Genomic DNA, 72,089 nt, shown 5'->3' with positions numbered 1-72,089 from the left:
ATTGATGAAGGTGGGCCATCTAGAAGTTGATAGAAATCTTTATTTTGAGACCCAAGCACCGCCATTGAGGGCGCCTTCGATTTGCATGGTAAAACCAAGTGAATTTGGGGGAAACAATAAGTTTGCTACGATCACACCCTTTTTCATCTTGTAAGATTGGATATTAAGTGAATTAGCACTAAATATTGCTTGATTACACCAGAGAAAAACATTAAAGTACTTTTCAAAAGGTTTGAGTCAATGAAAAAGTGAAAATGCCAACTGGAGGCCAAGCTCCATGGAGGCCTTAATTTTGAAAGTTTCAAATTCATACATTTCTGTTTCAAATTATTTTGGAAAAATAGACATTTACCCACAAACAAAGTGTACATGTGTGCACTTTCTCATGATGAAATCCTTAAAATGAGAGCTGCACACACACAAAAAAAATGTGTCTTTTCAGTCATGAAATTTTACACATACACATTATGTTCTTGTATACGGGTATATATATTTTTCCATTTTTTTGAAACCGACAAGTTTCAACTTTTTTGAATTCAAAATTAAGGTCTACATGGAGCTTGGCCTCCAAAACTCCGTCCTAAAAGCACTGTTCAAGATATCTTCCGATATGCCGATAAATCGGCCGATTTATCGCTTACCGCTGTATAAATCAGCCGATGTGCCGATAAACTGGCCGATTTACCCCTTATCATGGGTCGGCCGATAAGTTCCCGATAAGCGATATCCCCAACATTGACTAAAAGAGAAGTCTTTATTCAATCCTGTGCATAGAAGTCTTTGGGAAAAAAAACAGTAACATATTTTAAAAATCAAACACCGCGGTTAAGTTCTCTTTGAATTTCATTCGCGAAAATAATAATTTCTCGTTGAATTAAGAAAACCCTAAGATCGAGGGAGACTACCAAGATCATTTACCGACATCGATGGAGTGAACGAGAATACGTGATGTACTACTACCTAATTTGTCGCCGGCAAAGCATAACCGTATCGGTGACGCCAAAGCAAGTAAAGAGAAAAGAAATGGAGATGCCATTATTCTATTTCCATGGCCCTGAATGAATTCCTCAAACATGCAACCGGGTGCCGTCCTCGCTGCCCACAGCTCGCTGGATGCGACCATCGGGCTCTCCTTCTCCTTCTCCCACTCTCTCCCGTCGTATCTCCAGCCGGCAGATTACGTTATTCAGAGCGTGATCCCCACCGGCCATTTTCTACAAAATCATTGCTCTCCCAGTCGGGCGAGCAGATGCGAGCATTGTTTACGACGACTTGCATCTCTCTGGTCTTGGGCTATCCGCTCCACCCACGCTTAATAGAAAACGGTTCGTGATGAGCACGCTTTTGGGTTGAGGACGTGGATACGTGTCAGACAAGTTAGGTCAACTGATAAGAATGCAGTGAAACTATGTGGTGCGCGATTGAGCTGGGCCATGATTGGTTCAAGCTCTTTTGATTGCTGGCGTGATTTTGATAATCGATGTGGTGAGCTGAGGACCCGCTGCCAGCTGACTGGGCCTGAGAAAGGTTGACGTGGATAACGACCGTCTGCCTGGCGCTAGTGTGATTGTTCGTGCTGGCAAGTGGCAACTTGGCTTTAGTCTTGGTCTGTATAACTACTTGGCCTCGACATGGAGTATTTGATCCCGAGCTCATATGCTCCAGCATGAACAGCAAAATCGAAAAAATAAAAAAAATTCAAATAAAATCTGATTTTCTTTTATGATGAACATTGATAAATTTTCTAAGTGTATGCAAAATTTCAAGTTGAAGTGACATTCATGAAGGGCTGGGCAAAATAAAATAAAATCGATGGTCTAAAAAAACTATTGTTAGAAGCATTTTGGAGCACCGATTTTGTTATTTTTGCCCAAACCTCCACCATTTTGGAGCCTATATTATTTTTTTTAGAAAAGGAGGATGACCCCCGGCCTCTGCATCTGGAAGATGCATACGACCACTTTATTGATTATTCTTAGGACCTTACAAAGTATTACAACAATGAGTCTGAATCCACCATCTTGGCAACACATGCCGCTACTTCTATCCAAAATGATGAAGGGGTACTAACTGGGCCACTACCCAAACCATTCACTTAAGCCTAACATCAAAAGCCGAAAACCGAAACATATTCGGAAGCCCCAGCCGAGCCACATACCGGGTCTGGGGCACAATCCGGTCAGACGCACTCGTGTGTCGTCACCGCCATCTTCCACAGGTCCGTCTTCAGATCATATTGAGGCTTCTACCTTGACTGGCCACTCTGCCATCGACGTCACCATGACGCCAGACAGCAACCTCCTCCTACGTGAGTCCATCTCCGCGCATCGGGCGGCGAGGCTCCACAGCGCCATGCCGCCGATCTTCGCCGCCATCAATGAGTGAGATGAAGTACCGCTCCACCACGGCATGTACAAGGTGAGGAAGGGCGAGGTCCCCATCGGAGACACGGCCGCAAGAGAAGCACCGCAGCCCCGAGACACTGCCCGGAGCTGCGACGCAGTAGTCAGGCGGGCCGCCACCAGGAACCAGACAAGCTCGCCATGCACACCCAGCATCCCCATGCCCAAGTCGGCGCCTTCAAGAAGGTGACGACGCTGTGGCGCCGCCGCCGCTTAGCCACCGGGGCTAGGGTTTTCACCCGGGCGCAGGGGAAGGGAGGAGGCAGGGGAGGTTTAGCCTCGACGCCGCCACCAAGGAGGGAATGGCGTCCGGGACGCCATCGACGCCGTGACCGCCACCGGCGGCCAAGGGTTTCCCCCGGCCAAGCGCCCTGCCTCCACCACCGAACCAGCCACAACATCAGCAGGCGCGTGTACGCTGGAGATCCAGGCCGGCCGGAGGTCATGCATCACGAGCATACCAGGATCGCCTCCGATCTGACGAGGGGAGCCCGGGGCCTCCCCGCGCCATGACCTGCGCCCACCGGGACCTCGCTGCCCGCGCAGCCGAGGAGATCCGGCCTACCTCACCGACGAGCACTCCCCGCCGCCGGAGGAGTGCCGTCCGCACCAACGAGGCCGCCGCCTCAGATCCGGACCCTCACCACCGAAAGGGAGCGGTCTCGCCCCGCCGCCACCATCCTGGGAGCCGGCGCCGGCTTCGCCGGCCATTCCTCCGGTGACGGCGAGGTGGGAAGGGAGGTGGGGAGGGTGTAAGGCGCCGGATCTGGGTTCCCCCGTCGCCGCCCGAAAAAACCAGAGATAGGAGGGGGAAAATCAAAGGGCTCTTACAATGCAGATGTGTGCTCGTACGTTATTAAAACAATGGGTCTATCTAGCGCTCATCTTAAACTACGTCACATCTTAAGTGATAACATAGGCAAATTCTTGTCCCTACTTGTTTGATCTTTTTAGGGCACCTACTACTTGTTTCAAATTCACGTTTTTCATAGAATACCCTACTTGTTTTTCATGGGAGGTCCAATTTAGCGCCCAGAGCGCTGGGTGACAAGCAAAGGCACAGCCCCCACTCCCCCGTGCACGCTTCTCGACCGGCCCATGTGCGCGCCAGGCACTCCCCTGCTTTTTTTGTTTCTACTTTTTTATTCTTTCAAAAAAAAAGTTCTTTCAAAAAAAAGTCAGGAATTCAAGAAATTTCTGCACTTCAGAAAATGATCATGATTTTGAATTATTTTCAAATTTCTCAAAAAAGTTCAAAAAATAATAAAATATTATTCCTGCATTTCAAAAGGTGCTCCAGATTTCAAACAATGTGATTTAAAAATGTTATGGATTTTAAATTTCTTTCAATTTTTTTAAAATGTTACAAAAAATTTGAAAATGTGAAACTTTAAAAATATTCATCAATTTGAAAAATGTTCATGAATGCAAAAAATCATTCATGAATTTCAAAAGGTGTTCTCCGATTCAAAACACGTCTGTGAATTAAAAAATACAAAAACGAAAAAATGTTAGTCAATTCAGAAAAAAATACAATTTCAAAAAAAATGTTCTCTAACATTGAAAAATGTTCATCGATTTCACTGATTAAGAAAATCTTGAATTTCAAATTGTTTCAGATTGTTCCTCAAATTCGTGACCTTTTTCCGAACTCCTGAAAATTCTTGAACTTTTTTCTTAAATTCATGAACTTTTTTCAAAATTGTGATATTTTCTGAAGTCCATGAACTCTTTTCAACTCATGAACTTTTTTCAGATCTTTTAATTTTCTTTTGAATTCACAAACTCTTTTCAAGTTCATAAAACAGTTTTCAAACCCATGAACTTTTTTCAAATCTGAAAAGTTTCAATTACGTTTGCATTCTTTGAGAGCTGTGATTTGTTTTAAATTTGTGAACTTTTTTGGAGTTTGTGAGGCTTTTCGAATTCACTAACTTTTTGTGAATTCATATATTTTTAAACTTGAACTTTTTTCAATTCTGTGAACTGTTTTTAAATTTTCAAACATATTTATTTCCAGGATTTTTTATTTGACAAGCATTTTTCAAAATAGAATAAACCGGTGGCGGCTATTTTTTTCATGGACTAGCAGCACAACACAGCTGGTAGAGACAAAAAAAAACGGACCGCCCGAACGCGGAGACAGATGGAGCGAGCGAACGTGGAAACAGAGTGAGAGAACGAGGAAACAAACGCCTTCCACGACACTGTCAACACCTGTGCTGATCATCCAAGCTGTCCAACTGAAGCTAAAGCTAACTGTTGTAGCACTACACTTCCAAAGAATCATCATCTCCACCCTAGACAACACCAAAAAGTAATCCCTCTGATTTTTTTTCGAAACGGAGGCAAAAGTTTTGCCTCATCGACTAATTAAGAAGAAGAGAATTGCCTAGTTAATTTAAAAAAATCGGACGAAAACCTACACAAATAAAGTACGGACTAACTACTCACATGACAAGAAATCCCCCGACCACACAGTCGGCCCTTGCTAAACTCTCCGAATGCACATCATCCACAAGCCCTGACACCACTACTACGCCAAGTGAGTCCCAACAAAAACACCACAGCACAAGACATCATGCACCTCCCAATCCAAGAGGACAAGCCGAGAGACCGAAGATTATCCATCAAGCAACCAAAGACGCCTTGCCTTTGTTTGCCCCTTATTGGCGTTCCTGTCAGGAGGCAAGCAATCGACCTGCCCAAACCAGGTCTAGCAACCTCCATGCTAGCGAGCAAGTCACAAAGTTCCTTCGCGAAAATAGCATTTGAATTTGGACTTGGAGTAGGTGCCAACACACTTGGCTCAATGGCCATGTTACTCACGGGCATCACCTGCTCGATGGTCGCAGATGAGGGAAGGGCAGCAACATCTGGAACTCCGCGCTCGATGACTAACGCCTGACGCCCAATGGACTTGGGCGAGCGAGAGATCGCACTGACCAAATCACTACTCTCCTCGGCATCAACTATCTGGCTCGACTCTAGGGGTGATGTTGGTGGCAAAGCCACACTCGAGATCTCGGGAGGGTCTACCTGCAGTTGCTCGACACACAAAGGCAAAACCGGCCCCCCACACAACTCCCAAAGCCCGGGCATGATCTGTAACACCGGAGTCACAACCACATCATTGTCAAGTCCCTCAGAGGCTAATGGCGGTGAGCTGGCCCTAGCCCGAGGGGAGAAACGACCATGAAGCTCGTCTCCCTTCTCAGCGTCGAAGCTACCATCGGGCACAACCAAAGGGTGCAACACATGAGTAGTCTGCAACACAGGCGACGTCAGGGAGAGCCCGCCCAGTGCAGCCTCAGCTCGCTCCATGAAGCTCTCCATCCTCAACATCCAACCTTTCATAGAGTCAACGACATCACGCAGAGGCTGGACCATTTTCTCAAGATGAAAGGAAGCCATACCAAGGAGCTCAAAGCGCAGCAGCTCAGCCTGCCTCTCCAAAGTGGGCCGCATCGAGGTATCCGCCGGGGCCATTGATCCAGCAGGAGCAGAAACGATCAATGCCCAAGAATCACGACAAAATGCCTTCGAGAGGGGCGGGGCTTCTTTTTGGACCTTGTATGGAGATGGAGCTTGTTGGTGCTCGACGAGGAGGCGGGGCAATGGCGGCACAGTAGCTCTTCCCAAGGAGCTGAGGGGACGCCAGGCATAGCGGCACTCATGCGCTTGATGACCATTCTCAAGGCATCGATAACATCTAAAAGGATCTCGACAATCCGCTGCACGGTGTCGAGGAACGAGACATCTGCAACATCTACCATGAAGCCAAGCAGGGACGGGGAGCCAAAGCAGGGGCTTGTGACGCCTGGCGTTGCACATCGCGCCGCGGGAGCACCTTCTGCCAACCTCCGCATGTATCCTCTTCACACGCCACGTCCTATCGAGTAGCCGAAACCGAGGATTTGGTAGCCGGCGGTGGCGTCCGTTGGGCCAGCTCATCATCATCATCGTCGTATTCTTCGCCGTCAGTAAGGGAGCTCCACGAAACAGGTAGCTCTGAGTCAAGACCCGTCGCGGTATGGATAGGAGCCGAGGACGGCGCCGTTTCCACAGGAGCCGTGGACAACGCTTCAGCAGCAGGAGTTGTGGCTGTGGGCGGCGCTTCAGCAGCAGCAGCCGGGGGTGATGGCGGGGCTTCCACAGGAGTCAAGTAGGACGTAGCAGCACCTACAGGAGTCGGGGATGGCGCGCCCACAGCAGCAGTCGAGGTTGACGGTGCGTCGCTGACAGAAGCAGCGTCAGCAGAGGCCGGGGACCGGAGACACCCAAGCGGCAGCGGCGGTGAGGACCCGGCCTGGGGAAGCTCTGAGCTATGCACTGTCAGAGAAGCAGCCACAACCGGCCTCGGCGGCAGCCCAACGCGGGACAAAGGGCCACCAGCGGCTGGGGCAGCCTTGCGGGAGGCCAGGGCAGCCACGGCCAGCACTGCTGCGGAGGTGGCTGACCCTGACGGAGCAGCCGACATCGTGGATGCAGATGCAGGCCGCTTGCTCGATGACGGTGGGACGACGCTCGGCCTGAAGCCTGCAAGCAGCAGCGTGCCAGCCGGGAAGCAGGGCGGCGGTGGGGAGGCCGCCGCCGGCGAGGGCCTCAGGGAGCGCTCGGCGGACTGAGCTCCCGCCATGGCCGACGCCGCGGATGCAGGCTTGGAGCATGGTCGTGGAGGCATGGCGTCGGATGGAGCGAAGCTTCGCAGGGGAGAGAGAGGAGGTGGAGGGGATCCCGGATCCGGTCTCAGCGGAAGCAGGGGAGGTCGGAGGCGGTAGATCGGGCGGCGCCGCCGCGAGCGCTCACCCGCCGGAAGCGCGAGCGCGAGAGCCTCTCATGTCCTTGGTAAGCTTGTATATATATCCCTCTAATTTAGAACAACTTTAGTAATCAGCGATACTTATTTTGGAACGGGGGAGTATTTCGGACTGCGATCGTTTCAAGTGCCACTGCCTCCTGATAACTTGCCTTCAGTTACACCAGCAAAAAAGAAGCTTAAGTAACAAACTGCTAAAACTTTTTTAACTTCCTTCCGGGCAGTATAATAAGGCATGGATGAGGATAAAGGTGCAAGCACATCCCTGCTTAAAGAACACTTGTTCTCTAATTAAAATACATGAATGAGATCCAGGAACACCAACAGACACAAACTGCTGCACGAACTCGGCCAGGCCGGCCGAACAACAATTACAAAGTTGATGAGAGGTTGCAACTTGGCTGCTAGTACATGATTTCAACTTGGCTGCTAGTACCACTTGAGAACCTAAGCATCAAAGAATTGCAGGACTGAGAATATCATGTAGTAATTATTAAAAATATATCTGATGAGAGAAATGAAGTATGATAAAGACCGCCTTTATTTAATCAGATTTAAAATAACTATATAATCATTTGCAAACTACTGAAGAATGATAACAAAAAATGATTTACAAAATAAAACTTAGATAGGACTAAGCATAAATAGGTAGGACTACTTTTAAAACTAATACTCACTACACACAGACTTAAATTAATGATAAAATCAAGACTGACTAAAATTACGAAAGATTTAGAAAAAATGATGACAAATATGTGCTGAAGAATTAATAATGAACAATGCTAACTGGATTAAGAATAGAAAGGTTCTAGAGAAAGAAGATTCTTTGTAATCATCTTCTTGCTTGTGTTGTACATGTTGTTTCACAGTAAAAGGGGAAATATAACTGGATGCTAGAAAAAATGTACTTGAATAGCCTAGAAGACTCCCGCAAAAAGAAAAGAAAAAGAATAGCCTAGAAGATAAGAAGGGAAGTCGATGACAAATTGAATAGGGCGGTACTCTGCGCCAGCGCGCCGGTCCAAATTTGGACCGGTCAGTCCGTTGCCGTCCGATATGCCAGCTAACAACCGTTTGATTAGAGCCTAATCTTCGTTCTCGTCCCCCCTCTCACATCTCGTCCGCATAGAACCAAAAAGAAAAAGTCAACCTACACCGCGCATCGCCCCTGGCACATCTCGCGTGAGGAAAAAAAAGGTCTACCTCGCTCGCCGCCGGCGATGTCCCGTCGACGGGCCCCACTGGTCGTCGAGCTTCACGAAGATGCCATCCATGGCCGTCGGTCGCCGGCCTCGCAGTCGTCGCCTCATGTATTCCTCGTCCGATCCACGCTTGCAGCAACTTTCACCTGCGGTTGCAACTCCCTCACTGGCAATGGCAGCTCCGGTAGGACGGCCGCAGCTCCGAGTAGCACCGGTCGCCGGTCGCAACCCCCTGGCGACGAGCTCGCGAAAAAGAACTCTCCTTCGGGTTTGCCGGTGGCAACAAAAATGGCCGTCGATAGTAGCAAAAAATTGTGTTGGTTCCAACAAAAAATAGCCCGTCAATGCCGCTACCCCGTCGCCATTGTAGCAAAAATGAACGCCGATTTGTAGCTTTTGTGATTGCCAGTTGTAGCAAAAATGAAAAAAGAGGTTCCAGCAAAAATTAAATGTAGCAAAAAACCATGGCGGCGACGGCACCACCATCCTCTTGAATTGCAGCAAATTTAAAAGACAGTTCCAGCAAAAATATTAGTTGTAGCAAAACAAATCTCCAATGCCAAGCAGCAAAAACAACACCAAAAAACACACAGATCCAACTTTTGTTGTCGATGCTTGCGCAGGGAGGCCGTCGGTGCTACAACCTGAAGTTTTTCAGCTGCAACCAGAATCTGGAGATGCTGGAACCAGAGTTCATGCTTGTTGCAACTAGCAGCTGCCGGCAGCAAAGACGACGAGCTCTGATGCTGCAACCAGAGACTGTTTTTGTTGGAACCGGGCGGCAGAAAAGTTGCAACCACTATTTGCCTGTGATGGAATCGGACATCGTTGAGTTCGTACGGAACCGGCAAAAAAATTGTTCGAACCGGCAAGATTTTTTGCTGCATCGATAGGTGAGAGTTCTTACTATGCCCGGTGGTGGGGATGTGTTTTGCTAGAATCGTGGATGCTTTTTGCTAGAACCGACATGAGTTTTTGCTGCTTCCGGCAAACCAATGGTGTTTTAGGTTTTTTGGTTGAGATTTTTTTGCGGGGAGGAGGGGGGCATGTGTTGGTGATCGTAGCAGAAATTTAAATTTTTTTACGCATCACCAAGATCAATCTATGGAGTAATCTAGCAACGAGGGGAAGGGGAGTGCATCTACATACCCTTGTAGATCGCTAAGCGGAAGCTTTCAAGAGAACGGGGTTGATGGAGTCGTACTCGTCGTGATCCAAATCACCGATGATTCTAGCGCCGAACGGACGGCACCTCCACGTTCAACACACGTACGGAGCAGAGACGTCTCCTCCTTCTTGATCCAGCAAGGGGGAAGGAGAAGTTGAAGGAGATCCAGCAGCACGACGGCATGGTGGTGGAAGTAGCGGGATCCCGACAGGGCTTCGCCAAGCGCAAGCGGGGAGGAAGGGGTGTCACGGGAGGGAGGGAGGCACCAAGGCTTGGGTGCTGCTGCCCTCCCTCCCCTCCACTATATATAGGGGCCCTGGGGGGCACCGTCCCCTAGAGATCCCATCTAATGGGAGGGGCGGCGGCCTAGGGGGTGGCTTGGCCCCCAAGCTAGGTGGAGGAGCCCCCACCCCTTTAGGGTTTCCAACCCTAGGCGCAAGGGAGGCCCAAGGGGGGCGCACCAGCCCACTAGGGGCTGGTTCCCACGTCACTTCAGCCCATGGGCCCCTCCGGCACAGGTGGCCCCACCCGGTGGACCCCCGGGACCCTTCCGGTGGTCCCGGTACAATACCGGTGACCCCGAAACTCTCCCGGTGGCCGAAACTGGACTTCCTATATATATCTTTACCTCCGGACCATTCCAGAATTCCTCGTGACGTCCGGGATCTCATCCGGGACTGCGAACAACTTTCGGTTAACCGCATACTAATATCTCTACAATTCTAGCGTCACCGAACCTTAAGTGTGTAGACCCTACGGGTTCGGGAGACACGTAGACATGACCAAGACATCTCTCTGGTCAATAACCAACAGCTGGACCTGGATACCCATGTTAGCTCCCACATACTCCACGATGATCTCACCGGATGAACCACAATGTCGAGGATTAAATCAATCCCGCATACAATTCCCTTTGTCTACCGGTATAGTACTTGCCCGAGATTCTATCGTCGGTATCCCGATACCTTGTTCAATCTCGTTACCGGCAAGTCTCTTTACTTGTTCCGTAACACATCATCCCGTGATCAACTCCTTGGTCACATTGTGCACATGATGATGATGTACTACCGAGTGGGCCCAGAGATACCTCTCCGTTTACACGGAGTGACAAATCTCAGTCTCAATTCGTGCCAACCCAACAGACACTTTTGGAGATACCCGTAGTGCACCTTTATAGCCACCAAGTTACGTTGTGGCGTTTGGTACACCCAAAGCATTCCTACGGCATCCGGGAGTTGCACAATCTCATGGTCTAAGGAAATGATACTTGACATTAGAAAAGCTTTAGCAGACGAACTATACGATCTTGTGCTAGGCTTAGGATTGGGTCTTGTCCATCACATCATTCTCCTAATGATGTGATCCCGTTATCAATGACATCCAATGTCCATGGTCAGGAAACCATGACCATCTATGGATCAACGAGCTAGTCAACTAGAGGCTTACTAGGGACATGTTGTGGTCTATGTATTCACACATGTATTACGGTTTCCGGTTAATACAATTATAGCATGAACAATAGATAATTATCATGAACAAGGAAATACAATAATAACCATTTTATTATTGCCTCTAGGGCATATTTCCAACAGTCTCCCACTTGCACCAGAGTCAGTAATCTAGTTAACATCACTATGCGATTGCAATGAATCCAACACCCATGGGGTTTGTTCATATCTTGCTTGTGAGAGAGGTTTATTAGTCAATGAGTCTGAACCTTTCAGATCCATGTGTGCTTTACAAATCTCTATGTCATCTTGTAGATGCAGCTACCACGCGCTACTTGGAGCTATTCCAAATAACTGTTCTACTATACGAATCCAGTTTACTACTCAGAGTCATCCGGATTAGTGTCAAAGTTTGCATCGACGTAACCCTTTACGACGAACTCTTTTACCACCTCCATAATCGAGAAAATTCCTTAGTCCACTAGTTACTAAGGATAACTTTGACCGCTGTCGTGTGATCCATTCCTGGATCACTCTTGTACCCCTTGACTGACTCATGGCACGGCACACTTCAGGTGCGGTACACAGCATAGCATACTGTAGAGCCTACGTCTAAAGCATAGGGGACGACCTTCATCCTTTCTCTTTCTTCTGCCGTGGTCAGGTCTTGAGTCTTACTCACACCTTGTAACACAGCCAAGAACTCCTTCTTTGCTGATCTATTTTGAACTCCTTCAAAATCTTGTCACGGTATGTATTCATTGGAAAGTACCATTAAGCTTTTTTTGATCTGTCCTTATAGATCTTGATGCTCAATGTTCAAGTAGCTTAATCCAGGTTTTCCATTGAAAAACACTTTTCAAATAACCATGTATGCTTTCCAGAAATTCTACATCATTTCTGATCAACTATATGTTAACAACATATACTCATCAAAAATTCTATAGTGCTCCCACTCACTTCTTTGGAAATACAAGTTTCTCATAAACTTTGTATAAACCCAAAATCTTTGATCATCTCATCAAAGCGTACATTCCAACTCCGAGATGCTTACTCCAGTCCTTAGAAGGATTGCTGGAGCTTTGCATACTTGTCAACATCTTTCAGGATTGACAAAACCTTCTGATTGTATCACATACAACCTTTCCTCAAGAAAAATGTCGAGGAAACAATGTTTTTACATTCTATCTGCAAGATTTCATAAATAATGTAGTAACTGCTAACATAATTCCAACAGACTCTTAGCATCGCTACGAGTGAGAAAGTCTCATCGTAGTCAACTCCTAGAACTTGTCGGGAAACATCTTAACGACAAGTCGAGCTTTCTTAATGGTGACACTTACCATCATTGTCTGTCTTCCTTTTAAAATCCATATGCACCCAACAGCCTTACGACCATCAAGTGGTTCTTTCAAAGTCTATACTTTCTTTTATACATGGATCCTCTCTCGGATTTTATGGCCTCGAGCCATTCATCGGAATCCGGGCCCACCATCGCTTCTCCATAGCTCGTAGGTTCATTGTTGTCTAGCAACATGACTTCCAAGACAGGATTACATACCACTCTGAAGTACTACACATCCTTGTCGACCTATGAGGTTTGGTAGTGACTTGATCCGAAGTTTCATGATCACTATCATAAGCTTCCACTTCAATTGGTGTAGGTGCCACAGGAACAACTTCTTGTGCCCTGCTACACACTAGTTGAAGTGACGGTTCAATAACCTCATCAAGTCTCCACCATCCTCTCACTCAATTCTTTCGAGAGAAACTTTTCCTCGAGAAAGGACCCGTTTCTAGAAACAACCACTTTTGCTTCCGGATCTTAAATAGGAGGTATACCCAACTATTTTGGGGTATTCTGTGAAGATGCATTTATCCGCTTTGGGTTCGGGCTTATCAGCCTGAAACTTTTTCACATAAGCGTCGCAACCCCAAACTTTTAAGAAACGACAGCTTAGGTTTCTCTAAACCATAGTTCATACGGTGTCGTCTCAACGGAGTTGTGTGGTGCCCTATTTAAAGTGAATGCGGTTGTCTTTAATGCCTAACCTATAAACGATAGTGGTAATTCGATAAGAGACATCATGGTATGCACCATATCCAATAGGGTGCAGTTATGATGTTCGGACACACCATCACACTATGGTGGTCCAGGCGGTATTAGTTGTGAAACAATTTCCACAATGTCTTAATTGTGTGCCAAACTCGTAACTCAGATATTCATCTCTATGATCATATCATGGACATTTTATCATCTTGTCACGACGATCTTCAACTTCACTCTGAAATTACTTAAACCTTTCAATAATTCAGACTTGTGTTTCATCAAGTAAATATACTCAGCATCTACTCAAATCATCTGTGAAGTAAGAACATAACGATATCCACTGCGTGCCTCAGCACTCATTGGACTGCACACATCAAAATGTATTACTTCCAACAAGTTGCTTTCTTGTTCCATCTTACTGAAAACGAGGCCTTTCAGTCATCTTGCCCATGTGGTATGATTTGCATGTCTCAAGTGATTCAAAATCAAGTGAGTCCAAACGATCCATCTGCATGGAGTTTCTTCATGCATATCTACCAATAGACATGGTTTGCATGTCTCAATCTTTTCAAAAATGAGTGAGTCCAAAGATCCATCAACATGGAACTTCTTCATGCGTCTTATACCAACATGACTCAAATGGCAGTTACACAAGTACGTGGTACTATCATTACTATCTTATATCTTTTGGCATGAACATGTGTATCACTACGATCGAGATTCAATAAACCATTCATTTTAGGTGCAAGACCATTGAAGGTATTATTCAAATAAACAGAGTAACCATTATTCTCCTTAAATGAATAACCATTTCGCGATAAACATAATCCAATCATGTCTATTCTCAACGCAAACACCAAATAACAATTATTTTGGTTTAACACCAATCCCGATGGTAGAGGGAGCGTGAGATGTTTGATCACATCAACCTTGGAAACACTTCCAACACATATCGTCATCTCACCTTTAGCTAGTCTCCGTAGCCTTTTATTTTGAGTTACTAACGCTTAGCAACCGAACCAGTATTTATTACCCTGGTGCTACTAGGAGTACTAGTAAAGTACAGAATAATATGACATATATCCAAAATACTTCTGTCGACCTTGCCAGCCTTCTCATCTTACCAAGTATCTAGGGTAGTTCCGCTTCAGTGACCGTTCCCCTAATTATAGAAGCACTTAGTCTCGGGTTTGGTTCAAACTTGGGTTTCTTCACTAGAGCTGCAACTGATTTGCCGTCTCATGAAGTATCCCTTCTTTCCCTTGCCCTTCTTGAAACTAGTGGTTTAACTATCAACAATTGATGCTCCTACTTGATTTCTACTTTCGCGGTGTCAAATATCGCGAGTTGCTCAAGGATCATCATGTCTATCCCTGATATGTTATAGTTCATCACGAAGCTTCAATAGCTTGGTGGCAGTGACTATGGAGAACCATCACTATCTCATCCGGAAGATTAACTCCCACTCGAGTCAAGCGATTGCAGTACTCAGACAATCTGAGCACATACTCAACGATTGAGTTTTTCTCCCTTACTTTGCAGGCTTAAGAAACTTGTCAGAGGTCTCATACCTCTTGACGTGGGTACTAGTCTGAAATTCCAATTTCAGTCTTTGAAACATCTCATATGTTCTGCGACGTTTCAAAAACGTCTTTGGTGCCACAATTCTAAACCATTAGTATTATGTACTGAACTATCACGTAGTCATCAAAACGTGTATGTCAGATGTTTCCCAACTTCTACAGATGATGCTCGAGGTTCAACACACTGAGCGGTGCATTAAGGACATAACCCTTCTGTGTAGCAATGAGGAAAATCCTCAGTTCAAGGACCCAGTCCGCATAATTGCTACTGTCAACTCTCAACTAAATTTTCTCTAGGAACATATCTAAAACAGTAGAACCAAAGCGTGAGCTACGACATAATTTGCAAAGACCTTTTGACTATGTTCATGATAATTAAGTTCATCTAATCAAATTATTCAATGAACTCCCACTTTGATAGACATCCCTCTAGTCATCTAAGTGATACATGATCCGAGTCAACTAGGACGTGTCCGATCATCACGTGAGACGGACTAGTCATCATCGATGAACATCTTCATGTTGATCGTATCCACTATACGACTCATGTTCGACCTTTCGGTCTTCCGTGTTCCGAGGCCATGTCTGTACATGCTAGGCTCGTCAAGTTAACCTAAGTGTATTGCGTGTGTAAATCTGGCTTACACCCGTTGTATGAGAACGTTAGAACCTATCACACCCGATCATCATGTGGTGCTTCGGAACAACGGACCTTAGCAACGGTGCACAGTTAGGGGAAACACTTTCTTGAAATTATTGCGAGGGATCATCTTATTTATGCTACCGTCGCTCTAAGCAAATAAGGTGTAAACATGACAAACATCATCTTGCGCCTTTGATCTCCATCTTCGAGGCGCGGCATGAACACCATCGTCACCGGCATGACACCATGATCTCCATCATCATGATCTCCATCATCGTGTCTTCATGAAGTTGCCTCGCCAACTATTACTTCTACTACTATGGCTAACGGTTAGCAATAAAGTAAAGTAATTACATGGTGTTTTCATTGACACGCAGGTCATAAATAAATTAAGACAACTCCTATGGCTCCTGCCGGTTGTCATACTCATCGACATGCAAGTCGTGATTCCTATTACAAGAACATGATCAATCTCATACATCACATATATCATTCATCACATCCTTTTGGCCATATCACATCACATAGTATACCCTGCAAAAACAAGTTAGACGTCCTCTAATTGTTGTTGCATGTTTTACGTGGCTGCTATGGGTTTCTAGCAAGAACGTTTCTTACCTACGCAAAACCACAACGGTGATATGCCAATTGCTATTTACCCTTCATAAGGACCCTTTTCATCGAATCCGATCCGACTAAAGTGGGAGAGACAGACACCCGCCAGCTACCTTATGCATCAAGTGCATGTCAGTCGGTGGAACCTGTCTCACGTAAGTGTACGTGTAAGGTCGGTCCGGGCTGCTTCATCCCACAATGCCGCCGAATCAAGATAAGACTAGTAACGGCAAGCAAATTAAACAAATCATCGCCCACAACTACTTTGTGTTCTACTCGTGCATAGAATCTACGCATAAACCTGACTCTGATACCACTGTTGGTGATCGTAGAAAAAATTTAAAATTTTCTACGCATCACCAAGATCAATCTATGGAGTAATCTAGCAACAAAGGGAAGGGGAGTGCATCTACATACCCTTGTAGATCGCTAAGCGGAAGCGTTCAAGAGAACGGGGTTGATGGAGTCGTACTCGTCATGATCCAAATCACCGATGATCCTAGCGCCGAACGGACGGCACCTCCGCGTTCAACACACGTACGGAGCAGAGACGTCTCCTCCTTCTTGATCCAGTAAGGGGGAAGGAGAAGTTGAAGGAGATCCAGCAGCACGACGGCGTGGTGGTGGAAGTAGCGGGATCCGGGCAGGGCTTCGCCAAGCGCAAGCGGGGAGGAAGAGGTGCCACGGGAGGGTGGGAGGCCCCAGGGCTTGGGTGCTGCTGCCCTCCCTCCCCTCCACTATATATAGGGGCCTTGGGGGGGCGGCCCCTAGAGATCACATCTAATGGGAGCGGCGGCGGCCTAGGGGGTGGCTTGGCCCCCAAGCCAGGTGGAGGCGTCCCCACCCCTTTAGGGTTTCCAACCCTAGGCGCAAGGGAGGCCCAAGGGGGGCGCACCAGCCCACTAGGGGCTGGTTCCCATGTCACTTCAGCCCATGGGGCCCTCCAGGACAGGTGGCCCCACCCGGTGGACCCCCGGGACCCTTCCGGTGGTCCCGGTACAATACCGGTGACCCCGAAACTCTCCCGGTGGCCGAAACTGGACTTCCTATATATATCTTTACCTCCGGACCATTCCAGAACTCCTCGTGATGTCCGGGATCTCATCCGGGACTCCGAACAACTTTCGGTTAACCGCATACTAATATCTCTACAACTCTAGCGTCACCGAATCTTAAGTGTGTAGACCCTACGGGTTCGGGAGACACGTAGACATGACCAAGACATCTCTCTGGTCAATAACCAACATCGGGATCTGGATACCCATGTTGGCTCCCACATGCTCCACGATGATCTCATCGGATGAACCACGATGTCGAGGATTAAATCAATCCCGCATACAATTCCCTTTGTCTACCGGCATAGTACTTGCCCGAGATTCGATCGTGGTATCCCGATACCTTGTTCAATATCGTTACCGGCAAGTCTCTTTACTCGTTCCGTAACACATCATCCCGTGATCAACTCCTTGGTCACACTGTGCACATTATGATGATGTACTACCGAGTGGGCCCAGAGATACCTCTCCGTTTACACGGAGTGACAAATTCCAGTCTCGATTCGTGCCAACCCAACAGACACTTTCGGAGATACCCGTAGTGCACCTTTATAGCCACCCATTTACGTTGTGGCGTTTGGTACACCCAAATCATTCCTACGGTATCCGGGAGTTGCACAATCTCATGGTCTATGGAAATGATACTTGACATTAGAAAAGCTTTAGCAGACGAACTATACGATCTTGTGCTAGGCTTAGGATTGGGTCTTGTCCATCACATCATTCTCCTAATGATGTGATCCCGTTATCAATGACATCCAATGTCCATGGTCAGGAAACCATGACCATCTATTGATCAACGAGCTAGTCAACTAGAGGCTTACTAGGGACATGTTGTGGTCTATGTATTCACACATGTATTACGGTTTCCGGTTAATACAATTATAGCATGAACAATAGACAATTATCATGAACAAGGAAATACAATAATAACCATTTTATTATTGCCTCTTGGGCATATTTCAACAGCATGGTGGTCCGAGCGGACGACGGCGATGAGCGAACTTGGTGACCCATGGAGATGCTGCAACCACGGTGGTCGCGAGCTGGAACCTGCTGGCGGGTGAGCTGGAGTCTTATGATAGAAGCATGGGACAGCCGAGGGACGAGCGCGGTCGGCACGGGTGGCCGGTGAGTAGGAACGGCAAAACGGCAGCGACGACGGTGTCCGGCGGCGAGGGGAGCTTGCAGTGGTTCGTGAGCAGTGGGAAGGAGAGAAAAATCATGGCCGTGGAGTCTCCGCTGAAGGTAGAAGAAAGGAAAAAAAGGAAGGATGGGAAAAAAGATAAAGATAAGAAGGGGCGGTTGTGCGAAGCCCACCACGTACACGTGTTGGGGAACGTAGTAATTTCAAAAAAAATTCCTACGCACACGCAAGATCATGGTGATGCATAGCAACAAGAGGGAAGAGTATCGTCCACGTACCCTTGTAGACTGTAAGCGGAAGCGTTATGACAATGCGGTTGATGTAGTTGAACGTCTTCACGATCCGACCGATCCAAGTACCGAACACACGGCACCTCTGAGTTCAGCACACGTTCAGCTCGATGACGTCCCACGAACTCCGATCCAGCAGAGCTTCACGGGAGAGTTCCGTCAGCACGACGGCGTGTTGATGGTAATGATGTTGCTACCGACGCAGGGCTTCGCCTAAGCACCGCTATGATATGATCGAGGTGGATTATGGTGGAGGGGGGCACCGCACACGGCTAAGGGATCAATGATCAACTTGTGTGTCTAGAGGTGCCCCTGCCCCCGTATATAAAGGAGCAAGGGGGGAGGCCGACCGGCCCTCTATGGCGCGCCAGGAGGAGGAGTCCTCCTCCTAGTAGGAGTAGGACTCCCCTATTTCCTACTCCTATTAGGAGGGGGGAAGGAAGGGGCAGAGGGAGAAGGAAAGGGGGGCGCCGCCGCCTCTCCTAGTCCAATTCGGACCAGAGGGGGAGGGGCGCATGGCCTGCACTAGGCCAGCCCCCTCTCTCTCCACTAAGGCCCACAAGGCCCATTATTTCTCCGGGGGGGGTCCGGTAACCCTCCGGCAGTCCGGTTTTCTTCGAAATCATCCGGAACACTTCCGGTGTCTGAATATAGTCGTCCAATATATCGATCTTTACGTATCGACCATTTCGAGACTCCTTGTCATGTCCATGATCATATTTGGGACTCCGAACTACATTCGGTACATCAAAACACAAAAACTCATAATACCGACCGTCACCGAATTTTAAGCGTGCGGACTCTACGGGTTCTAGAACTATGTAGACATGACCGAGACACGTCTCCGGCCAATAACCAATAGAGGAACCTGGATGTTCATATTGGCTCCCACATATTCTACGAAGATCTTTATCGGTCAAACCACATAACGGCATACGTTGTTCCCTTTGTCATCGGTATGTTACTTGCCCGAGATTCGATCGTCGGTATCTCAATACATAGTTCAATCTCGTTACCGGCAAGTCTCTTTATTCGTTCTGTAATGCATCATACTGCAACTAACTAATTAGTTACAATGCTTGCAAGGCTTATATTGATGTGCATTACTGAGTGGGCCCAGAGATACCTCTCCGACAATCGGAGTGACAAATCCTAATCTTGATCTATGTCAACTCAACAAGTACCATCAGAGACACCTGTAGAGCACCTTTATAATCACCCAGCTACGTTGTGACGTTTGATAGCACACAAAGTGTTCCTCCGGTAATCGGGAGTTACATAATCTCATAGTCATAGGAACATGTATAAGTCATGAAGAAAGCAATAGTAGTAAACTAAAACGATCAAGTGCTAAGCTGACGAAATGGGTCAAGTCAATCACGTCATTCTCCTAATGATGCGATCCCGTTTAACCAAATAACAACTCATGTCTATGGTTAGGAAACATAACCATCTTTGATCAACGAGCTAGTCAAGTAGAGGCATACTAGTGACACTCTGTTTGTCTATGTATTCACACATGTATTATGTTTCTGGTTAATACAATTCTAGCATGAATAATAAACATTTATCATGATATAAGGAAATAAATAATAACTTTATTATTGCCTCTAGGGCATATTTCCTTTAGTCTCCCACTTGCACTAGAGTCAATAATCTAGATTACATAGTAATGATTCTAACACCATGGAGTCTTGGTGCCGATCATGTTTTCCTCGTGAGAGAGGCTTAGTCAATGGGTCTGCAACATTCAGATCCGTATGTATCTTGCAAATCTCTATGTCTCCCACCTGGACTTGATCGTGGATGGAATTGAAGCGTCTCTTGATGTTCTTGGTTCTCTTGTGAAATATGGATTCCTTTGCCAAGGCAATTGCACCAGTATTGTCACAAAAGATTTTCATTGGACCCGATGCACTAGGTATGACATCTAGATCGGATATGAACTCCTTCATCCAGACTCCTTCATTTGCTGCTTCCGAAGCAGCAATGTACTCCGCTTCACACATAGATCCCGCCACGACGCTTTGTTTAGAACTGCTCCAACTGACAGCTCCACCGTTCAATATAAACACGTATCCGGTTTGCGATTTAGAATCGCCCGGATCAGTGTCAAAGCTTGCATCAACGTAACCATTTACGATGAGCTCTTTGTCACCTCCATAAACGGGAAACGTATCCTTAGTCCTTTTCAGGTATTTCAGGATGTTCTTGACCGCTGTCCAGTGATCCACTCCTGGATTACTTTGGTACCTCCCTGCTAAACTAATAGCAAGGCACACATCAGGTCTGGTACACAACATTGTATACATGATAGAGCCTATGGCTGAAGCATCGGGAACATCTTTCATTTTCTCTCTATCTTCTGCAGTGGTCGGACATTGAGTCTTACTCAACTTCACACCTTGTAACATAGGCAAGAATCCTTTATTTGCCTGATCCATTTTGAACTTCTCCAAAACTTTGTCATGGTATGTGCTTTGTGAAAATCCAATTAAGCGTCTTGATCTATCTCTATAGATCTTGATGCCCAATATGTAAGCAGCTTCACCGAGGTCTTTCATTGAAAAACTCTTATTCAAGTATCCTTTTATGTTATCCAGAAATTCTATATCATTTCCAATCAACAATATGTCATCCACATATAATATTAGAAATGCTACAGAGCTCCCACTCACTTTCTTGTAAATACATACTTCTCCAAAAGTCTGTATAAAACCATATGCTTTGATCACACTATCAAAACGTTTATTCCAACTCCGAGAGGCTTGCACCAGTCCATATATGGACCGCTGGAGCTTGCACACTTTGTTAGCACCCTTTGGATCGATAAAACCTTCAGGTTGCACAATATACAACTCTTCTTCCAGAAATCCATTCAGGAATGCAGTCTTTACATCCATTTGCCAAATTTCATAATCATAAAATGCGGCAATAGCTAACATGATTCAGACGGACTTAAGCATCGCTATGGGTGAGAAGGTCTCATCGTAGTCAACTCCTTGAACTTGTCAAAAACCTTTCGCAACAAGTCGAGCTTTGTAGACAGTAACTTACCATCAGCGTCTGTCTTCTTCTTGAAGATTCATTTATTCTCGATGGCTTGCTGATCATCGAGCAAGTCAACCAAAGTCCACACTTTGTTATCATACATGGATCCCATCTCAGATTTCATAGCCTCAAGCCATTTTGCGGAATCTGGGCTCATCATCGCTTCCTCATAGTTCGTAGGTTCATCATGGTCTAGTAACATGACTTCCAGAACAGGATTACCATACCACCCTGGTGCGGATCTTACTCTGGTTGACCTACGAGATTCGGTAGTAACTTGATCTGAAGTTTCATGATCATCATCATTAGCTTCCTCACTAATTGGTGTAGGTGTCACGGAACCGGTTTCTGTGATCAACTACTTTCCAATAAGGGAGCAGGTACAGTTACCTCATCAAGTTCTACTTTCCTCCCACTCACTTCTTTCGAGAGAAACTCCTTCTCTAGAAAGGATCCATTCTTAGCAACAAAAGTCTTGCCTTCGGATCTGTGATAGAAGGTGTACCCAACTGTCTCTTTTGGGTATCCTATGAAGACACATTTCTCCGATTCGGGTTCGAGCTTATCAGGTTGAAACTTTTTCACATAAGTATCGCAGCCCCAAACTTTAAGAAACGACAACTTTGGTTTCTTGCCAAACCACAGTTCATAAGGAGTCGTCTCAACGGATTTAGATGGTGCCCTATTTAACATGAATGCAGCCGTCTCTAAAGTATAACCCCAAAACGATAGCAGTAAATCAGTAAGAGGCATCATAGATCGCACCATATCTAGTAAAGTACGATTACGACATTCGGACACACCATTACGCCGTGGTGTTCCGGGTGGCGTGAGTTGCGCAACTATTCCGCATTGTTTCAAATGAAGACCAAACTCGTAACTCAAATATTCTCCTCCATGATCAGATCGTAGAAACTTTATTTTCTTGTTACGATGATTTTCCACTTCACTCTGAAATTCATTGAACTTTTCAAATGTTTTAGACTTATGTTTCATCAAGTAGATATACCCATATCTGCTCAAATCATCTGTGAAGGTGAGAAAATAACGATACCCGCCGCGAGCCTCAATATTCATAGGACCACATACATCAGTATATATGATTTCCAACAAATCTGTTGCTCGCTCCATAGTTCCGGAGAACGGCGTTTTAGTCATCTTGCCCTTGAGGCACGGTTCGCAAGTACCAAGTGATTCATAATCAAGTGATTCCAAAAGTCCATCAGAATGGAGTTTCTTCATGCGCTTTATACCAATATGACCTAAACGGCAGTGCCACAAATAAGTTGCACTATCATTATCAACTCTGCATCTTTTAGTTTCAATACTATGAATATGTGTATCTCCATTATCGAGATTAAAAAAGAATAGACCACTCTTTAAGGGTGCATGACCATAAAAGATATTACTCATATAAATAGAACAACAATCATTCTCTGATTTAAATGAATAACCGTCTCGGATCAAACAAGATCCGGATATAGTGTCCATGCTTAACGCTGGCACCAAATAACAATTATTCAGGTCTAATACTAATCCCGAAGGTAGATGTAGAGGTAGCGTGCCGACTGCGATCACATCGACTTTGGAACCATTTCTCACGTGCATCGTTACCTCGTCCTTTGCCAATCTTCGCTTAATCCGTAGTCCTTGTTTCGAGTTGCAAATATTAGCAACAGAACCAGTATCAAATACCCAGGCACTACTGCGAGAATCAGTAAGGTACACATCAATAACATGTATATCACATATAACTTTGTTCACCTTGCCATCCTTCTTATCTGCCAAATACTTGGGGCAGTTCCGCTTCCAGTGACCAGTTTGTTTGCAGTAGAAGCACTCAGTCTCAGGCTTAGGTCCAGACTTGGGTTTCTTCTCTTGAGCAGCAACTTGTTTGTCGTTCTTCTTGAAGTTCCCTTTCTTCTTCCCTTTACCCTTTTTCTTGAAACTGGTGGTCTTGTTAACCATCAACACTTGATGCTCCTTCTTGATTTCTACCTCCGCAGCCTTTAGCATTGCGAAGAGCTCGGGAATTGTTTTATTCATCCCTTGCATGTTATAGTTCATCACGAAGCTCTTGTAGCTTGGTGGCAGTGATTGAAGAACTCTGTCAATGACACTATCAATAGGAAGATTAACTCCCAGTTGAGTCAAGTGGTTATGGTACCCAGACATTCTGAGTATATGTTCACTGACAGAACTATTCTCCTCCATCTTGCAGCTGTAGAACTTATTGGAGACTTCATATCTCTCAATCCGGGCATTTGCTTGAAATATTAACTTCAACTCCTGGAACATCTCATATGCTCCATGACGTTCAAAACGTCATTGAAGTCCCGGTTCTAAGCCGTAAAGCATGGCACACTGAACTATCGAGTAGTCATCATCTTTGCTCTGCCAGACGTTCATAACATCTGGTGTTGCTCCTGCAGCAGGTTTGGCACTTAGCGGTGCTTCTAGGACGTAATTCTTCTGTGCGGCCATGAGGATAATCCTCAAGTTACGGACCCAGTCCGTGTAATTGCTACCATCATCTTTCAACTTTGCTTTCTCAAGGAACGCATTAAAATTCAATGGAACAACAGTACGGGCCATCTATCTACAACAATATAGACATGCAAAATACTATCAGGTACTAAGTTCATGATAAATTAAGGTTCAATTAATCAAATTATTAAAGAGCTCCCACTTAGATAGACATCCATCTAATCATCTAAGTGATCACGTGATCCATATCAACTAAACCATGTCCGATCATCACGTGAGCTGGAGTAGTTTTCGATGGTGAACATCAATATGTTGATCATCACCTGGAACACTTCCGGTGTCCGAATATAGTCGTCCAATATATCGATCTTTACGTCTCGACCATTTCGAGACTCCTCGTCATGTCCGTGATCATATCCGGGACTCCGAACTACCTTCGGTACATCAAAACACAAAAACTCATAATACCGATCGTCACCGAACTTTAAGCGTGCGGACCCTACGGGTTCAAGAACTATGTAGACATGACCGAGACACATCTCCGGTCAATAACCAATAGCGGAACCTGGATGTTCATATTGGCTCCCACATATTCTACGAAGATCTTTATCGGTCAAACCGCATAATAACATACGTTGTTCCCTTTGTCATCGGTATGTTACTTGCCCGAGATTTGATCGTCGGTATCTCAATACCTAGTTCAATCTCGTTACCGGAAAGTCTCTTTACTTATTCTGTAATGCATCATACCGCAATTAACTCATTAGTTACAATGCTTGCAAGGCTTATACTGATGTGCATTACCGAGTGGGCCCAGAGATACCTCTCCGACAATCAGAGTGACAAATCCTAATCTTGATCTATGTCAACTCAACAAGGACCATCAGACACAACTGTAGAGCACCTTTATAATCACCCAGTTACGTTGTGACGTTTGGTAGCACACAAAGTGTTCCTTCGGTAATCGGGAGTTACATAATCTCATAGTCATAGGAACATGTATAAGTCATGAATAAAGCAATAGCAGTAAACTAAAACGATCAAGTGCTAAGCTGACGAAATGGGTCAAGTCAATCACATCATTCTCCTAATGATGTGATCCCATTTATCAAATGACAACTCATGTCTATGGTTAGGAAACATAACCATCTTTGATCAATGAGCTAGTCAAGTAGAGGCATACTAGTGACACTCTGTTTGTCTATGTATCCACACATGTATTATGTTTCCGGTTAATACAATTCTAGCATGAATAATAAACATTTATCATGATATAAGGAAATAAATAATAGCTTTATTATTGCCTCTAGGGAATTTTTCCTTCAACACGCGTCTTGCTCAGGGGTTGTTTTCGTGGACGCTGGGGCCAGCGTGGCGCGCGAACCGGCCGAACGTTCGGCCGATGCCCCGGCCCCAAACGTTAACCAATTGAATAAGACTGAGAAAACTAAAGAGGTGATGAATAAGAAGAAATGAAGAAAGCCTAGAATTCAGAAACGAGGTGACTAAGAAAGAGAGACTGAATAAAAGAATGGGAAAAAAGGAGAAACCGATGAAAAACTGAGAGCCAGAGAAGAAATTGAAAAAAAAATGGGACACTTAGGGAATTAGAGAATCCGAGAAAAAATTGAGATACTTAGGGAATTAGAGAATCTGAGAAAAATAATAATAAGATACTTAAGGAATTAGAGAAATTGATAATCTAAGAGCCAGAGATGACATGAAAAAATAATGAGATGCTTAGCATTATTATTTATTAATTCCTTTTCAAAAAAAATATTATTTATTAATAATTCTAACTGAACAAGAAAGTAATAATAAGAGTGAGGAAATATACACCGTCAATCTGAGAAGTAAATGAAGAGCTAAGTGAATCAAAAATTAGGCAATGATGTACAACAAAACAATGAAAAAAAATGATAGTTTGGTTGATAGCAACTAGTGGATGACCTCTGAGCCAGAGTCCCCAGACCTTCGGCCAAAGTGTGCCAGATGAATCTCAAGCGGCAAACAGGTGACTCAATTGTAGATGATGCTGAACAAATAACACAGAGCAGGAGAAAGCCAGGCTAGACTTCGAAAAAGAATCCGGAGAAAAAAAATGAGCTAGCTGAAATAACAAATAAGCACAAACGAATTCTAGAAATACAGTACTGCAAACTACCCATGGAATACTGAATGACAGAGTGCACACAAACACACTGATAACTGAATGATAAATTGAGTCGGTTGAATACCCCACTACTCCTCAAAAATCACACTTTGTGTACTATCCTTATATAAAGAGGTTTACTGGACTCCTAAGCAAACGACTCTAACAATGATAAGATAATTGGGCTAAGCCCCTAATAACGATAAGATAACTTGGGCCACAGCCCACTGGGCTAAGCCCCTAATATGCCGGTCATAACACTTCTCCCCACCTGCACAAACAGCTCGTCCTCGAGCTGTAAGGCGGGGAAGCGCTTGTTGTACTCCTCGAGGTGATCAACCGGCAGCGACAGCGTCCTCCTCAATGTAGTCTGCAGCCTCCAGGTAGAAGAGTCGGGGGGAGACGTGGCCGGGCATGTAGGTCTCGTCGCAGTTGAAGCACAACCCATGGCGGCGACGCTCGAGTTGCTCGGCCGAGGTGAACCGGCGGAACGGGCGCGCCGCGATCACGGCAAGGGGTGCCGCGGAATCCTGAGCAGGCCGACCCTGCACGGGACCATCCGGCCAGGGTGGCGGCCCGGCGGCCCGGGACGGTGATGCCTGCTGGATGGCCACCGCGCGGCACTCGAGCGCGCGGGCGTAGTACATGGCCGTCTGGAGGTCCTGGGGTCCCTGCAGCTCGACGTCCACGCGGATATGATCTGGTAGACCGCCGACGAAGAGTTTAGCCCGCTGGTGAGCCGTCACGTCGGACGCGTGGCACGCCAGGGCCTGAAAGCAGTCGGTGTAGTCCTGCACTATAGAGGTGAAGGGAAGGCGGCCCAACTCTGCCAGCCGGCTCCCACGTATCGGTAGTCCGAATAGAAGGAGGCAGAACTCGCGAACGCTCCCATGGGGGCATGCTGCCCTCGTCCTGCTCGAGGGCGTAGTACCACGTCGGTGTGACGCCGTGGAGGTGATAAGAGGCGAGCCAGGTGCGGTCTGACGCAAGCGTCCGTTGCCCCCGGAAGAATTGCTCGCATTGGTTGAGCCAATTGAGGGGGTCCTCGGCGCCGTTGTAGGTGGCAAAGGCAAGCTTGGCGAAGCACGGCGGTGTCTGAGCATGACCGCCATGAGTGTACGGCTCGGAGGTACGGAGCAGCGAAGATGATGGCGTTGGTCCTGTTTGCACATGTGGTCCGCAGGAAAGCGGTGGCCCATCGAAGCCAGCGTGGAAACCCGCGGAGCCGGAGGGCCCATCGTACGGCAGGGAGGGCGTCGGCTGGTCCGCGGCCATGGTGTAGACTGGCGGCGGTGACGTCCCGGCCAACCAGGCCGGAAGCTAGGACGGCGAGGGCGGGAACCGCACTTGCTGAATCAGCACGTCCGTCGGCGCGGTTGTAGTCAGCCCGGTGTTGGGTGGCGGAGGCGCCGGCAGCGGCTGCTGTCTGGAAACGGCGGAGGCGGCGGGCGCGACGATGGCTGCGGCCGGCCATTGTGGCGAGATCGGGGCGGTGGCGGGGGCTGGCTGTAGCTGCAACGAGGGCTGTAGTGACCCGACCAGCGTCGCGGTGGCCCCGGGATGCGGCGGCTGCCAGGGCAATGGCGGCGAGGACCCGGGTGGTGTGGGTGACGCGGCGAGGGTCGGCGCCGGCCACTGCGGCCATTGGGGCGCGGCGGCGGGCGGCGGCTAAAGCGGCCAGTGGTGGTGTAGAGGCCCAGTCAGCGCCGCGGGTGCCGAATACCACAACAGGGCGGCTGGCCCGGTCGCGGCGGCCGGCGGCCCGTAGGGGCTGGCTAGGTATAGCCGTATCCCCTGGATGGCGGTGACGAGATCGTTGAGGACCCCGGTGATCTCCGCCGGAGAGTAGACGGCGGCCGGTGGTGCGGTGGAGGGCGCCGTCATCTGGGTAGTGGCGGCGTCGGAGGATGCGACCAGCGGCGCGGACGGAGAGGGCAGCGGCGCGGTGGAGAAGGCCAACAGCGCGGTGGTGATGGTCGGCAGCGGAAGCGACGGGATGGGCGGCAGCGAAGACATGATCGGAACTAAGCTACCTGATACCAAGGTGTTAGGAGCTTGGGTTCTGCCGGTTCTAGGGCGGAGATTGTAGGGGAAAGATGAAGGAAGATGAGGTCGAGGGCGCGGCGGCCGGCGGCTGGGTGCCATCCTTGTGTGGTGGAGAAGAGGCGGCGGTGGCGCAAGAGGCGGCTAGGGTTAGGTCTCCTAGCTTCCTAAGGGAAGCCGAGCAAATACTGATTGCTTCTTGCTTGATTAGATTGATACATCTCCTCTCCTTATATAGAGATGTTTACTTGACTTCTAAGTAAACGACCCTAATAACGATAAGATAATTAGGCTAAGTCCCTAATAACGATAAGATAACTTGGGCTACAGCCCACTGGGCTAAACCCCTAATATGCCGATCATAACACACGGAAAATTCAGCTCAATAGTTTTGTTAGGCCAACTCCACCGCGTGACCCATTTTTACCCCAAATCGTCCGTTTGTGTTCGTTTGGGGTAAAACGGACAAACCGAATGACCCAACACATGGGAGCATACGGACGTTTCGTCCGGTCTGTGTCCGCTTTTGCCCCATTTCCAGACCAAAGTTGCTCTCGGTTTGGGGCCAAAGCGGACAGAAAGCGGACGTCTTCGCGTTCTCCTCGTCCGTCTGTGTCCGCCGTCGACCCCACCTGTCATACTCTCCTTTTCTATACCTGGCCCACCACGCGCACCCACCACCACTCCCTGTGCGCGGGACGGCAGCGGCGAGCGCGCGGTGCGGCGAACGCGCGGGACGGCGGCGGCGTGCACGCGGGACGGCGGCGGCGTGCGCGCGGGAGGGCGCGGCGAGCGCGGCAGCAGCAAGTGCGCGGGACGGCGGCGGCGAGCGCGCGGGGCAGCGGCGAGCGCGGCGGCGGCGAGCGGGCAGGGGCCGCGGCGAGCGGGCGGGGCCGCGGCGAGCGCGCGGGACGGCGGCGGCAAGCGGACGGGGCCGCGGCGAGCGCGCGGGACGGCGGCGGCAAGCGGGCGGGGCAGCGGCGAGCGCGGCGGCGGCGAGCGGGCGGGGCAGCGGCGAGCGTGCGGGACGGCAGCGGCGTGCGCGCGGGAAGGCGAGGCAGCGGCGAGCGCGCGGGACGAGGACGCCGCGAGTCGGACGCAGGGCCGGTGGTGGGTCGCCGGACGGCCGCGGAAGACGCGTGCGACGAGGAGGTGCGGGGGCGCGGCCGTGCGGGCGGCGGCGAGCTTGGGCGGACGAGGCGGGCACGGCGGGAGCGAGGGCACAAGCACGGCGACACGTCGGGCGCGACGGCGGGCATGCGGTCGCGACGGGAGCAAGGGCGTGCATGAGCAGGAGCGGTCGTGGCGGTGAGTTCGCTATGCTTGCTACGTGTTTGAAGAAATGACAGGGACGGACGGGTGAAATGGGATGAAAATGGGGTAAACAGCGCTGTGTGGAGTGAGTTTGTCTGGCCTCTGTCCGGCATTTGTTTTCCCTATCTCTACCCCATACGGACAAAATCCGAACAAAATGAGGTGAATTTTAGGGTCGTGCGGTGGAGTTGGCCTTACTACATGACATGACAAATTGAGGTTTGATCTTTAAACAATCCACTAAAAATTGCTGAAGAAGTGACAAAACATGTACTGAATGCCTGGAAAAATACACTGACATGAAAATAATCTACTACAAAACCCCGCCTAGCTCCCATCAAATATACCGAGTAGGGGCAAGTCACGTTGTCCCTGAATTCAAAATCCCCAGCCTATCTAAGGACAAAAACTTCGACTCGCGTTGTACCTGTAGAAAAATAAGCAAACAAATGCACATTTTACTGCCGCAGGATTTTTGATCCCTGAGATAACTAGTTCCCGGTTGGATTGGTGATGAATAGGTGTAGAAAATTGCATCAATTCAAATAAACATGCGAGTGATTGCTTTCCTATGTTTTAATAATGTTCCCTGAGATAACTCTGTTCTAGGGTTCATGAGTCAGGACCAGCGATTCAGTTAATGTATTGCCTTCCCATGTGTTAATAATGTATGAGCCACAACCGAGCGAAAAGTAAAGATAGGAACTGAATATCATGACACGATTTTAGCACTTTACATGCAAAACGCGACAGGATCTTCAACGAAGTATGGCCGATAGTATAGCACCCGACAGCTATTGCCAGTCGTCAGGTCTCCGTTGATGTCATAGCTGAGAGAGAATGTGGTCAAACGATACAGACAGCAACCAGGTATATATCCCTCTTCCATGAGCTCCTGATCAGCACCCCAGTCCTCAGCACGGCAAACTGGTCCGCCCACATCTCCCTCTTCCTTGAGCTCCTTTTTTGAGCTCCCTCTTCCTTGAGCTCCTGACCATCGCTTTCGCCCTCAATGGAGACGCACTGCACTAGACAGAATTTGCTCCGGCCCATGTAGACAAGGGTGGCGCCTACATGCCTCTCAGCTGGGTCCTGGCTGAACAGTTTTTCCTTGCCGAGCTTCCACTCAAGGCCATGACCAGTGCTGGAGCTGGACAAGCAGCAGGAGTAGACTTGGCCAAGGGTGTCAGGATCTTTGAAGAGCCCAACAAAGGCATCGAGGTGCCGGTCGAAGTGACCACGCCCTGAGAAGGGCAACGCCAAAGTTTTTCCCACGTATGCTTTGCCGTGTCGAAGGCGAAGGTGGCGGCCATGTCGTCCATTTTGGTGCTGACAAAAATGGTACTTCTTCAATTCCATAATATAATGTGCTCGCGCTCCTCGAGTTTTAAGTTTGACTATAAATTTAACCAATAAGACCAACTGCGACGGCAACAGAAATTGTGGTATAATTTTTGCTCCGGTCATAATCGATCTCATTGGTTAAATGTATAATCAAACTTAAATATCAAAAAACGCGGGCGCACTACATTGTAAAATGGAGGAAGTACATCTCTGGGATGCACAGCGTAGGACGTGACGTTATAACCCTGGAATGGCGGATGCTCGAGCCGTTGCCAGGACCACTCCCTACTGCGACGTTGACCCGGCGGCGGGGGGCAGAGAGGCTCTCAGTGGAGCATCTCGAAGGAGGCGTCGCTCAGACAGAACAACATAGTATCGCTGACGGAGAGATAGTTGGGATTGATCGGATACTCCTGCCCAGGGCAAAAGGTCATGCTCAGCGAGGAGACGTCTAACATGGGGACGAAGGTCCCGACCAACAGTCTTTGGCCTCTGGGATCCCGGGTGTGCATCGCCAAGATCCTCGTGCCAAAGGCTGACGCGAAGTACTTCGGCGACCCATGCGCCGCCTCCAATCGGAAGAGCACCTGAGGCAGGCACGGCGCATCACCTGGTGCTGAGAAAGCGGTCTGCTTATTACGTCGGCGAGACAAGTTTACCTTGTGGATGCTATATCTGTACGACCAGTCATCAAAGACAAGGTAAACGTAATGCTGCTTCCGGCGACGCTTTCTCTTGGAACCGAACACTCCTGCTTGCTCGTATGCTGCATCGCCCATCAGGCGGGAAGGTTTTCTGGATGGGTGTGTCTAGGGTTTATCTAGATGTGACATAGTTATGTCACATCTAAAATAACATCACTCTTGCAAAAAAATATATCTAAAATGACATTAACAACTATTTGTGTTCATTGTTTGTATTTATTTCCGAGGGCTACCCTTTGTTTGTTTCTTTCTCTCACGATCGCTAACGTACAATCCAATTGTTTGTTTCTGTCAGCGAACGTTAGTCCAGCCCAACACCGCTATGTACTCCTTTCGGTTCTTTTTACTCCGCGTGTTAGATTTGTGTCAAGTCAAACTTGATTAAGTTTGATCAAATATATATTAAAAACTATCAACCTCTACAATATCAAATTTATATAGTATGAAACTACATTTCATAATGAAAATATCAAATTTATATAGTATGAAACTAAATTTCATAATGAATCTAACAATATTGATTTTTGCATTATGAATGTTGATACTTTTTCTATAAATTTGGTCAAAATAGAGATGCTTTGACTTCGGACAAAACTTATATGCAGATTAAAAAAGACAGGAAAGGGTATATATCACACTAAGAGCATCTCTAGCAGACCTCTAAAAAATGATCAAACCCGTAAAAATCCGTGTTTTTAGTTTCGTGGTGTTTAAAATACATCCCAAATAGAGCCTGTAAAAGTGGTCAAACCCGTAAACCTTTTTTAGGCCCCTCAGAATTCATCCTCATGACCATTTTATTGACAAATTTGAAGGCAAAACATAAGAGGAACTGAAAATCGGTCAATGCTATGCGACAAGGAAAATCCGCCATACAGGGCTCCGGTAACCTTCCGCCACCGAACTCATCTGAATCTCGCCAAAAACTTGCTGCTTACAGCTGCTGCGGCGTCGGCCTGCGGAGTAGCTCGCAGGAGTAAGGCGGGAGCTAGCACCATCAAGCTACGGCGACTGAAGCTGGATTGATTCGAGGCGACGAGAGCTCGCTAGCTCCAGATCGATTTATCAAGCTACGGCGACGGAAGCTAGAAGCTAGCTTGCTCCTGGTCGATCCATCAAGCTAGCTTGAATCGACCCATTCAGGCTACGCGCCATGGGAGCTAGCTAGCTAGCTAGCTTCTGCACCGATTCGATCGATCCATTCAAGCAGCTACGGCAACGGACGTCATCGGCTTCGTATTTGACCGCTTCCTACGTCGTCCGCTGGATTCATAGAAGCAAGCTAGTTGATCGTGGACACGGACGAGAGGAGGAAGAAGACATGGAAAAAAAGTGAATATTCAATTTTACAGTTTACGTTTAAGGGGTTTGTTCGGCCGCAGCTTAAAAACAATATCTAAAACGCATTTTCTGCGAATTGAAAAAAGTATTTACAGTTTCGCGGTTTAAGGAATTTGCTAGAGATGCTCTAACGGAACTCACTTCTTTCACTTGGCCCGCTCTAGTTTTTTTTCTGCCAGTTCGGGCAGCTCTAGTTAGGCAGGTCCATATCTACCTAGAGCGCTCGTGTCGTGTCTAGTGAAAAACAAGGTATCACACTAATCTTAACGAAAATCATAAAAACACGTACGCCCGCAAAAAGCATCTATCTAAACGTGAAAGTGCTTTGGGATAAAAAGCTAACATTTTTCAAGTAAATATTTTACTAAAAGTTGATGAATTTAAATATTATCCACTAATTTGAAAAGATGTTCGCAAACTTGGCAAGTACAAAAAATGTTCATGATTAAAAAAATAAAAAAATTCCACAAGTTTCAAAAATATTGGTGATTCAAAAAAAATCATGAGTTCAAAATTTGTTTGTGGATTCAAAAAATGGCCGTGATTTGAAAACAATGTTCATCTGTTCAAAAAATGTTCACTAGATCCTAAAATATTCGTGGAAAAAATTATTCATGCATAAGAAAAAAATATTCACAAGTTCAAAAAATACTCCTGATTTAAAAAAATGGCCGATTATATGAAAAGTGCAAAAGTTGCAAAAAGAACAACCCACACTAAAAAGAAAACTCCAACAAAAGACATCCTCACACACAGTGGCGTAGCTAAGGTAGGGCTACGCCCCGGACCAGCTCTCACGGCTACAGTACCTTTAATTACTACAGTAGCAAAATATTGCCACCCACCAGGCCATGGCCCTGTTAGCCTGAGGCCTGGCTACGCCCCTGCTCACGCACGCACACACACACACACACCTATTTTTTGACCTCCACCCTTGAGTAAAATGCATGAACCGTCCTTAAAGTTGGTGGCAAGGTCCAAAAGGATCCTTAAACTCTAAAACTGCTGCAGTACGGTCCTTAAACTTGCGAATACTAAGTCAATACAATCCTTGAACTCGTGGAACCGGTCCCGGGATACGTATGCGCCGATGCGTGTACGTTTTGTGTACGGCGCCTCCACCACGTCAGCGTACGCAGTTCATCGCGGGCAACCAATGCGAGGCCGTGGTGTTTGTGTGTTCGGCCCCCCAAGATCCTGATTCTGTGACTCATCCGCTTTCGCTCCCACCTGATCATCTCGTGAAACAGAAGCTATCGCCCCCGGGACAATGGTGGCGGCCTGATGATCGCCGACAGGTCCAACACGTGAACGCTCCAGGGACGGCGGAGGAAAGAAAGGGATTGCAGCCGCATCCGCCGATGGGTGCCACGATACGGCGGCTTGATGAGGTGGTGGCGCCAATGTACGGTTGTTCTAATGGAAACGACAATGATGAAGAAATAGAGAGCATCGTCTATACTGTTTATGTTCAAAACTTATCATGTTCCCGTACGGGCAAGAGTTCAGTTAAGATCTATGTGTGAGTTCACTTCATATATGTTTGTGAAAAAGTGCTGCTGTATTGGCAAAGGTTCAATTATAATCTATGTGTGTTCAATTCATACATTGCATAAAATTACTGTTGTGCTGGACAGAATTCAGTGCTAAAGTTCACTTCATATATGTGTTTTGTCAAAATTTAGTTATGCTCTAGCACTGAACAGGCACATTGGAATATATGTATACATATATGTCAGAAATCAGTGGAATATTTGTTGGTCAAACTGTACATGCACATTTTCAATCATACATTCAGTCATATTTCTTGGTCTCATTTGTTTGTCTCACTACACATGCATAATCTGTCAAAATGCAGATACATTCAGTGATAATTTTTGGTCTCACTTCATATATTCAATCAAATGCAGAAACACGTTGATCTTACTTCCATTAGAACAAAGGATAGTTCACAAACATTGGAACAAAGAACAGTTCACTTCCATTAGAACACAAGGATAGTTCACTTCATTAACATAATACTAGTGCATAGTTGAGATTACTAAACATCCAAAAGTCGCTCAAACAAGCTGCGGCTGGAGCCATCGGCGGCAATGGGAAGGGGAGGCGCGACTGGGATGCCACGGCTGAAACAGGAGGGAGAGGAGCGACTGGGATGCCACCGGCGACGGGAGGGGGAGAGGCGTCGAGGCTGCCGCCATCGTGGTCCCCGTCGACTGAACTGTCTAAAGTGTGATCTGGCTGAGAGCGATTTGGGAAGTTAAGGATTCAGGCTGTGTTCGGGGATTTTGACCAGGGAGATGACTAACTTTTTCTAACCACGGGCCCTCTATGGTGACGTGGCGGACATGACGAGGCGGCGTACGCGAGCCGTATGTTTATACATAGCCCAGGACTGGTTGCACGAGTTCAAGGACCGTATTGACGCCGTATTCATGAGTTTAGGGACTATATTGGAGCAGTTTCAGAGTTTAAGGACCATCTTGGACCTTGCCAGCGACTTCAGGGACAATTCATGCATTTTACTCCTCCACCCTTCCCTGCTCATGGTGCGAGTCGGGGCTTGACTTGTAATTGGGGCAGCTACAACCACGGAGAGAGCCTCACTTGTGTGTCGAGGATTGTAGTTGCAACCTCACAATTAAACTACAAAAATAGTCTTGGTTGCGTGTCTGAGGGTTGACTTGTAACTGATGCACCTACAAACTATGAAAAAGCCCAGTTGTGTGTTGATAGTTGACATGCAACTGGGTTGGAGCCCCGGGCGCAACTACAACCTATGAAAAAAGCCACAGTTATGAGTCGAGGCTTGACTTGCAACTACAAGTACAAACCTATAAAAAAAAGCCCCTGGATTACGACTTGAGGCTTGACTTGCAACTCAGGCAACTAAAAACCTACAAAAAAGCCCCCTCGGGTTGCGACTCGAGGCTTGGCTTGCAATTATACTCCCTGTTTTTATTTAGGCAGCGTATTAGATTTGGTCAAAGTCAAGCTTTGCAAACTTTGACAAAGTTTATAAAAAATATTAACATATAGAAAAACAAATCAATACCATTAGATTCATTATTGAATGTATTTTCACATCATATACATTTGTTATGGTAAATGTTTGTATTGTTTTTTATAAACTTGGTCAAACTTTATGAAGTTTGACTTCGGTCAAATGTAACATGCAGAGTAAATAAAAATGAAGGGAGTATTAGGGCAACTATAAACCTACGAAAAAGCCCCAGTTGCGAATCGAGTGTTGATTTGCAATAATTGACACGCAATTGTGTGTCGACAATTGACACGCCATTGGGTCGGGCCTCGTGGTGCAACTACAACCTATGAAAAAAGCCCCAATGGAGAGTCAAAGGTTCACTTGCAACTAGGACAACTACACAAAATTATAATATTACGAGTCGAGGGTGGATTTGCAACTCGGACGAAAAAACAAACCACAAACTCAATTGCGTGTCAAGGATGGGCTTGCAACTCGAATGAAACAAACCACAAGCCCAATGCGAGTTCAGGTGGACTCGCAACTGGGATAACTACACAATACTACATGCCCAGTTACAAGTGGGGAGTGGTTGGGTGCTCGACTTAGAAGAGATGAGGACGAAACTGAAGAATAAAACTCATCCCACACGTGGGTGTTGAACTTATCAGGTTTCACATCGTGGTAGAAGTTCCCGCAAAAGTCCACAAGACATGTTCTGCAGAAAAATTAGCATGTAATTGGTCACATGGATTGAGCTCCAAAAATAAGTGAGCTTCAAAAACAGAAGCAAAGAAACTCTATCTCTAAGAACTCCAAACAACCCCAGTAATCTAAAGAAAACATTTGTTGTGACACTATCATGTAGTTCTGGCAAAAAAATAGTAGATCAAAAAAAACTCTGGGTCTACCAAAAAACACGTTACGCATTAATCAGATAAAAATAAAAAATTAGACCTACCTTGTAGACCTGAGTATTCTTCTCTTGAACATGAAAACACACTACATACAAACTCCTGCTTGTAGGAACAATAAGGCACTCAGAGATTTCTCCCCATTGATATGAATTCTATGCATTTCTATCCTACATCTAGCCAAAAAAGGAAAAACTGCATCGGCTCCCGTTTTATGTAAAATGCTCTCGTCTGGGGTAGACTCTACAAATTCTCCACCAGGCCAGAAAAAGCGCATAGTGAAAACAGACAAAAAGAAAAGGGCGGCGCCCCCAAACAACAACATATATGGCCCCATGTGAAAAAGAAACACAAGAACTGGCCAACACAAAACAAACGGGACAAAAGGACGCATGACCAAAAATAATAAGCTGACACGAGCGGGCATGATTGAGTTTGTGCGAACATTAAAGAAAATAAATTGGATGGTTATAAACTTAGACAAGTCATCACTAAGATTTAGCAAATCCGAAAAGAAAAAATCTAGTGACACAGTCCTCTAGCTATACAGTCGAACCAAAAATAAAAACAGGGAATGAAAAGACATAAGCCTTCCACAAGAAAGCTATAGGCCACAAAATAAACCCGATCCACAAACATAAAAATGACCCACTAAAAAAAGTCATGTCGGGGGAAACAAAAAACATGACACAACGACAACAAGCATAACCTATTTTTGTGAATAACGAGCACGATTGAGAAGCGCGTGTATCTAACCGTATACGAGTTAGATTAGACATTGTCAACTCTCATCTAGATGAGAAGTAGCAAAACCAATCCGAAAACGGGGTCGACAAGTCAACCCCAGATCGCGCCGTGAAAATGATCCAACAAAATACACATGTGCGAACAGGTCGACAAGTAGACACCAGACAGACTGCGCGACACGGGTCCCGCACGACAAAAAGGACCCGCAATAAATATTTGCACAATAATTAAAGTTAAAAGATGACAGGGTTAAAAAGGTTGATGAATTTAAAACAAATAAATAAAAAAGAAAGAAAGGAAAAATAAAAAAATAAAAGGAAATGTGAAAAAAATCAGCATGTTTGGTCGTACTCAATATGTTTCTAACGGAATCCGCAGCATGCATAATGAGACGACTCCGGGGTCTACTCTGTTCACACGGGTGCCGCTGTACCAACCGAACGATCTGATTGCTCAAGTATCCCCTATTCCTATTGGTCAGAGTCAAAACTAGGTCCCACAGCGCTCAAAACTAGTCCCCAGCCATCTATTTAGACCGACTAGTCCACTACTCCTACTGTGATTTGCAGAGTTGCTAGCTGGAGATGGACGGTGAAGTCCAACTAGTCAAAGTAGGGTATGGGTAGAGCGCGATACCATGCAGGCATTGCAACAGCAGTGTGCACCGCATCATCTGCGACAAGGGAAAAGTGTTACTACTACGTAGAATATGTAGTTGTAATTGATACCGTCTGATTTACCTTCCATGTATAGCAAGGGTATGAATCTGGACATATCCACCTCCACCCGAATCAATCAATAATTCCCTGTAATGGTGCCTGGTGGCATACATCCCATATATATGTATGCAACCCCAAGATCAAAGGAGCCAATTAGTTTCATCTACGCTCCATTCTTTCCAAAAAGATCAGTGCAGGGAACAAGCCATGGCCTTGTCTGGGAGCTTAGCTCTAGCGCTCCTCTTCAGCCTCCTCTCCTGCTATGCATCCGTCCCTTCCCTAGCTTCCTCCGACGGCTTCATCCAATGCCTCTCGGCGGCCATACCCAGGCAGCTGTTGTACACGCAGAGCTCGCCTTCGTTCACCTCGGTCCTGGTGTCCTCCATCCGGAACCCCAAGTTCTCGACCCCTGGCACGGTGAGGCCACTCTGCATCGTCACGCCGACCAACGCCTCCCACGTCCAGGCCGCCGTCGTCTGCGGCCGTCGGAACGACGTGCGCATCCGCGTGCGCAGCGGCGGGCACGACTACGAGGGCCTCTCGTACCGGTCCGCGCGCCCCGAGGTGTTCGCCGTGGTCGACCTGGCCAACCTCCGCTCCGTGCGCGTCGACCAGAAGGCGGCCACCGCGTGGGTGGACTCCGGCGCGACGCTCGGGGAGCTGTACTACGCCGTCTCGAAGGCGAGCTCGCAGCTGGCTTTCCCGGCCGGCCTGTGCCCGACGATCGGCGTGGGCGGCCATTTCAGCGGCGGCGGGTTCGGCATGCTGCTGCGCAAGTACGGCGTCGCCATCGACAACGTCCTGGACGCCACGCTTGTCGACGCCAATGGGCGGATCCTGGACAAGCAGGCCATGGGGGCGGACGTGTTCTGGGCCATCCGCGGCGGCGGCGGCGAGAGCTTCGGCATCGTGCTCTCGTGGCAGGTGAAACTCGTGCCCGTCCCGCCGACAGTGACAATGTTCAGCGTCACAAAGTCCGTCGACGAGGGCGCCGTGGACATCCTCACCAGATGGCAAGAGGTCGCCCCAGCTCTCCCCGAAGATCTTTTCATCAGGGTGGTCGCGCAGAAACAGGCAGCCAACTTCGAGTCCATGTACCTGGGGACGCCCGACACGCTGCTGCCGCTGATGCGCAGCCGCTTCCCGGAGCTCGGGCTCAACCGGACGCACTGCAAGGAGATGACGTGGATCCAGTCCGTGCCGTACATCTACCTGGGCAGCGCCGCCACCGTGGAGGACATCCTGAACCGGACCACCGCCACCAAGTCCTTCAGCAAGGCCACGTCCGACTACGTCCGTCAGGCCATCCCCAAGGACGTGTGGGTGAAGATCTTCGCCTGGCTCGCCAAGCCGGACGCCGGGCTGATGATCATGGACCCTTACGGCGGGAAGATCGGCAGCCCACCGGAGTCGGCGACGCCGTTCCCGCACCGTGGCGGCGTGCTGTACAACATCCAGTACATGAATTTCTGGTCGGCCGCCACGGACGGATCGGCGCAGACGAGGTGGCTCAAGGATTTGTACGCCTTCATGGGGCCGTACGTGAGCAAGAACCCCAGGGAGGCGTACGCGAACTACAGGGACCTTGACCTGGGCCAGAATGTGGTCGTGGGGAACGTCACCAGCTACGAGGCCGGTAAGGTTTGGGGCGAGAAGTACTACAAGGGTAACTTCCAGAGGCTGGCGACGGCGAAGAGCAAGGTGGATCCTGACGACTACTTCAGGAACGAGCAGAGCATCCCACCGCTACCGGCAACGAAGTGACTATGAATATGCCGGCCGCGACTATGTGTCGCTTAGTGCGAGACCGAACGGTCCCGCCTGAATCGGGGAACAATCGGCCGGCCCAGCGAGCTGGAGGTTTTCACCCTTTTTTTCCTTTTTTGCTTTCCTTTTATACTTTTGTTTATATTTAAAAATATTCTAAACATATACTATATTATAATAATCACTTTACATAATTTTTAATAAAATCTAATCATGAATTTGAAAAATATTTAAGGAGTAAAGAAAAAATCCGAATGTATACGAACACACAACGTGTATGGAAAAAAGTAGACATCAAAACATATATATGAAAAAAATGTGTATAAAATTATATATGATATAAAAAAATGTCCATGGTGTATGAAAAAAAGTAGGCATCAATATATATAACATGTACAAAAATGTACATAAAGAAAATATTTTTTTGAGAATTAATTACAAGCAATTGTTTTTGACATATAAAAAATATGTTGATTTACAATCAATAAGTGAGCATTTTAGCTCGTGAACTCCGTGTCTTTGGACCAAAAGGCTGAGTCATCCAGGGGAGGGAGAGAGATATCGCCTGGCTGCCCGACAGATATGCCTACAGCCGGGTTCCGTTGCTCCTCCTCCATTGCAGAAGACACGGTCATGCATACACAGACTTGGGCCTGGCGGTTCTTCCGTGCACTCCCGCTGTCCCGCAATGCCGACCAGGCAGAAGAGGTGACAAATCTCCGGCGTGAAGTAATTGGGAGCGTAGAACCGAGTTGTGGTTGTCTGACGCCCCTGATGCTCTGATTAGCCTTCTGGCTACCGATTGTAATCCTATCAGTAACTAATTAAAGCTCCTTTTTAGAAGAACAGGGAGCGCCTCCCGGTGCTTTGTGAGGAACCCCACGAAGGACATCAGTTTTTCCTTGTCTGATCCTGAGGAGAGGATCGCCTAGTTCCTCACTGTGTTCATGATCAATCTCAAGACCCGAGGGACATAAATCCAAGTGGTGTTATTGAAAATCATAGCATTTCTATATTTCCAGACACACCAAAGGAGAGCAGAGCTAACATTATTTAAGACAACACAATTTTTGTTAGCAATCCAGAATCTAGCTACAGATTCAAAGGAAAAGCCAATATGAGATTTGAAGTGATCTGCAACAGGAATCTAGATGTGTTTGACAACAATGCAATGAAAAAAGAGCTGGGAGCAAGATTCTTGCTCCAAACAGTAAACACACTCAAGGGGTTTGATGATATGTCTTTTCCTAAGATTATCACTGGTCATCAGATTGTTATGAGAGAGGAGCCAGAGAAAGACACGAATTCTGGGGGGAACTCTCAATTTCCAGACAGCTGGGATAAAAATAGGCTGGACCCCCTGAAATTGATAATATGATAGAGGGAGCTAGAAGAGTATTGCCCCTTGTTTTCTAGTTGCCAGATCAGAGAATCTGGCTCATCAGAAAAGACAATGCTTCTAGCAATTTCCTCCAGCTGGAACCATTGTTCCATAAGTTTGTCGCTAAAGTTCCTCCTGAATGAGAGTTTGAGGCATTGCCCATCCAAAATATCATTCACACATTTGTTTTGTTCATTGCAGATCGAATAGACATGCCAAAATTGAACAGCTAGAGGGGAAGTGCCAAACCAAGTATCTTCCCAGAACCTGGTTTTGCCCCCATCCCCAATTTTCCATCTGTGGCCAAATTTCACAGCATGGATAATAGACTTAAACCCTTTCCAGAATCTAGAGATTTTCTGGTTGGAGGAGGGGGCAAAGATATTAGGCTTATTGGCCAAGTATTTGTGCTTAATAAGCATCTTCCAGGGTTTTTGGTCTACACCATGGTATCTTTTGATCCAAGATCCTAACAGACAAATATTAATTTCTTGAAGATTGGGTATGCCCAAACCTCCAAACTCTTTTTTCAGGGAGACCAGCCCCCAGTTAGCTAGGTGAAGTTTTGTATGTCCTTCAAAGTCATTCCACAAACAATGGGACATCTGTGAGTTGATGAGACTAATAGCCCATTTAGGGAATTTGAAGAAGGAAAGGAGGTACGCAGGAATGCTAGCAAGGCAAGCTTGAATGAGTATCAACCTCCCTCTATAAGACAGGAGTTTCCCTGTCCACCCCGCAATCCTATTAATGATTTTGTCTAAAAGGGTTGGATGTCTTCTCTCCTTAGTTTATCATAATGGACAGGGATGCCTAAATACTTAATGGGAAAACTACCTCTACTACAAACTAGAATAGATAGAAAGCCAGCTAGTTCCTGGTCATCCATATTGATGGGAATGAGCTCACTTTTGGCGTAGTTAATCCTCATGCCTGAAACTTGCTCAAAACAGGTTAAGACATTTTTCAGGTTTCTAGCATGATTTAAGTCATTATCTAGGAAGATGATTGTATCATCTACATATTGCAGGCAGATGATTCCAGCAGGACAAACCTCAGGACAAAGGCCAGCAATTAAGCTATGGTCAGCAGCTTTACTCAACATTTTGGTGAGGACATTAATCACCAAATTAAAAAGGAGAGGTGAAATAGGATCACCTTGCCTAAGACCTTTACCAGCTAGTAAGAAGTCACTCTCACAACCATTTAGCTTGATCCCAACAGACCCCCCATGGGTAAGTTGTTGGATCTAGCTAGACCACTATTTCCCAAAACCCCAGAGTTCCAGGAGTTCCATGAGAAAATTTAGGTCTACTTTGTAAAAGGCCTTTTCATAGTCCAATTTAAGAACAAGTCCTATTTTATTCGCAGAGTGGACTGAGTGGAGGACTTCATGAGCAGTAACCACACTTTCAAGGATATACCTCCCTTTAAGGAATGTAGATTGGTTGCTAGCAATCAATCTCTGCAAAACGTTAGAGAGCTTAGTGGTGATTACTTTAGAGAAAATCTTAAAACTACAGTTAATCAGACTGATAGGTCTAAATTTTTTCATATAGGTGGCTTCGGGCTCTTTAGGGATGAGAGACAACATAGCAAAGTTCATCCTGAATATATCTAGCTCCCCTCTATGGAAGGCTTGAAAGAGGTCCATGCGGTCCTTTTTGATCAAGTCCTAAAAGTGTTAGTAAAAATGAAAGGAATTCCATCAGGACCAGGGGACCCATCAGGATAGGAGCTGAAAACTGCTTCCTTCACCTCTGCTTCTGAAAATGGAGCTTCAAGCATCTCATTTTCCACATGGGAAACTTTATCAGAAGCAGAGAAGAAGTCTTTTTGAAGAGAGAAACCTGAAGGGTTTTATTTCTTAAAAAGGTCTTTATAAAAGTCACTAGCCACTTTAAGCATATCATTAACATCAGTAACAAGGCCATTAGGGCCATCCAGGGAGTGAATGAGGGTTTTCCTCCTCCTCTGATTAGCAATAGCATGAAAATAAGCAGTGTTTCTATCCCCCTCCTTAATATCCCTATCCCTAAATCTTTGTTTAGCTTTAATCTCTTCCTGGAGCCAGATTTTCTTTAGTTCCCCATGAACAAATTTCAATCTGGTAATCTCGGCCTCATTAAGGTCAGAAGTTTCAGCCTTAATATCTAGAGAATCAAATTCAAGGAGAAGAATCGTTCCTTAGATTGGCCTCTTCATTGGAGTTCTAACCTTTGGTATTTTTCCTAAATCTTCTAATTTTTATCTGCCAGCTTTCTAGAGGGCAGCTACTCCTAGTGGGTTCAGACCATATTTTCCTGACTAACTCGGAGAAATCCTCTCTAAGGAGCCACCACTTTTCAAACTTAAAGTTGCTGTTTTTAGGAGATTGGTTAGTCCTAGAATCCCAGAGCAGAGGGGTGTGATCACTACCACGTCTAGGCAGGGCTCTACAACTAGAAAGAGGAAAAAGACCATCTAATTATGTGTCACAAAAGATTCTATCAATGATGGACATAATCAAATCTACTTGATTATTTTGAGGAAATCTTTAACTGGTAACTGCTCAGTTTGTTGGCAAGTAGGGGATTAATAGGCTAATCGGCAAGTTAATCGGCCATTTAATCAATTAATCGGACGATTTATCAGTTTATCGGCTACTCGGTGACCCTATGAGTAGGGATTAATCGGCAAGTTAACTGGTTAATCGGATGAATTCTTGAACAGGGGGCCCAGGTAAATTTCCTAGAAGAGAGCTTAATTTCAAGTAAGCTCCAGATCTCAATCCAGGCATTGAAATTATCACTCCACTTATGATTAATAGAACCATTGCTTTTGTCCTCAGCATTTCTAACTAGATTGAAGTCACCTCCAATCAGAGTGGGGATGTGATCATCCAAAAATAAAGTATGAAGTTCAGAAATAAAGGCTCCTTTCCCTTCTTCATAAGGAGAGCCATAAACAGTAATAATCCTAAAAGTATGCCCAATAGTTTTCAACTTAACTAGACAACTAGCAGAAAAGTCTAAATGAGACCAAGCAACAACATAAAAAATGCTTAAATATATTCCCATCAGGATGCCTCCAGCAGATCCTTTAGACGAAAGTGTGTGCCAGTCAAAGTCCCTATTACCAATAAGAGATTTAAGATAAGAATTAGAGAAATCCTCCTTCTTGGTTTCCTGAAATCCTAGGACAGTAGCATGAGTTTTATTAATAGTATCAACTATGAGAGTTTTCCTCCTAGGGGCTGCAATACCCCTAACGTTCTAAAATAGGGCATTCATGGGGAATTTTTGTTCTTGGGGTGCTTGCCCCGTCTATGTTTGCAAATACAAGACCATAGCCCCTCACTAGACTCAGCAAGGGTCTATGCAATCTAAGCTAGGGATGCTGTATAAAAAAAATCTCAGCAGCAAAACCTTCAGTTCTGTTTTTAGGGGAAGCAGCAACAGAAGAGCACTCAATGGCATCATTAAGAGAGGCAATATCTACACCAATCTTAGAAGCAATGGCATTGAAAGAAGGACCATTAAAGCAAGAAAAGGATTTGTGTTTCATACCAAGGGGTTTTTGAACTTCAAGATTCTGAACCTCTTTGAGTTGTTTAGCTTTTTCAATGATGGTTCTCTTGTCACCAGCTACCCTAGAACTAGCTCTAGTGGCATGGACAGGACCCCATCTAAGAGGATTCATGTATTTAGGTAGAGCAGGGAAGTCAGTATCATATTGAGAGTCCACATTGTTTGGTAGACCAGCATCTTGAGAGAGAGAGTCTTGGTCCTCTTGTAGCTCCACAGATCCTTCTAAGTCCATCAGGTCATCATCATCCAGCAGCTCAATTTCTCTGAGCAAGTGAAAACCATCAACATCTCCATGCATAGTGTTTAGGATTGTCTCAAGGTTGCTGATTTGAGGAGAGTATGGTAAATTAGGCAAATGGCTTTTCAAGACTGATGTGGGGGTAACATCTCCAAGCACATGATTCTGTCCCAAAGACTGCCCTTTGATATTAGGGGGCCTTGAGCCAGTGATAACCCACAAGTATAGGGGATCGCAACAGTTTTTGAGGGTAGAGTATTTAACCCAAATTTATTGATTCGACACAAGGGGAGCCAAAGAATATTCTCAAGTATTAGCAGCTGAGTTGTTAACTCAACCACACCTGAAAACTTAATATCTGCAGCAAAGTGTTTAGTAGCAAAGTAATATGATAGTAGTGGTAACGATAGCAAAAGGTAACAGTAGCAAAAGTAATATTTTTGGGTTTTATAGTGATGGTAAAAGTAGCAGCGGGAAAGTAAATAAGCGAAGAACAGTATAGGAAAAACTCATAGGCATTGGATCAGTGATGGAGAATTATGACGGATGCGGTTCATCATGTAACAGTCATAACATAGGGTGACACAGAACTATCTCCAATTCATCAATGTAATGTAGGCATGTATTCCGAATATAGTCATACGTGCTTATGGAAAAGAACTTGCATGACATCTTTTGTCCTACCCTCCCGTGGCAGTGGTGTCCTATTGGAAACTAAGGGATATTAAGGCCTACTTTTAATAGGGTACCGGACCAGAGCATTAACACATAGTGAATACATGAACTCCTCAAACTACGGTCATCACCGGGAGTGGTTCCGACTATTGTCACTTCGGGGTTGCCGGATCATAACACATAGTAGGTGACTATAGACTTGCAAGATAGGATCAAGAACTCTCATATATTGATGAAAACATAATAGGTTCAGATCTGAAATCATGGCACTCGGGCCCTAGTGACAAGCATTAAGCATAGCAAAGTCATAGCAACATCAATCTCAGAACATAGTGGATACTAGGGATCAAACCCTAACAAAACTAACTCGATTACATGATAAATCTCATCCGACCCATCACCGTCCAGCAAGCCTACGATGTAATTACTCACGCATGGTGATGAGCATCATGAAATTGGTGATGGAGGATGGTTGATGATGACGATGGCGACGGATTCCCCTCTTCGGAGCCCCGAACGGACTCCAGATCAGCCCTCCCGAGAGAGTTTAGGGCTTGGCGGCGGCTCCGTATCGTAAAATGCGATGAATCATTCCCTCTGGTTTTTTTCTCCCTGAAAGTGAATATATGGAGCCAGGGTTGAGGTCGGTGGAGCGTCAGGGGGCCCATGAGGCAGGGGGCGCGCCCAGGGGGGGTAGGGCGCACCCCCACCCTCGTGGACAGGGGGAGGGCCCCCTGACGTGGATCTTCCTTCTAGTATTATATATATATATATATATTCCAAAATAATTCTTTGTTGATTTTCAGGTCATTCCGAGAACTTTTATTTCTGCACAAAAATAACACCATGGCAATTCTGCTGAAAACAACGTGAGTCCGGGTTAGTTCCATTCAAATCATGAAATTTAGAGTCCAAAATAAGGGCAAAAGTTTTTGGAAAAGTAGATACGACGGAGACGTATCAGCCAGCTGTAGGGCCTCTGTCAGAATCAGCCCTAGAGCTCCTGTTGGATTCAGCATCTTCAGAGATATTGTTTCCAGGCTCAGCAGCAGACACATAGGTCTCAGAGGAAGAGTTGGTAGGTGTGCATGTATCAGTGGCAATCAAGGGTGGTTCCGCTTCAATCAATAACCTGTATATCTTACCATCAACACCAAACAACCCCTCTGCAGGAATTTTGGAGGGATCTTTGCAGGAGATTTTGACCCTGACAGTTTCATAGAAGGATTTGAAATTATGTTGCCAATCAGCATCCAACATCAACCCCAATGTAGAAGTGATTTGGTCAAGCATAGACCAATCACACCACTTTGGGTTCATCTTCCTAATTTTGATCCGAGTTTCCTGGAGATCATCTTCAACCTCAATCATGCCTTTCCAGACTTCAACATTGACTACAACATTGTCTTTTTTGAGACCAAAACATGGGTATCCAGCAACTTGCACTACATCTATCTTAGGAGGGAACTTGACCAGAAATGTCCATTCATCCAGGGCATTGATTGGCCAAGGCCAGTTGGTTTTGTAGATGTCAGCAAACTCACTTGCAAGCTCCTGCTTGGACACTTCACCTGCCTCAACTAGAACAATACCCACATTTTCCAAAGAACCATGGTATTGAGCATTATCTTCAGGAGGATCAATGTGATAGAAAACTAATCCAGGAGCAGCGCTTTCCACATATCTAGCAGAGCTATGCGGCTTTCTTCTGACAGGGCAATTATCCACCTTGTGGGTGACCATTTTGCAGATGAAACAGCTCTTGGGCTTGATGCACTTGTCCAGGTGATGTCTTGGTTCCCCACAATTGTAGCAAATCACATCAAAGTATGCCATAAGGCCTGATGTAGGGGCAGGGATAAACTTCTGGGCATCCTGCTTCTTTTTTTGACGGTTCTCGTTCTGGGATATGCTGCTAGCTTGAGAGTCAGATCCCCTAGAAGATTGCTCCGGGATGGCAATAGGGACTTGTACCATTTGTTGCCCCATCTGAGCAGGAGGCGACCCGTATCATTGCGCAACCGGACCACCCCCACTGCTGCTGATGAAATTGGGGTGGGAATTGGCCTGGGAAACCCCATGGAGGAAGGCCACCCTAAAACCCATAGCTGAAGAACGGCGACGACCCGCCCATCTAAGCTTGGAGGGTGGTTCCTGTCTCCAGTTGTTGCCGACCACAGCTCTTCCTCCTTTGTGTTTGCCTCTGTCGCGCCCCCGACCACTTTACGCCATGGTTGGGAGTTCTTGGGTGGCGGAGGCATTGGGGGGAGGGAGGGTGGAGGAGTTCTTAGGGTTTTCGGAAGGTGACATACTTATAGGAGCCCAGAGTTGGTTGTAGAAACCCCCAACCAAGTCACCATGGCAGCAAGGCAGTGAGGTTGCTTCGATGGCGGCTCTATCAACACCTTTTTCAACTTTTCTTAGCCCTCCGTGCTTTCTGAAGAAATTTTAATCCCCCCCTGCTACAGCACCAAGAGAGCAGGGTTGGAGGAAGAATCAACAACCCCAACATAATTTGTCCTACTTCTCGCCATGGATTCTGTCACAGGGCAAGGTAATCTCCAGATAGAGCTCACGGGGCAATCACTTGGATCGAACGGCACTAAAGGACCTGGATGAATAGCTTGCAACTGCATTCTGCCAAAATCTCCAGAGCTGATGAATGCCCGAGGCGCACAGCCATAATCACGATGATAAGCAAAATTCTTCGCAGATGCGGGCATCTCCTCATCTAGCGCCCAGATATTATCCTTCAGGAAGCAGAAGTGACCACCAGAAAGCTCGGCACATGCGGATTGCTAAACCGAAGTTAGTCTTCCGCAGGTCTGGGTGACAGATAAGGTAGAGGATCCACCTGCTCCGGTTTCGGTGGCACGCTGGTGGGCATGAGGCCAGTCAAGCATTCCCACCTCGCGGCGCGCCGGGAATCGCCCGATTTCGCTTCTCCCTTCGCCTAGTGGACAAACGCAATCGGTGGCTCCGAAGGGTGTGGCATCCTGCGCTTCTCCGAGAAATCGCCCTCGAAGTAGATTCGCAAAGCTAGATTCAGCAACTCCTGATCCACATGAACTGTGCACATCTGAGAATACCTGCGGGAGTACGGATCTGAATCCTGTTTCGCTTCCTCCTCCTCTTCCCTCCACTCGCGGGGAGCACAGGGACCAGGAGAGGGCGTCGTCGCGGACCCGCATCGCCCTCTCCGTCCACCGCCTCCCCCGCGTCTCCCTATGAATGGCCGGCGAGATGGAGCTAAGCGGCGGCATCTTGTACCTCTGCTTGTCTTCCATCCACTCTCCCATGGATTTGGGAGGAGGCTCCATGGAGAGCCCGTGAGATCTTGGAGAGAAGGGCAGGGGATGCGTCCGTCGCGAGGATGCGGTCTGTGGTGGAAGCGCTAGCGGTGGGAGTGGCAGCGAGATCTATGATGGCGGCGGTGGTGGAGGGGGCAGGCAAGAGGGGAATCGCAGGAGCGGTCATGAGCTAGCGACTCATCTGGTGGTACCTAAAGCTCCTTTTTTCACCGCAAAAAGGAAAGAAAAGAAACTACTGTGGTATGTGAACTGTGATCACTGATGAACTCATGTGTGTGCGCTGTGGAAACGCAAGCACAACCAGCATATACGACTAATCCCTCGTTTTATCTTTTGTACCACCAAGTAGCAATGGGCGGATGGTTGGCTCGAAGGCCACCAAATGGCACTGCAGACCTATCTGAATATTCTAAGTTCAAGACAACTAAAATAGCATTATAGTGGACTTGTGGATAAGCTCTTAGCTTAGTGATTATAGTGCAGTGTTGCCTCCTAGCCGGCGTGGGTTCAAACCTTGGTTTTTATACGGGTCTTACATCTCCTTTTTTTATTAAAAATCAGTTGGGGCTACTTCCTCTACTGGTCTAGCTTTTAAAGTTGCCTGAACTTCGTTACGAGGTTCAAATCGGCCGCCCTTAGAAGCTGCAAGTTGCAAGTACTCTCCGACCCCAATTAATTGATGATAGTGTCAAAAAGTTCTTACATTTTGGGACGGGTGAAGTACAGTTTACAAAAACAGAAGCCTCATATGCTTTAAATCATTTAAAAGCGTGTGTGGTATAATATGAAGCCTGGCTATATGTTGGGACATATAAAAAATATTTGTTTTATTCATTTTGCTCTCCTTCATCCCATCTGCATCAAAAAGTTCCACAACCTTCTCCTCCACCCTCGACAAACATCCCTCCAACGCCGACCAAACCACCTACCACCGTCACCCATGGCCGACGTCACGCAACAGCGCATTGTCCCACCCTGTCCGGCTCATCTTATCTGTCCATCCGCCACCATCTTGTTCATCTCTCTAAGAGCATCTACAACAGCATATAACAAATATGACCAGTCAAACACCCGCGGACGCGCCCGGGCGGCATGCGCGTTAGCGGGCGTTGACCAGGCACTCCTTAAATTACCACAACTATATCTGGAGACCTCATACTAGATTCTTAAATCCATACAAAAGCATGCAAAGAAAAAACATATGTACTATGTAGATCACCTAGCTACTCCTCTTAGGAGATGCCGACTATCTTTGTGCCTGGCTCCGGGTACATGGGCGGCAGCTGCAACTTCGGCTCCTTTGGCTGCTCCGTTGCGGCCTCCCCCTCTATCTCCACATCGAGTTCGGCGAAGAGCGCGTTGGTCGCTGCCCGCTCCTGCCGGAGGAACTCCCGGTCGGCCTCCACATAGGCCTCATCCTGGATGGAGTCAAGGATGGCCTGCTACTCTGCCATATGCATGGCTTGGGCGACGAAAAACTCCGCGTCCACCTCCTCCATGCTGAACCCCGGAGCAGGTTGTCCCGCCTTGTTCTCCTCTGGATCGGCCACCTCTACGGCTCCGGTAGCTGCTCTCCCTCCTCCTCCTCCTCCTCCTCCTGCTCTTCCGGCTCCAGCGAGTCCGGAGGTAGCCCGACAGCGATGCGGGTGGTGCGCCTTGCATGGATCTCCTCCGCGATCAGCCTCTGACACTCCGGCATGAGGATAGCGTATGTAGTGATCTTCTGCCGGACCATGGCGATGCCGGAGAGCGTGGAGAGCAGAGGAGAGGAGGCAGATGGGCTCGGGTTGTAGCGCAGAGAGGGAGGAGGAGGATGGGTTAGGGTTGGGGGCCCGGCCGACTTAAATAGCTAGGTTTAGCCTCGGGCGGCTAGCCGAAGCGGTGCCACATGACATTCACACCATGACGACGGAGAAAGCGCCCGTCAGACCGCTGGGTTTCAAGACGATTCCACATGGGACCCCATCGTCAATCCTACATGACGGACGCGCCCAGGCGCCCCATATCCGCCCCATATTTGGGATGGATATGAGAGGTGCCTGTTGTGGAACGTAGTAATTTAAAAAATTTCCTACGCACACGCAAGATCATGGTGATGCATAGCAACGAGAGGGGAGAGTCGTCCACGTACCCTCGTAGACCGTTAAGCGGAAGCGTTATGACAACGCGGTTGATGTAGTCGTACGTCTTCACGATCGACCGATCCTCAATACCGAACGTATGACACCTCCGCATTCAGCACACGTTCAGCTCGATGATGTCCCGCAAACTCACGATCCAGTAGAGCTCGAGGGAGAGTTTCGTCAGCACGATGGCGTGGTGACGATGTTGATGAAGTTACCGTCGCAGGGCTTCGCCTAAGCACCGCTACAGTATGACCGAGGTAGATTATGGTGGAGGGGGGCACCACACACGGCTGAGAGAGATCAATGATCAACTTGTTGTGTCTTTGGGGTGCTCCCCTACCCCCGTATATAAAGGGGGAAGGAGGAGAGGGCCGGTCAAGGGAGAGGCGCGCCCAAGGGGGGGCAATCCTACTCCAAGTAGGTTTGCCCCCTCCCTTTCCTATTCCAAGAAGGAGAAGGGGAAGGAGGAGGTGGAGAGAAGGAAGGAGAGGGGGGCTGCACGCCGCCTCCTGGATGCCCTCTCTCTTCTCCACTAAGGCCCATAAGGCCCAATAGCTTCCCGGGGGGTTCCGGTAACCCCCGGTACTCCGGTATATGTCCGAAACCTCCCGGAACCCTTTCGGTGTCCGAACATAGTCATCCAATATATCGATATTTTTGTCTCGACCATTTAGAGACTCCACGTCATGTTCGTGATCATATTCGGGACTCCGAACTACCTTCGGTACATCAAAACACAAAAACTCATAATACCGATCGTCATAGAACTTTAAGCGTGCGGATCCTACGGGTTCGAGAACTATGTAGACATGACCGAGACACATCTCCGGTCAATAACCAATAGCGGAACTTGGATGCTCATATTGGTTCCTACATATTCTACGAAGATCTTTATCGGTCAAACCGCATAACAACATACGTTGTTCCCTTTGTCATCGGTATGTTACTTGCTTGAGATTCGATCGTCGGATCTCAATACCTAGTTCAATCTCGTTACTAGCAAGTCTCTTTACTCATTCCGTAATGCATCATCCCGCAACTAACTCATTAGTTGCATTGCTTGCAAGGCTTATAGTGATGTGCATTACCGAGAGGGCCCAGAGATACCTCTCCGACAATCGGAGTGACAAATCCTAATCTCGATCTATGCGAACTCAACAAGTACCATCGGAGACACCTGTAGAGCACCTTTATAATCACCCAGTTACGTTGTGATGTTTGGTAGCACACAAAGTGTTCCTCCGGTAATCCGGAGTTGCATAATCTCATAGTCATAGGAACATATATAAGTCATGAAGAAAGCAATAGTAGCAAACTAAAACAATCAAGTGCTAAGCTAATGAAATGGGTCAAGTGAATCACATCATTCTCCTAATGATGTGATCCCGTTTATAAATTGACAACTCATGTCTATGGTTAGGAAACATAACCATCTTTGACCAACGAGCTAGTCAAGTAGAGGCATACTAGTGACACTCTGTTTGTCTATGTATTCACACATGTATTATTTTTCCGGTTAATACAATTCTAGCATGAATAATAAACCTTTATCATGAAATAAGGAAATAAATATTAACTTTATTATTGGCTCTAGGGCATATTTCCTCCAGTCTCCCACTTGCACTAGAGTCAATAATCTAGTTCAGATCGTTATGTGATTTAACACCAATAGTTCACATCTTTATGTGATCAGTTCACATCTGCATGTGACTAACACCCAAAGGGTTTACTAGAGTCAATAATCTAGTTCACATCGCTATGTGATTAACACCCGAAGAGTGATCATGTTTTGCTTGTGAGAGAAATTTAGTCAACGGGTCTGCCACATTCAGAGCCGTATGTATTTTGCAAATTTTCTATGTCTACAATGCTTTGCACGGAGCTACTCTAGCTAATTGCTCCCACTTTCAATATTTATCTAGATAGAGACTTAGAGTCATCCAGATCAGTGTCAAAGCTTGCATCAACATAACTCTTTACGACGAACTCTTTGTCACCTCCATAACCGAGAAACATTTCCTTATTCCACTAAGGATATTTTTGACCGCTGTCCAGTGATCCACTCCTGGATCACTATTGTACCCTCTTGCCAAACTTATGGTGAGGTACACAATAGGTCTGGTATACAACATAGCATACTTTGTAGAACCTATGACTGAGGCATAGGGAATGACTTTTCATTCTCTTTCTATTTTCTGCCGTGGTCGGGTTTTGAGTCTTTACTCAACTTCACACCTTGCAACACAGGCAAGAACTCCTTTGACTGTTCCATTTTGAACTACTTCAAAATCTTGTCAAGGTATGTACTCATTGAAAAAACTTATCAAGCGTCTTGATCTATCTCTATAGATCTTGATGCTCAATGTGTAAGCAGCTTCATCGAGGTCTTTCTTTTTAAAATTCTTTTCAAACACTCCTTTATGCTTTCCAGAAAATTCTACATTATTTCTAATCAACAATATGTCATTCACGTATACTTATCAGAAATGTTGTAGTGCTCCCACTCACTTTCTTGTAAATACAGACTTCACCGCAAGTCTGTATAACACCATATGTTTTGATCACTTTATCAAAGCATATATTCCAACTCCGAGATGCTTGCACCAGTTCATAGATGGATCACTGGAGCTTGCTTACTTTGTTAGCACCTTTAAGATCGACAAAACCTTCTGGTTGCATCATATACAACTCTTCTTTAAGAAATCCATTAAGGAATGTAGTTTTAACATCCATTTGCCAGATTTCATAAAATGCGACAACTGCTAACATGATTCGGACAAACTCAAGCATCGCTACGGGTGATAAAGTCTCATCGTAGTCAACCCCTTGAACTTGTCGAAAACCTTTTGCAACAAGTCGAGCTTTGTAGATAGTAACACTACTATCAGCGTTCGTCTTCCTCTTGAAGATCCATTTATTATTAATGACTCACCGATCATCGGGCAAGTCAATCAAAGTCCACACTTTGTTCTCATACATGGATCCCATCTCAGATTTCATGGCCTCAAGCCATTTTGCGGAATCTGGGCTCATCATAGCTTCCTCGTAGTTGGTAGGTTCGTCATGGTCAAGTAACATGACTTCCAGAAAGGATTACCGTACCACTCTGGTGCGGACCATACTCTGGTTGTCCTACGAGGTTCGGTAGTAACTTGATCTGAAGTTTCATGATCATCATCATTAGCTTCATCGCTAATTGGTGTTGAGATCACTAGAACTGATTTCTGTGATGAACTACTTTCCAATTCGGGAGAAGGTACAATTACCTTATCAAGTTCTACATTCCTCCCACTCACTTCTTTCGAGAGAAACTCCTTCTCTAGAAAGGATCCACTTTTAACAACAAAGATCTTGCCTTTGGATCTGTGATAGAAGGTGTACCCAACAGTTTCCTTTGGATATTCTATGAAGACACATTTCTCCAGTTTGGGTTCGAGCTTATCAGGTTGAAGCTTTTTCACATAAGCATCGCAGCCCCAAACTTTAAGAAACGATAGCTTAGGTTTCTAGCCAAACCACAGTTCATATGGTGTCATCTCAACGGATTTAGATGGTGCCCTATTTAACGTGAATGCAGCTGTCTCTAATGCATAACCCCAACATGACAGTGATAAATCGGCAAGAGACATCATAGATCGCACCATATCTAATAAAGTACGGTTATGACGTTCGGACATACCATTATGTTGTGGTGTTCCAGGTGGCGTGAGTTGCAAAACTATTCCGCATTGTTTCAAATGAAGACCAAACTTGTAACTCAAATATTCTCCTCCATGATCAGATCGCAGAAACTTTATTTTCTTGTTATGATGATTTTCCACTTCACTCTGAAATTCCTTGAACTTTTCAAATGTTTCAGACTCATGTTTCATCAAGTAGATATACCCATATCTGCTCAAATCATCTGTGAAGGTTAGAAAATAACGATACCCGACGCGAGCCTCAACACTCATCGGACCGCATACATCAGTATGTATTATTTCCAATAAGTCAGTTGCTCACTCCATTGTTCCGGAGAACGGAGTCTTAGTCATCTTGCCCATGAGGCATGGTTCGCAAGCATCAAGTGATTCATAATCAAGTGATTCCAAAAACCCACCAGCATGGAGTTTCTTCATGCGCTTTACACCAATATGACCTAAACGGCAGTGCCACAAATAAGTTACACTATCATTATTAACTTTGCATCTTTTGGCTTCAATATTATGAATATGTGTATCACTACGATCGAGATTAAATAAACCATCTATATTGAGTGTATGACCATAGAAGGTTTTATTCATGTAAATAGAACAACAATTATTCTTTGACTTAAATGAATAACCGCATTGCAATAAACATGATCCAATCATATTCATGCTTAACGCAAACACCAAATAACATTTATTTTAGGTTCAACACTAATCCCGAAAGTATAGGGAGTGTGAGATGATGATCATATCAATTTTGGAACCACTTCCAACACACATCGTCACTTCACCCTTAACTAGTCTATGTTCATTCTGCAACTCCCGTTTCGAGTTACTAATATTAGCAACTGAACTAGTATCAAATATTGAGGGGTTGCTATAAACACTAGTAAAGTACACATCAATAACATGTATATCAAATATACGTTTGTTCACTTTGCCATCCTTCTTATCCGCAAAATACTTGGGGCAGTTCTGCTTCCAGTGACCTGTCCCTTTGCAGTAGAAGCACTTAGTCTAAGGCTTAGGTCTAGACTTGGGCTTCTTCACTTGAGCAGCAACTTGCTTGCCGTTCTTCTTGAAGTTCCCATTCTTCCCTTTGTCCTTTTCTTGAAACTAGTGGTCTTGTCAACCATCAACACTTGATGCTTTTCTTGATTTCTACCTTCGTCGATTTCCGTATCACGAAGAGCTTGGGAATCGTTTCCGTTATCCCTTGCATATTATAGTTCATCACAAAGTTCTAGTAACTTGGTCGTAGTGACTAGAGAATTCTGTCAATCACTATCTTATCTGGAAGATTAACTCCCACTTGATTCAAGTGATTGTAGCACTCAGACATTCTGAGCACATGCTCACTAGCTGAGCTATTCTCCTCCATTTTGTACGCAAAGTACTTGCCAAAGGTCTCATACCTTTCGACATGGGCATGAGTCTAAAATGCTAATTTCAACTCTTGAAACATCTTATATGCTCCGTGGCGTTCGAAACATTTTTGAAGTCCCGGTTCTAAGCCGTAAAGCATGGTGCACTAAACTATCAAGTAGTCATCATACCGAGCTTTGCCAAACGTTCATAACGTCTGCATATGTGATACATCTCCGTTGTATCTACTTTTCCAAACACTTTTGCCCTTGTTTTGGACTCTAACTTGCATGATTTGAATGGAACTAACCCGGACTGACGTTGTTTTCAGCAGAATTGCCATGGTGTTATTTTTGTGCAGAAATAAAAGTTCTCGGAATGACCTGAAAATCAATGGAGAATTATATTGGAATATATAAAAAATACTGGAAGAAAGATCCACGTCAGGGGGCACGCACCCTGTCCACGAGGGTGGGGGGCGCGCCCTACCCCCCTGGGTGTGCCCCCTGCCTCGTGGGCCCCCTGATGCTCCACCGACCTCAACCCTGACTCAACATATTCACTTTCGGGGAGAAAAAATAGAGAGAAGGATTCATCGCATTTTACAATACGGAGACGGTGCCAAGCCCTAAACTCTCTCGGGAGGGCTGATCTAGAGTCCGTTCAGGGCTCCGGAGAGGGGAATCCGTCGCCATCGTCATCATCAACCTTCCTCCATCACCAATTTCATGATGCTCACTGCCATGCGCGAGTAATTCCATTGTAGGCTTGCTGTACGGTGATGGGTTGGATGAGATTTATCATGTAATTGAGTTAGTTTTGTTAGGGTTTGATCCCTAGTATCCACTATGTTCTGAGATTGATGTTGCTATGACTTTGCTATGCTTAATGCTTGTAACTAGGGCCTGAGTGCCATGGTTTCAGATCTGAACCTATTATGTTTTCATCAATATATGAGAGTTCTTGATCCTACCTTGTAAGTCTATAGTCACCTATTATGTGTTATGATCCGTTAACCCTGAAGTGACAATAATCAAGATACTTACCGGTGATGACCGTAGTTTGAGGAGTTCATATATTCACTATGTGTTAATGCTTTGGTCTGGTACTCTATTAAAAGGAGGCCTTAATATCTCTTAGTTTCCAATAGGACCCCGCTGCCACGGGAGGGTAGGACAAAAGATGTCATGCAAGTTCTTTTCCATAAGCACGTATGACTATATTCGGAATACATGCCTACATTACATTGATGAACTGGAGCTAGTTCTGTGTCACCCTAGGTTATGTGTGTTACATGATCGATCACATCTGACATAATTCTCCATCACCAATCCAATGCCTACGAGCTTTTCATATATTGTTCTTCGCTTATTTACTTTTCCGCTGCTAATGTTACCATCACTATAAAACCCAAAAATATTACTTTTGCTACCGTTACCTTTTGCTATCGTTACCACTACTATCATATTACTTTGCTACTAAATACCTTGCTGTAGATATTTAGTTTCCAGGTGTGGTTGAATTGAAAACTCAGCTGCTAATACTTGAGAATATTCTTTGGCTCCCCTTGTGTCGAATCAATAAATTTGGGTTGAATACTCTACCCTCGAAAACTGTTGCGATCCCCTATACTTGTGGGTTATCAAGAAGATTTTCTGGCGCCGTCGCCAGGGAGCATTGCTCTATTCTTTGAGGCACTTGGGATTTATATCTGGTCATCACTATGAAGAACTTGAAAGATCCAAGAACCAAGATTTATCCCTCAACTACGAGGGGAGGTAAGGAACTGACATCTAGCTCTACACTTGATTCACCTTCTGTTTTGAGTAAGCCTGCGACACCTAAACCTGCTTCTGATATTAATTCTGATATGTCGCATGTTATTGATCATGCCACTTCTACTATGCATGATACTTATGATGAAACTACTTCTATGCTTGATACTACTGTGCCACTTGGTGAATTTCTTGATGAACAACTTGCTAGGGCTAGAGAGAATGAAATTATTAAAACTGATAATATTGATGAAAGTGATGATGAAGATTCTCCCCCTAGATATGAATTGCCTGTTGTTCCTGAGGGTTATGTTATGGATGAAGAAACTGCTAGAGACTTTCTTGCTTGCAATGATAGAAGTGATCTTAAGAAACTATTAGCCAAGCTTAAAGAAAAATCTCTGAATGCTAGAATGAAATATGATCCTGCTTATGCTACTTCACCTATCTTTGTTACTGATAAGGATTATGATTTTTCTGTCGAACCTGAGTTAATTACTTTGGTTGAATCTGATCCTTCCTATGGCTATGAAACTGAAACTGTTGTGGCACATCTTACTAAATTAAATGATATAACTACCCTGTTTACTAATGATGAGAAAACTCGCTACTATTATACCCTTAAATTATTTCCGTTCTCATTAAAGGGTGATGCTAAGATATGGTTTAATTCTCTTGATCCTGGTTGTGTGCGTAGTCCACAGGATATGATTTACTAATTCTCTGCTAAATATTTCCCCGCTCATAAGAAACAAGCTGCTTTAAGGGAAATATATAATTTTGTGCAAATTAAAGAAGAGAGTCTCCCAGAAGCTTGGGGGAGGCTTCTCCGATTACTTAATGCTTTGCCTGATCATCCTCTCAAGAAAAATGAAATACTTGATATCTTTTATAATGGACTAACTGATGCTTCCAGAGATTACCTGGATAGTTGTGCTGGTTGTGTTTTCAGGGAAAGAATTGTTGATCAAGATGAATTGCTATCGAATAATATGTTGACCAATGAAAATAATTGGACACTTCCTGAACCAACTCCGAAGAAAAGGGGTATTCTATTTCTCAGTCCTGAAGATATGCAAGAGGCAAAGAAATCTATGAAAGAAAAAGGTATAAAAGCTGAAGATGTTAAGAATTTACCTCCTGTTGAAGAAATACATGGTCTTAATTCATCACCTATTGAATAAACACACGGTCTTGATAACCCGACACAGGTAGTAAAGGTAAATTCTCTCTATAGATTTGATGAAGGTGATATTCCTCGTAATAAGTCTGCTAGCCAATGCTTAGATGAGTTTGATAATTTTATTGTTAAACAAGAAAATTTTAATGCTTATGTTGGTAGACAATTGAAACATAATGCTTATATGATTGAACACTTGAGTGATTATATGGCTAATGTTAAAGGTGAACTTAAACTTATTAGTAAACATGCTTCTATGGTTACCACTCAAGTAGAACAAGTACTTAAAGCTCAGGATGATTGTCTCAATTAATTGAATAGTAAGAATAATGACTTTGCTGTTAGAGTTGCAACTAGAGGAGTGTAACGCCCCATATGTAACTTGCCATATTTGTATTCCAACTCTTGCCATTTTCGGCACTAAGTTATGATATTTCCCTTGTGGTTGGGCTTCGTCTTTGTTTTGCTTTTTCCTTTGTCATGCATCTCATATCATGTCATCATGTGCATCGCATTTGCATACGTGTTCGTCTCATGCATCCGAGCATTTTCCCCGTTGTCCATTTTGCATTCTGGCGCTCCTATGTCCTCCGGCGTCTCCTTTTACCTCTTTTCGTGGGCGGGTGTTAAACGTTCTCGGATTGGACCGAGACTTTCCAAGCGGCCTTGGTATACTACCGGTAGACCGTCTGTCAAGTTTCGTGCCATTTGGACTTCGTTCGATGCTCCAACGGTTAACCGAGGAACCGTAAAGGCCTCGTGTTTGTTGCAACCCAACACCTCTCCAAAGTGTCCCAAAACCCACCTAAACCCCCTCCATCATCTCGGTCGTTCGATCACGATCGCGTGGCCGAAAACCGTGCTCAATTTGGAGTCTCCTAGCTCCCTCTACCTATAAATATGTGCTTCCCCCACATTTTTCGCAGTCCAAACCCTAGTCTCTTCCTCCTCCCGCCGCCGGACACGTCCGGTCCGGCCGGACAAAATGAGCCACCACCCCGAGCGACTCACAGGCCGACATGTGTCCGCCGCCACCTGCCGCCGCCGTGGCCCGCGTGGCCCACGGGGAGCCCGCCCCGGGCCGGATCGTGCCCGAGCGCCCCGCGCACCTAGCGCCGCCTGCGAGCCGTGCTCCGCCGCCCTCCTCCGCTCGCTGGCGCTTGCGTTCGCCGCCCCCCCGCCATCTCCGGTGCACCGCCGCCCTGCTCTCCAGCCGCCACTCAAAGGCGCGCGCCCGCCGCCTCGCCGCTCGCGCCGCCCAAGGCCGCCGCGCGCCGCTTCGTCGCCTCCCCACTCCGGCGAGCTCAAGCTCCGGCCACCACACCTCCTTCTCCGGCGTGCTCGCGTGTCAATCCTCGGGAAACGAACCGGCCCGATCCAGATCTGAAACGAGGTTGACCTAATTTTGTTCCACTAAGTCCCCAGTTTTGCATATTTTTAGGCAAATTCATCGCATCATAACTTTGCATCTGTGGCTCCGTTTTGGTCGTGTAGCATATCAAATTGTTCGTCTGGATGTGCACTTCATTTCATTCCATTGCATCATGTTCATTGGAGTTCATCTTGATGCCCTAAATGCTGTTGCAAGAGTGCTATGTGATGTTAGTTTCTGATTCTTAACAGATTATGGACTTTTGTCATTTTTGCCATGTTTAATGTGTGCCTCCTATGATCTTGAGCCCTACATGTGTTTTATTGTATGCCATGCCATCTTTACAGGGGTGTATGCCATGTATTTTTGTGATCTTTGTGGTGACTAGCACAAGCATGCAAAGTAGCTCTCGTGATGTTGTTGATTTCAGGGACTTAGAATTCTTCCCTGATGATATTTTTATGCCATGTATTCTTATTGCTACAGAGTGATCCATGCCTCTTTTGAGCATGTTCAATAAGGATGATTTTGAGATATTGTTATGTTCTATCCATCCATGCCTTTGTTGGAAATTATGGAGTACCCTAGCATGACTCAATCTTGCTCTACTTTTGCTATAAAATGTTCCTGGTAGATTGTTTACATGTTAATAAATTTTGCCGAGGTTGTTGTAGCTTATCCATGCATGCTATGAGAGTGTTCTTGCCATGGTTAGCTTATTGATCATGTCTTCTTGTTGGGTGTATGCTTAATTTGTCATGCAATGCCTTGTAGTGAGTGCATCGAGCTCGCAAACATGCCTACGTAAATCTGTTTTGCCATGTTCCAGTTTTCTGCCAAGTGTGAATCTGTTAACGAAACTTGCTATGTTTACATGGGTGCCATTGTATTTTCTGATTCGTTTTGGCTTATGGTCAGTAAGGGACTTTTGTTATATGCTTTGAGTAGCTCCATGCCATGCCTTGCTTTGCCATGATATGTTCCTGTAGCATGTTGTAATCTTGCTCTAAACATTGCTTCCTAATGTTAAATCCTAACATGTTGGTTATTTCACTAAGTCTGTGAACCTGATATCTTTTGCACTTTTGCCATGCTTGTTTGAACCTATTATTGTGTGATTTAGCCGTAGTTCAGTGTTCATCTTTTGTCAAGCATCTTAAGTGGATCACTGCCATGTGCTTTGTTGCTATGTTAGAGTGCAATAGCTTATCTTTCTTGATGCATTTAGATGGCATCATGCTGTTAATCGCAGATTGATGCCATTATTGTTTTGTTTGCCATTTGCAAACCGTGCATCCGATTTCGGTGATCTTTATATCGATTTCGACTGAAATCAACTCATCTTTTCAGCGGCACTCTTGGTTTTCCAAGTTGAGGCCTAGTTAAATCTTTCCCTTCCGAAGCACACATATGCATTGCATATCACATCCCGCATATCATGCCATGTTTTGCATCATGTTGTTTGCGCATTGCACCGTGGTTGATTGTGTTTCCCTTTTGCTTCTGTTCTTGCTTTGGGTAGAGCCGGGGGACGAGTACGTGATCGAGGAACCAATTGAGTACGCTTACGAGGATCAAGCTTACATCAACTCGAAGAACTTTGCAGGCAAGATGACCATACCCTCGAAATCACTTCTATCTTTGCTTGCTAGATGCTCGCTCTATTGCTATGCCTATGCTACGATACCTACCACATGCTTTATCATGCCTCCCATATTGCCATGTCAAACCTCTAATCCACCTTGTCCTAGCAAACCGTTGTTTGGCTATGTTACCGCTTTGCTCAGCCCCTCTTATAGCGTTGCTAGTTGCAGGTGAAGATTGGAAGTTGATCCTTGTTGGAACCTGTTTATTGTTGGTATATCACTATTATATCTTGTCTACTTTAATGCACCTATACACCTGGTAAAGGGTGGAAGGCTCGGCCTTTTGCCTGGTGTTTTGTTCCACTCTTGCCGCCCTAGTTTCCGTCATACCGGTGTTATGTTCCATGATTTTGCGTTCCTTACATGGTTGGGTTATAATGGGAACCCCTTGACAATTCTCCTTGAATAAAAATCCTCCAGCAAGGCCCAACCTTGGTTTTACCATTTGCCACCTAGTCTCTTTTCCCTTGGGTTCTACGGACTCAAGGGTCATCTTTATTTTAAACCCCCCGGGCCAGTGCTCCTCTGAGCGTTGGTCCAACTTGTCAGCCGCCGGTGGCCACCAGGGGCAACTCTGGGCTGGCCTACTGGAAGTTTGGACAATCCGGTGTGCCCTGACAACGAGATATGTGCAGCTCCTATCGGGATTTGTCGGCACATTCGGGTGGCTTTTGCTGGTTTAGTTTTACCATTGTCGAGATGTCTTGAAATCGAGATTCCGAGTCTGATCGGGCCGTCCTGGGAGAAGGAATATCCTTCGTTGACCGTGAGAGCTTGTGATGGGCTAAGTTGGGACACCCCTGCAGGGATTTGAACTTTCGAAAGCCGTGCCCGCGGTTATGGGCAGATGGGAATTTGTTAATATCCAGTTGTAGAAAACCTGAAACTTAACTTAATTAAAATGATCAACAACGTGTGTAGCCGTGATGGTCTCTTTTCGGCGGAGTCCGGGAAGAGAACACGGTCTCGGTTTTTTTGCTTGTACGTAAGTAGTCTTGGATCACTTCTTGATCATAGTATCTTGACCGTGCCTTGCCTTCTCTTCTCGCTCTCATTTGCGTATGTTAGCCACCATACATGCTAGTGCTTGCTGCAGCTCCACCTCATACCTTTTACCTACCCATAAGCTTAAATAGTCTTGATCGCGAGGGTGTGAGATTGCTGAGTCCCCGTGACTCACAGATTACTTCCAAAACCAGATGTAGGGACCGATGATACCATTCCAGGAGATGCGACTGAGCTCAAATGGGAGTTCGATGAGGATTCAGGACGATACTACGTTTCCTTTCTAGATGATCAGTAGTTGAGCCCAGTTGGGGCGATCAGGGACATTATGCATTTGGGGTTGTCTTTATTTTGGTTCCATAGTCGGACCTTGATTGTATCTGGATGATTGTAATGCTATATTTATGTTATTGTGTGACGTGGCGATTGTAAGCCAACCATCTACCTCTTTCTTACTTAGTACATGGGATGTGTAAAGATTACCCCTCTTGCGACATTGCCTGCAATGCGGTTATGCCTCTAAGTCGTGCTCCGACACGTGGGAGATATAGCCGCATCGTGGGTGTTACAAGTTGGTAATCAGAGCCTTCCCCGACTTAGGAGCCCCCTTCTTGATCGCATCGCTGGTGTTGTTGAGTCTAGAAAAATGTTTTGAGTCTTTTAGGATTATATATATCGGAGAGTAGGATTCTTTTTACTCCTCAGTCCCTTCGTCGCTCTGGTGAGGCATCCTGACGTAGAGTTTTGACTCTTCTCTTCTCAAATTTCACTAAAAAAAATTAGGATCACGCGGGTATCTTGGAATCGTTCCGATAGTTTTGTGACGAGAACATTGTTCTTGTTGCCTCCTGACATTTAGGGGTTGTGGCAGTGTCCCGAGGAGTTGAGCTCCGAGGTGTTGTCGTCACAATTTTATCGTTGCAGTTCTGGAATACCTGAGTTTCGCCGACATCGAAAATCTCTTTTATGCAGTTGTTGGTGAGATAACCTCGACGCCACCCAGTACTGGGGCGGGAGTTCGGGAGTATTGCCTTAACTCGTATAACGGATGCTTTTTGAAGGTTGAGGTAAATGATTTCTGAAGGTTTCTTGGTTATGTGTTGAAGGATGCACTACAGGAAACAGGTAATTTGCCGTCTGTGGATTACAGACGGCAAAGACCTAAATCTAGACGGCAAAGTCAGACGGCAAAAATAAGTCAGCAAAGAATTCTTTGCCGTCTGCTTTTCATCGGCCAGACGGCAAAAATTTTGCCGTCAGCCGAATCTTCTTCACCGTCAGCCATGTAAACCATAGACGGCAAAGAAATGAAGTTTTGCCGTCAGCCAGACTACAGGTTTGCCGTCTGCTATTCGCGTGTTTGCCGCCTGCCTCCTGTATCACAGACGGCAAAGAAATTGGTGAAATTAAAAAAACACAGCAGTGTTGATCCCGAGCGATGCGGTCAACTCATGCGAGTGCACTACCTATCTTTTTTCTTCTTTTTTAACAGGGAAAAGCCCATCCGCGTGTAGTGCCTTTCATTCAACGTTAGTGAAGTCCAAAATGCATACATGACCCCCAAAAAAACTAAAGTTACAAAGTAGTCCTGGAAATTAATACAAAGGACCCTAACAAGTAAGACCGAAAAGCAATCAGGTCCTTCTTCTCCACTCCATTGCTCTGCCCGCCCCGCTGTGCAGTCCGACGCACGCCTCGCCGCTCTGTCGTTATGTTCGCCGCGCCGCCGCCCGACCCTGCTCAACCGCGCAACTCCGGCCCAGCCGCGCTCGGGGGCTGACTCGCACCGGCACCGCGGGGAGGCACGCGAGGGAGGTTGGGGATGGCCGGTGCTCGACCGGTGGAGCACCCGGCTGCTCTAGCGGCGGAGCTCGCGAGGCGGAGCGTAGGACCGCGGGTGTGGAGGGGCTCGGGGTGTGGACGGGCTCGGGTGCGCGGCCGGAGGAGCTGGAATGCGCATGGCCGGCCGGTGAGGACGAGCTCGCGAGGGGTGGAGCTTCACGCGGCGCCAGCGAGGTGGCGGACGGATGTGCGGAAGGGCGCTGGGCGTGGCGGCGGACGTACGGGCTCGCGGGCACTGGCCATGGCATACGGTTGCTCGGGGATGGGCGGGCGCTGGACGGGGGTGCCGCACGGGCGGGCGGCGTTGGCCGGCGGCGTGTGGCAGCTCTCTCAGGGAGAATGAGGGAGGAGGGCACTGGCTAGCGGCGTGCCGCACTTGCAGATGGAGAGATGAAGCGGCATTGGGGAGAAGGAGATGGGAATGGGTGGGGCAGGTACGGGCGTGGGGTCATGGGTGGGGTCGTGGGCTTGGGGCGCGTGCGTCGTGAGGTGGGTTGGGGCGTTCGTACGTCGGTCCTAAGTGGGTGGGATGTGTGTCTCAGATGCTGTCAAGTCATCGATCCGTGTGATGGATCTGTGTGGTGTGCTTCTTCTTTGCCATATGTGAAAACAAATACAGATGGTAAACAGTTTAATTTGCCGTCTGTGAAAAAAACACATACGAAAAAGATTCTCTGCTGTCTACCAAAGCAAACATAGACGGCATAGATGCTTTGCCGTCTGTGATTTTTGTTGCAGACGGCAAAGTGAGCTCTTTGCTGTCTGTGCTTTTTTTTTTGCAGATGGCAAAGTTTATTTTGCCGTCAGTTTTTCTTTGCCGTCTGTCGCTGACGGCAAACCCTTTCTTTGCCGTCTGTCCGACGAAAAGCTGACGGCAAAGACGTCTCCTGACGGCAAATTAACTATTTCCTGTAGTGATGGATACAGCTGGATGTAGGATTTGCTAGTTTTGGGTGAGATATTATGCTTCCCCTGTATCCCCAACGATTGCATAACCGGGAAAATTTCGGGAGTTTCATAGGTGGGAATTCATGTAGCTCTAGTATTTCTTCCGCAGATAGTTGGTTTGTGATTGGGTAATCCTTACCAAGTATTTGTCCATGTACGTACCTTGTTGTTTTATTCTTCTACCTCTATCTAAGTGGCTTCTCAATTTATGGAAGTGTGACCATTTAATCTGGAATTCAGTCGTTCATTCTTGTTTGAATGTTAAGGCTATATGTTGCAATTTCGATCCATTTGATTCAGCTTGAATATATGTCTTTCAAGATGCTAATGGATGTCACCCTCTTCAGGATGGCTCCTCCAACGCGTCAGAATCCAGAACCGCTACCACCACCTCCACCTCCGGAGGCATGTCAAGCTATGATGGCCGCTACAAACGCCAACACGCAGCTGATTATGCAACTCTTGCAAGAGTGCAACCAAGGAAATCAAGGCCATGGCAACAATCAAAATCAGTTTGCTACACTCAACCAGTTCCTCACAAACCAGCCAAAGACCTTCAGTAACTGTGTCGAGGCCACAGACGCTGATGATTGGCTCGTGGATATCTGCAAACATTTCAAGTGCAGCAACGTCAGGCCTGATGACTTTGTCAAGTTTGCTTCGTTCCAACTCAAAGACCAAGCTGCAGAGTGGTATCAACAATACAAAGATTCCAGAGGAGGTCGTGTGATTACCTGGGATGAATTCCGCCAAGACTTCAGAGCTCACCACATTCCTCAGAGTGTTGTTGAGAGCAAGTGTGAGGAGTTCCGCAATTTGAAGCAAGGCAGCTTGTCTGTTTACCAATACAACATCATGTTCCAGAAGCTCGCTCGTTTCGCTAAGCAAGACGTCCCTGACGAGAAGAGCATGATTTATCAGTTCAGAGGTGGCCTCAGAGAAGATCTGCAACTAGCCCTTGTACTTTTTGAGCCGAAGAAGTACGATGAGTTCTACAACATGGCACTGAAACAAGAGACCGCTCATCTCAAGTGCGATGCTTCCAAGAAGAGAGTCGGGGATGCAACTCCTTTTTCCTCAACTCAAGTGGCAGCTAAGAAACAAAAGTATTGGTTGCCTCCTCCTCCTCCGTTCCGTCAGCCTTATTAGCAGAAGAGCAAAGGTGGCAATGGATCTTCCCACCCACCCAACCCAGGCTTTCAGAACAAGACTTCGTCTCATGCTCCAAGATAAAGTGCTCCGTATCACCGTCCGCTCTCGGAGGTTACGTGCAACAAGTGTCAGCAGAAGGGTCACCATGCCAACAAATGCTTCAACCAGAGACGTCTTCCTCCCCCTCCTCCTGTGTGATCTGCCAGCACCGAAGTGGTCAAGCATAATCCCAAGTTCGCAAAGGTCAACATGATGAACGCAGCTCAGGCAGAGGACTCGTCAGAAGTGATCATGGGTAACCTTCCTATTAGCGATATCCCTGCAAAAGTTCTTTTTGACACTGGTGCATCGCATTGTTTCATCTCGAGACCATTTGCATCTAGGGTCATTTGCATTTGTGCCCCTAACTCGAACCCACTACTCAGATTTTCCCCTAATTTCAAAGCATGCTCAAATTTGCCCCTCTGCCGTCAAATGCACTTATAGAAATGCCCTTCCGTGCCGCTACCGTCCAGTCAAAGGGCTTTGACCATTTTCTGGACGTTTCTTTGACATTTTTGCCCCTGTCTTGGTGTGTCACTTACTGGTGGGACCCACTCGCAAAAAGTAAAATGGAAAAATACTTTCTCTCACCCTGTTTCTCTCACACACTTACATGTGGGCCCAAACTAGAAATATGAAAAAAAGGATTATTCAAACTGTATAACTGGCCACGTGTCATTAGTTTATCAAATATTTTCTGAACTATTTCGTTTAATTAGGAGGGCCCACAAGTCATACTCACTAGGGTAATGAACAAATTAATTAGCCATAATCTCGCTGTTGACTTGTCAGCTGGCCGGAGTCCAGCCGCCGGTGACCAAATTCTACGACGATGGCTCGCTGGAGGCCACGGGAGCAGTAGTTTGGGGCACCAGGTTCAAGCCCTTGCTCGCGGGCCTCGCTAGGATGTTACAGGGCTCGCTGGAGTGGACGAAGTTGTCGCCGTCGTCGATGTTTCGCGGCGGCAGTGGCATGATGATGTCGCAGACGAAGTTGCAGAACATGGTCGGCCCATCTGAAGGTGTAGGTAGCATCTATAGGGATCCAGGAGCACACCAGGCAGAAAAGTGCGGCCAAGGGAGCTCTGCAACGACGTGCTCTTCGGCCATGGTGGTCGACGGTGCTAGAGCTCATCGAGCGATGGCTAGAGGAAGGTATCAAGGTACGTAGGAGAGGGCTTAGGTAGAGGAGATCACTTCGGTTCTTTTTGTGCTTTTAGATGTGTCGGGGAAGGTCGGAGCACGACAAATCGGGGCCGGCATTCGGTGACTGCAGAAGAGTTGACTGTGTTGATTCGTTCGGCTCGCCGAATCTCAGGTCGTGATTGTTGGAGAAGAAGCTCTTGAGAACGCGGAGGTTGCAATGGACAAGCTGGTAGGTCTCTCGGAGGTCGTTGGTCACGGGCACGGCGAACGGCGGCGGGAGGTCGCACTCGGGCAGTTTCAGAGGAGAGAGCCGGGGGTCCGGAGAGAGCGCTAGGGCTACGGCATGTACTGTGGATGTCCCTGCGGCCCCGATGGTGAGGGGAATAGCTCGGGCGCAAGCCGGAGGTGGCTTCAGGTGAGCGCGCGGGTCACGCCCTCGACCTGCCAGAGGAAGAAGATGACCAGCCGGTGGGCTGGGCAGGCTGGGCCGTCTTGGGCCAAAGGTAAGCGGGGGCTCTCTCTCTCTCTCTCTCTCTCTCTCTCTTGTCTTTTAATTTTTTTCAGGGGCAAAAATGTCAAAGAAACGTCCAGAAAACGGTCAAAGCCCTTTGACTGGACGGTAACGACACGGAAGGGCATTTCTATAAGTGCATTTGACAGCAGAGGGGTAAATTTGAGCATGCTTCGAAATTAGGGGCAAATCTGAGTTGTGGGTTCGAGTTAGGGGCACAAATGTAAATGTCCCTTGCATCTAAGCATGAGTTGGCTTTCCAAGATTTCCATAGTCCGTTAGCAGTTGTCTCACCGGGTAAATGCTTGCACGCAAGCTACGTGGTACCGGATGTTTCTATCACGTTGGGCGACTATAAGTTTCTGTCTTCTCCAATGGTCCTTGGTAAGTCGGATATTGATCTTATTCTCGGAATGGACTGGCTTTCTAAGCACAAGGCTTAGCTTGATTGTGCTGCCAGGCAGATTCAATTGACACACTCGTTTGATGATGTGATTGTTTTTGCCGCTCGTGATGATACCATTCGACTGCTTTCTCTCAATGAGAAGGGCGAGTTGGATGCCATCTCTCAGATTCCAGTCGTTTGTGAATATCAAGATGTCTTTCCAGAAGAGCTTCCAGGAATGCCTCCTCACCGGCTAGTTGAATTCGTCATCAATCTTGAGCCTGGCACGGAACCTGTTTGCAAACATCCTTAAAAGCTTGGACCAGAAGAGTTGAAGGAGCTGAAGAAACAACTCGATATTCAAGAGCTTATGGGTCTCATCCGACCAAGTTCTTCTCCATGGGGTTGTGGTGTTCTTTTTGTCAAGAAGAAGGATGGAATGGACCGACTTTGTTCGACTACCGTCCATTGAACAAGAAGACCATAAAGAACAAGTACCCACTTCCCAACATCAACGAGCTTTTTGAACAACTCAAAGGTGCTCAAGTATTCTCCAAGCTTGACCTCCGTATGGGCTATCATCAGATTCGCATTCGTGAAGAAGATATCCCCAAGAGAGCATTCAGAACAAGCTATGGTTCATATGAATACACTATCATGTCTTTCGGCCTTGTCAACGCTCCTCCAACATTTTCTCGCATGATGAAGTTCATCTTCAACCCATACACAAATGACTTTGTCTTGGTCTATCTCAATGACATTCTGGTCTTTTCCAAGAACAAGGAGGATCATGCCAAGAATTTGAGATTGGTGCTGGACAAACTCAGAGAACATCAGTTCTATGCGAAGTTTTCAAAGTGCAAGTTTTGGCTCGATGAGGTTCTCTACCTTGGGCATATCATCTCCGCCAAGGGCATAGCTGTTAATCTTGAGAAGGTGTCTGCAATTGTGAATTGGGAACCGCCTCAGAATGTGAAGCAACTCCGCAGCTTCCTTGGGCTTGCAAGCTATTGCCGAAGGTTCGTTGAGAATTTCTCTAAGATCGTGAAGCCTCTTTCCAACCTCCTCCAGAAGCATGTGAAGTATGTCTGGTCGCTGGAATGTGACATCGCTTTCAACACCCTCAAAGAGAAGTTAGTCACAGCTCCAGTTCTGACTCCTCCTGATGAATCCAAACCGTTCGAGGTTTTCTGTGATGCTTCCCTTCAAGGTCTCGATGCTGCATTGATGCAAGAGAAGAAATTTGTGGCCTATACCTCTCGCCAGTTGAAGCCCAACGAAAATAACTACCCCACTCATGACCTCGAGTTGGCGGCAGTTGTCCATTCTCTTTTAGCATGGAGACATCTCTTGTTGGGAAGGAAAATGGACATCTTCACTGATCATAAGAGTCTTAAGTACATCTTCACTCAGCCCAACCTCAACCTCAGGCAGACTCGTTGGGTCGAAATGATTCAAGAGTATAATCTGAGTATCGAATATACTCTAGGCAAGGCCAATGTCATCGCTGACGGATTGAGCAGGAAGGCTTACTGCAACAGTTTGATTCTCAATCCCTATCAACCAGAGCTTTGTGAAGCTTTCCGCAAACTTAATCTCCAAGTTGTTCCTCAAGGATTCCTTGCCAACCTCCAACTCTCTCCTACTTTGGAAGATCAGATTCATGAGGCTCAACTTCTTGATGCTATGGTGAAAAAGGTGAAGATTGGGATTGCCAAGAGCCAACCCAAGTACAAGTACCATCATCTTGATGACAAGGATACTCTATTCTTGGAGGATCGCATTGTTGTTCCTAAGGGTGACCTTCGTAAAGTCATTATGAACGAAGCTCACAATTCACTCATGTATATTCATCCTGGAAGTACAAAGATGTACCATGACCTCAAGCAGTCGTATTGGTGGACTCGAATGAAGCGCAAGATTGCTCAGTTCGTGAATGAATGTGATGTCTGCAGAAGAGTGAAAGCAGAACACCAATGGCCAGCTGGTCTCCTCCAACCTCTTGCCATTCCAGAATGGAAGTTTGACCATATTGAGATGGACTTCGTGACTGGATTTCCCAAGTCCAAGCGTGGCAATGATGCTATCTTCGTTGTCATCGACAAGCTCACTAAAGTGGCTCATTTTCTTCCTATCAAAGAATCTATCGCAGCAGCTCAGTTGGCAGAGCTATATACCTCCAGGATTGTCTCTCTGCACGTCATTCCGCAATTGATATCTTCAGATCGTGGTAGCATCTTCACCTCTAAGTTCTGGGATTCCTTTCATAAGGCCATGGGCACCAACATTCGCTTCAGCACAACTTTTCATCCTCAAAATAGTGGCCAAGTCGAGCGAGTCAATCAAATTCTTGAAGATATGCTCAGGGCATGTGTCATTTCTTTCGGTATGAATTGGGACGATTGTCTTCCATATGCCGAGTTCTCCTACACCAACAACTTCCAAGCGAGTTCGGGCAAGGCCCCATTCGAGATTCTCTATGGCAGTAAGTGTCATACTCCTCTTAACTGGTTAGAGACTGGTGAGCGTCAACTTCTTGGCAATGACTTGATCACAGAGGCTGAAGAAATGTGCAAAGTCATTCGTGAAAATCTCAAAGCCGCGCAATCGCGCCAGAACAGTTACTGTGATAGCAAGCATCGTGACTTGGCTTTCAAGATCAGAGATCATGTCTACCTCCGCGTCTCTCCAATGAAAGGTACTCGTCGCTTTAGTATCAAAGGGAAGCTTGCCCCTAGATA

At 46.5% G+C, this 72,089-nt stretch overlaps 3 pseudogenes; 1 reads left to right on the top strand and 2 right to left on the bottom strand.

Annotated features, from left to right (window-relative positions):
* Window positions 1-26,447: 26,447 nt before the first annotated feature.
* Window positions 26,448-27,757, bottom strand: LOC147960280 (uncharacterized; annotated as a pseudogene).
* A 10,674-nt stretch (window positions 27,758-38,431) lies between these two features.
* Window positions 38,432-40,887, top strand: LOC147960279 (berberine bridge enzyme-like Cyn d 4 pseudogene; annotated as a pseudogene).
* Window positions 40,888-50,397: 9,510 nt separating this feature from the next.
* Window positions 50,398-50,900, bottom strand: LOC147960278 (uncharacterized; annotated as a pseudogene).
* Window positions 50,901-72,089: the final 21,189 nt, after the last annotated feature.

This window comes from Triticum urartu, chromosome 7A, assembly GCF_056163025.1.
Source record: "Triticum urartu cultivar PI428250 chromosome 7A, HENAU_Tu73, whole genome shotgun sequence".
In the NCBI taxonomy this organism is placed as follows: domain Eukaryota; kingdom Viridiplantae; phylum Streptophyta; class Magnoliopsida; order Poales; family Poaceae; genus Triticum; species Triticum urartu.
This window is presented reverse-complemented; position numbering and strand designations above follow the sequence as displayed.